This window comes from Diuraphis noxia, unplaced genomic scaffold (assembly GCF_037042655.1).
Source record: "Diuraphis noxia isolate RWA-SAM2 unplaced genomic scaffold, SU_Dnox_SAM2 contig0001, whole genome shotgun sequence".
In the NCBI taxonomy this organism is placed as follows: domain Eukaryota; kingdom Metazoa; phylum Arthropoda; class Insecta; order Hemiptera; family Aphididae; genus Diuraphis; species Diuraphis noxia.
Window position 1 is genome coordinate 76,348,081 of NW_028301711.1, and position 55,347 is coordinate 76,403,427.

The 55,347-nt window shown below is 29.4% G+C and overlaps 9 protein-coding genes and 1 pseudogene across 9 annotated transcripts; 6 read left to right on the forward strand and 4 right to left on the reverse strand.

Annotated features, from left to right (window-relative positions):
• Window positions 1-4,437: 4,437 nt before the first annotated feature.
• LOC149061735 (52 kDa repressor of the inhibitor of the protein kinase-like) lies at window positions 4,438-5,598 on the reverse strand. Its single transcript, XM_089215093.1, has one exon. The coding sequence runs from the start codon at window positions 5,596-5,598 to the stop codon at window positions 4,438-4,440; it is 1,161 nt and encodes a 386-aa protein (XP_089071219.1).
• Window positions 5,599-12,116: 6,518 nt separating this feature from the next.
• On the forward strand, window positions 12,117-15,226 carry LOC149061736 (uncharacterized). Its single transcript, XM_089215095.1, has 10 exons — window positions 12,117-12,412; window positions 13,022-13,083; window positions 13,153-13,356; window positions 13,452-13,492; window positions 13,822-13,930; window positions 14,025-14,095; window positions 14,430-14,447; window positions 14,495-14,761; window positions 14,857-15,019; window positions 15,084-15,226. The coding sequence occupies exons 1-10, from the start codon at window positions 12,117-12,119 to the stop codon at window positions 15,224-15,226; spliced, it is 1,374 nt and encodes a 457-aa protein (XP_089071221.1).
• A 1,694-nt stretch (window positions 15,227-16,920) lies between these two features.
• On the forward strand, window positions 16,921-18,803 carry LOC149061737 (uncharacterized). The gene is given in 8 exon segments (XM_089215096.1): window positions 16,921-16,991; window positions 17,103-17,193; window positions 17,196-17,316; window positions 17,370-17,470; window positions 17,738-17,849; window positions 17,913-18,004; window positions 18,492-18,608; window positions 18,690-18,803. Coding segments are annotated over 8 exon segments (819 nt in total).
• Window positions 18,804-20,636: 1,833 nt separating this feature from the next.
• On the reverse strand, window positions 20,637-23,967 carry LOC107169385 (zinc finger MYM-type protein 1-like). Its single transcript, XM_089215830.1, has 9 exons — window positions 23,791-23,967; window positions 23,461-23,646; window positions 23,044-23,287; window positions 22,775-22,973; window positions 22,347-22,674; window positions 21,929-22,181; window positions 21,589-21,843; window positions 21,108-21,367; window positions 20,637-20,990 (listed from the first exon to the last, which is right to left on the reverse strand). The coding sequence occupies exons 1-9, from the start codon at window positions 23,965-23,967 to the stop codon at window positions 20,637-20,639; spliced, it is 2,256 nt and encodes a 751-aa protein (XP_089071956.1).
• Window positions 23,968-27,592: 3,625 nt separating this feature from the next.
• Window positions 27,593-30,329, forward strand: LOC149061738 (uncharacterized). The gene is made up of 3 exons (XM_089215097.1): window positions 27,593-27,749; window positions 27,826-28,041; window positions 28,537-30,329. Exons 1-3 carry the CDS (start codon window positions 27,593-27,595, stop codon window positions 30,327-30,329), a joined length of 2,166 nt encoding a protein of 721 aa, XP_089071223.1.
• A 68-nt stretch (window positions 30,330-30,397) lies between these two features.
• LOC149061739 (uncharacterized) lies at window positions 30,398-31,552 on the forward strand. Its single transcript, XM_089215098.1, has 4 exons — window positions 30,398-30,791; window positions 30,848-30,958; window positions 31,069-31,328; window positions 31,388-31,552. The coding sequence occupies exons 1-4, from the start codon at window positions 30,398-30,400 to the stop codon at window positions 31,550-31,552; spliced, it is 930 nt and encodes a 309-aa protein (XP_089071224.1).
• Window positions 31,553-31,589: 37 nt separating this feature from the next.
• Window positions 31,590-32,528, forward strand: LOC107171208 (uncharacterized; annotated as a pseudogene).
• Window positions 32,529-38,126: 5,598 nt separating this feature from the next.
• LOC149061740 (uncharacterized) lies at window positions 38,127-39,317 on the forward strand. The gene has a single exon (XM_089215099.1). The coding sequence runs from the start codon at window positions 38,127-38,129 to the stop codon at window positions 39,315-39,317; it is 1,191 nt and encodes a 396-aa protein (XP_089071225.1).
• A 313-nt stretch (window positions 39,318-39,630) lies between these two features.
• Window positions 39,631-40,937, reverse strand: LOC149061741 (uncharacterized). The gene is made up of 4 exons (XM_089215100.1): window positions 40,248-40,937; window positions 40,024-40,161; window positions 39,874-39,963; window positions 39,631-39,753 (listed from the first exon to the last, which is right to left on the reverse strand). The coding sequence occupies exons 1-4, from the start codon at window positions 40,935-40,937 to the stop codon at window positions 39,631-39,633; spliced, it is 1,041 nt and encodes a 346-aa protein (XP_089071226.1).
• A 9,455-nt stretch (window positions 40,938-50,392) lies between these two features.
• Window positions 50,393-53,424, reverse strand: LOC149061742 (uncharacterized). The gene is made up of 3 exons (XM_089215101.1): window positions 53,343-53,424; window positions 51,611-52,162; window positions 50,393-51,467 (listed from the first exon to the last, which is right to left on the reverse strand). The coding sequence occupies exons 1-3, from the start codon at window positions 53,422-53,424 to the stop codon at window positions 50,707-50,709; spliced, it is 1,395 nt and encodes a 464-aa protein (XP_089071227.1). The 3' UTR covers window positions 50,393-50,706.
• Window positions 53,425-55,347: the final 1,923 nt, after the last annotated feature.

The following is a 55,347-nucleotide window of genomic DNA, read 5'->3' on the forward strand; positions in this document are numbered from 1 at the left end:
TAATTATTTTATAAAAATTACAAGCTATGAGTGCCTTGAGTCTATCTGATGTTTTTAAATATGCTCATTGCACTCCCGACACCACAAACTTTGTTGAAGGCGAACAAGTATTGCTTGCCAAACATGTTATTCTATGTGGAAAAATTGAAAAGGTAAAATATTTTGAAGTAAAATATACACAACAATAGGTCAAAATTATAAGACATTTTAAAGTTTCAATGTTTTAGTTAACTACGCTACAAAGCATTTTATTCTGAGTTGTGTTACCAGTTGAAATCCTTAGTTGTTATTTAATTTCTTAAAATTTAAATCACCAGGATGATGATATAATTGCAATTAAGAGTTTAGTAATACAATCTTTACGTATTCGAGACATGCCTCATGAAATAACAGGAGAATTACATTGTGAAAATAATAAGCTTCATATTATACAGTTTGTTTGTACTTGTAAAGCTGGAGCATCTGATAGTTGTAAACATATTGTTGCAGTATTACTACATTTGAATAGGTACCTATACCTACCAAAGTAATTCAAATTACCTATAGTTTTTTTTTTTATTAGACCATAACAAAAATTATAGTATTTATTATATTATTACTTGTTCCTTATTGAATAAAGCTTATTCAATAAACTTATAGACTATAGTTACATACTTACATACCTATATTAAATTGGTAATTTTGTATATTTTGAATATTACATACTTCTATTTGTTTTTAGTTTAACCTAACCCAGTGGCGCAACTAGAAAAAAATTTTGGGGGGGGTTACATTAGTACAATATAATATATATGTTAGCGGCAATGTGTATAATATTGGTATTTTATAAAATGTCTAGGAATTCTATATAACACCAACTACAGCTGGCAATCTATAAAATTGTGTAAATTACCTAAGCATTATATGAAATGCCAAACAATGTATAGGTAATATATTAAATCCATATTATCAGTACCTATTGATATTTGACAATGTACCTTCAACTAATGGCTAATATAAATCCATTAGTAATTTGTAATATCGATAAATTTAATGAAGTAGAATTCCGACTGTCGATAGATAACGCGATAATTTTGTCACCGTAGTCTTATACACTTATACTATTTTCACATTTCAGTCTTAGACAAAATGTCGACGTCGTGCGTGGAGAGTCGAGTGCGCGAAATGAAAGTTCGTTATAACGCCGAGTTATTGAAGCGTCATTGTGACTTGAAAAATAGTGTATTTTTAACCGATGAACAATATTATAAATTAATTAAAGATGTAAATAGTGCTGAATCGAAAACAACAAAAAAAGAGCCACGTGACTATTGGTAACTTAAAAAATATGATGTTTTGGTCGTCAATAATATTAGTAAACTAATTTATCCTGTTAAAAATAATGATAGCAATATTTTATATTATACAAAAGAAAGTGACGTTTTTGATGTGTTACATGATGCTCACCAATCGTTAGGACATGGAGGACGAGACAGAATGTTGTATGAGCTTAATAGTAAGTTTAAAAATATTACGCGCTTCGAAGTAGATCTTTATTTGTCATTATGTGAACTGTGTCAATTAAAACACAAAAAAATTAGAAAAGGATTAGTAGTGAAACCCATTATTTCTAGTGAATTTAATAGCCGCTGTCAAGTTGATTTGATCGATTTTCAATCAAATGCTGATAAACTTTTTAAATTTATAATGGTTTATCAGGACCATTTAACTAAATTTGTCGTCATAAAACCATTAAAGACAAAAACTGCCGAAGAAGTGGCTTATAATTTAATTGATATTTTCACTTTACTTGGAGCACCTTCTATATTACAATCCGACAACGGTCGTGAATTTTCCAATCAAATTGTTTCTAACTTAAAAAAATATTGGCCCAATTTAAAAATCGTTCATGGAAAACCTCGACATTCCCAAAGTCAGGGAAGTGTGGAACGGGCAAACCAAGACATTCAAAATATGTTGATGACATGGATGAGGGACAATAACACTACAAAGTGGAGTGAAGGTCTAAGATTTATTCAACTGATGAAAAATCGTGCTTATCATAAAGGTATAAATAGGTCACCTTACGAAGCACTTTTTGGTTGTAAAATGAAAGTTGGTTTAGATACATCATTTCTACCACCATATATTTTAAAAGATTTAGATGATGAAGAGAGCCTTCTTAAGTTGGTAGATCACAATTCCATTATCCCAACTAATCAAGATGACGAAAATATTATTACCAATGACGAAGATATTATCACTACGATCAACGAAGATATTTGTATAGTTGATAATAATATAAATACGGGAAATTCTATGGACGACGAAAATATTACTACCAATGACGAAGATATTATCACTACGATCAACGAAGATATTTGTACCAGAACTAAAAAAATCGAAAACCAGCGAAAAGAAGCACATTGTAATTTGGAATTACAGGCTATAAAAATGAAAACTAGGTCAAATAAAAAATTCCCTCCGGCACTTGTGGGAAACACAGTAAGAGTACCAATTTCAGATGTTGATCGAGGACGAGGAGAAGCTCATAATATTTTGGCATGTGTTTTGGAAGTTACAGAAGATGGATTTTATCGTTTAGGAAATAAAACAGGTACCTACCTATTGTTTGATTGATAATTTCGTAAATTTTTAATTATTAATTTGTATTTTTTGTATTTGTTTTCATTAGGTGTCCTGAAACAACTTTATGCTAGATCCCAATTTACAGTCTGTCAACAAAATTTTGTTGCTTTAGAGGAAGTAAACCACGAAAAAGAATTGGGTTTACGATCTATTGCAACTCAAGAAGCAACTGGATCTGGACAAGGCTTTATTAAATGTTCATGTTCAACAAGATGTCAAAATAACAGATGTAAGTGTTTAAAAAATAAAATTCATTGCAATTCTAAATGTCACCCTAATTTACAGTGTTGTAATAAATAAAGTGTTTTGTCTTAATGAAGTTTAAAATAAATTTAAAAAAGTATATTGTATTTATTCCTAATAAGTACCTACGTTCTACATATAGATTTTTGTATTTTATAGAGTAATATAATAGTAATAATAATTAATAACTGCATGTTAGTACACTACCCATACAATTTACAAATTATGGTATTCGTTTAGTATGTGACCTACCGATCGAAAATCGAATTTAGTATGTGATCTATCTAGATTACCGGGCTTAGTGTGTGGACCTATACCAAGACGATTATCTATATTATGGGTATGGTCGTATGGACAACCTATATTTGCTTATCTTTATAATTATAATATTATATTATATACTTACTGGTTTTTACCAATAGATATTTTGTAATTCTAACATTATCGACAATATTGTCAGTACGATCAGTACGTGTTCTGTGGTTAATCCGATATCGCATGTTTAAAACTTTAAAACGTTGGCTGTCGAATTGTATACGATTATATTTCCTGAAATTTATTTTTTTGGATTATTTCACTATTTTACAGATTACCAATTTGTTGTTTGTCATTTTATGAAATGCCTAGTTATTATACAAAATATTTAGGAAATGTGTGCAAAAAAAATTTTATTATACACTTTTTTAAAAACCACCAGGTATTATATAAAATTCCTAGGCATTTTATATATTAAATATATTATACACATTGCCGCTAACATATACATAAGATAAAATCCTGTATGGTTAATTATATAATTTATTACATAAATAATGTTAATATATTATTTATAAATCATCATACATAACAAGAAATAAAATAATAAAGTCATAATTATAGAAATAGTCATACTATGAATAAAAAACACTTATAAATTAAGATTGAGTCTCCGTTTTGAAGTTTTAGCCATTTCATCAATAATCATTGATGGATCAACATTAATATCTTGGTGTATATTGAGGACTGCCAATCCATTTAGTCTCATTTGACCAGTAGTGTTTCTGAGATAATTTTTAAGTCGACGCAAGGATGAAAAAGACCTCTCTCCAGTAGCTGTTGTGACTGGCAGTGTAATTAATATTTGTAATAACTTTGAGATTAAAGGAAAAAAATCAGGATTACAATTGAAAAATAGTTCTGTTATTGTTGACGACAAATTTTGCGATTTGAATGCACAACTGTTATACCACAGTTTAAGTTCACCATAACCCATTTCTAAGCTAGTCAAATTGATACTGTCACTTAATATATCATTATAAAAATTGAACAGAATTTTGAAGTCCTCAAATGTTTCTTCAGATATTTGTTTGCTGGTCTTAGGTAATAAGCAGTTGAAACTTTTTAGTTTGGCCCTATGTTCAAGAAATCGTCCGTGTAGTTGTTCAAGAAAATTATCAAGAAATGGGATGAATGTTGAGATTCTATAATATTCTATTGGATTATTATTCATAACATTACTCCTATTTTTTTGTCGACTTGTTGTTCTTGGAACACTAACAGTTATATCAAAACTACTACAGACATCCTCTACTTCTTTAAATATTTAAACTCAGCATTAGCGTTATCACGGATTTGTTTTATAGTTGATTGAGTCATATCAGCAAATTCTAGAGCAGATTCTAAATCTAAGTTTTCAGTTTGAAGAAATTTGCTCAAAGGAGCACTTATTGAAAATACTTTTACTAATATCAATAAGGCTACTTGAAACCTTAATTGATGGATGGAGGAACTAAGTTGGTTAGCTAAAGCAGAAGTCTCATTATCTTTCCAAGTAGATATTTCATTAAGTGCATCCACAACTGCTGGTTGAAGTTCATGAAACACAAGTACAGCGTCATGTCGCTCAACCCACCTTGAAGGGCAAAACTTTTTTAGTTTTTTCAATTTTGATTCATGTAGTTCATTCTGAATTGATATTTTGAGTGCATTTTGTCTTTTAGGATAGCCAAAAAAGTTACATATAGCTTGCATTGTGCCCATACAGTTTCGAATATCAGTTACATTACAACTAAATGAAATAGCCAAGTTTAAACAATGTGCTCCACAGTGGATATATAAAGCCATTGGATATTTATCATTGATATGTTTTTGTGTTCCATTAAATTTCCCGGACATAGCCGCCGCTCCATCGTACCCTTGTCCAATTAAGTAATTCAGTTCGAGTCCCATGATCTCAAGATTTTGAAGTATAGTTTGTGCTAATGCTTTGCCACTTACATCAGTAACTTCCACAAATTGTAAAAAATCTTCTCTAATTTTTTTTTGTTCTAAATTAACATAACGCACACAAATGGTGAGCTGTTCTTTATTGGAGATGTCACTGGTCTCATCGGCCAATACAGAAAACCCTTTGGCTTTGTTTACAGCACATACAAGATTTTGTAAAATAAGATTATTACAAGCAGAAAGTATCTCATTTTGTATTTTCCAGCTCAGATATGTTGCATTTTTTGCGCAAGAAGTTAAATGACTCTTTAAATATTCATCTCCAGCATCTATTCGAAACCGAAGTAACTGTCTAAAATTTCCATCGTTACATTCAGGCTCATTAATATTCTCATTAGCATTTAATAACATTTCACTGTCCCTATGGCCTCTTAAGGCTATACCTTGCCTTCCACAAAATATAACTGTTTTTACTATTGGAATAACCTTTAACCGGTTTGCTTCAATTTCTTTTTTAAGCATAGTGTTAATTTGAATATTTATTGAATCAACATTTTTCGATTTGACTGCCAAAAAATGGTCACAACCCCTTAACCCCCCCCCCCTAGTTGCGCCACTGACCTAACCTATACTAGCCTAATCTATACTAACATAGCCTTGATAATAATATAGATTATTAATTCAATATTCAATAATTCTCACATTTGTAAAAAAAAAAAGAAGATCAATAAATAAAATTTCATTGTTGTTTTATTTAATATGAATATTGAAGAACTACTATAAATGAAATTGAAAGTTTATCTAAAACAGACATTGCACGTGAATGGACTAAACTTAAAGAACCATCTCTTGCCAGTTATAAGCCAATTCCAATACAAGAGTTTTGTTACATATGCTATCTATTAAAAACCCCTTATCGACCATTATGGCGTCAGGATATGACATTTTGTTAATTAAACCACTCTACTCAAATATAGCGTTATCTGAACTCCTGCCACCATATGGTTCACTAACAAAAGATATTAACCCTCCAGGTGTTATACCAATCATAAATTTCAATGTAAATGTAGATTTATAATTACTATACAATCGTATACGACAAGCAAGACATTTTGGAACTTGCACAGAAATCTCTGTACAGTCTAAAACAACTGTTGTATCTAAAAAGTTGTTGAAACACAAAGGCATATTAGCCAATATTTCTTGTTTAGAAGGCCAATAAATTAGAGCTTTGAAAATATGTGCTAACAAAGGAATAGTAGAATTATATAATGCTCTACAAGTTTCTGCTGTTACAGATTTAAAAAGTATGCTTAGAACAATTAATGATAAGTCTTGTTTAAATTTGATAAAAACTAATAAGATTTGTTCTTTTACACTCAAACGATAACATTTAGTATTTGGATAATATTTTATAAACAACTCTACTATTTTATCTAGTATCTCAAAAAAGGGGATTCCAGTCATTGTATTTAACTTTTGAGGTGTGGTCACCAATGAAATAAAAGGAATAAAAATATCTCCAGTTGTGACTTGAACGCCAGCATCAACCATTGGTATTGTCATGGTTAGAACACCACTATCTGAACTGGTATGTCTTGTTTCCTCAGTTTGCATTGTATTATTATCAGTATCTAAATTATCAATGTCCAGCATTTCATTGGACCAATGTTCACATGAATGAGAGATTGTTGAGTCTGTTTTCTGGGTAACCTTTATAAAAAAAAAAAACTAAAAAAAATATTACATCTTACACTGGCGTAGTAGAACTTTAAATTTTAATTTTACATGCTTATGAATAATTGTTTTTAGAGCTTAAATATATTGACTTAAAATCAATGGTGTGTTATTAATAGTTTTATGAAGTGCACAGTTTAATGTAAGTAGTGAAGACCTGCACAAGGGCCCAAAATTAAAATCCTGGCTTCTTTAATAATATCATGTTAAAATTGTATATTACTAACAAATGATAACTAAGGTTTAGGTTTATATTATTGTATTAAAATAATGAAATATAAAGATCAAAAAGAAAATACCATATTTTTTAAATAAATAACTTATTACACAGATAAGTGGGTACCTAAAAACATACAAGCTTCTTATTACTTACTATGTTATCAGATATATTATTACTAGTCAATACCAATGGACGTTCTCTTTTTTTTGGAGATTTTCTTTTTTTGGGGGACTGAAGTTTAATTGATGTTGTTGGTAAATTTTGTGATGGAACTGCTGTTTTCTTTAATGAGGCATTTTTTAATTTATAGTCTGAAATACAGATAAATGTTATAATATGCAGACATTTTATAATTAAAATAGATTTTAATTCTTTTTTACCTGGTAATATGAAATTATCTTTGCTAAAAAGTTTAGAACAGACTTTTAACTGTGTTTTTGCCATATTTGTTGTATCCATTCGCAGTCTCATAACCCAGGCCTTACGTCGATCAATCATTTCTTCGATTCCACTTTTATTTAGCCATTTAACTTTGGATTGATTTTCCTTAGGAAATGTATGAAAACTGACGTTACCTTCGTTTGAATAAAATGTTTTACAACCATACACTGAACAGTAAGTGTTACTCTTTCGTTTAGACATTTTAAAACGACGTAATATAAATAATAACCGATCAAATCATCAACTAATAATAATAATAATACGAGTATATAATAGTATAATAATATAATCCAATGTACAATTTTCCGCTTTTCGATTGCGCACATATATTTTGGCTACCTGTGACAAAAATCCCTATTATCAGAACTCGTTTGCGCACACATTTTCCTTCTCACTTTAACAGGCTTAGGACTGTCCGTTTCAAACTTTTAAACAGGCGTGATTAAAAATGTATGTGTGTGTGTGTGTGTGTATGATGTATGTTATATAAATTGTTATAACATCATTAGTCAATATAAAAATATAAATAAATAATAATAAATAATATAAAATATAAATACAAAAATATACTTTTTTTTTTTTTTCCTGTTTGAACCGACGACGCCGCGGGAACTGCTTTCGCAATACTTCCGCGACGCCGCCATCGTTTATTTGAAAAAACAAATAATTATACATACGTGGGGGTAATCCAAATACAAAAATATACTACAATTAATATGAATAACCCGAGTAGCATTTTCGACATTCAGTGTCGGTTTTTCATTGCCGTTAGTTTTTTACTACTAGTTTTTTACCTACAGGTATAGGTATATTTTATTGTATTATATGTAACCGAAATTGCATGCTGCATCTCTAGACTAAGTTATATAATAGTTAAGGTCGGTGTCATTAATGTTCAAACACTCCGAACAGTGTTAACAATATTTAAAGGTATATATAATATAATATATATATATATATATATACTTACCGAATAAACAATTAAAAGAATATCGTCTGTGGTGTATCAGATAATCGGTATACGGTTCAGAGAAAGTTCTATATCACCGTGTTTGATTAACCATGCATGCACCGAAAGCTAACACCGCGATATAAAACTTCGTGTATTATTGTTATTTATTTATATACCAAATCGTTAATAGTTATTGTTATTAATCATCTATTCTATTTATATTGATAAATTTTACTGATAAAAATATTGTCGCCAAATAATGTCAATTCATTGTTCTTGATTGATCGGTCGTCTCTTGTGGTTAAAAGAATGGCTAACGATTATGGTATACGTACTACTTAATAACTCTAGTCTCTAATTATATTTTACATTCGACTCATTCGACCATCCGACTTCATCCGAGTGATCCGACTATTTCACAACCTCTCAAAGGTCTAAAAACATACGACTTTTTCATTATGTAAGTATATACATATTAATATTCATTATTAGTTTATATAGCCTTATATGCATAACACTCACCCTCTATTTTAATTTTCTTATATTCTATACACAGTAACTATATTATTATGAATATAATATATAGTGACACATAAATTTATATTGAGCTTTCTATTTGTTTCTATTTTACTTAAAATATAACTTTAATTTATTAAAATTACAATTACATTGATATTTAATTTTTATAGTAAACCATATTAAACCACTTAGAAAGATGGCTTATTATACAAGTATTACTAAAGTCTAAAAGTCTGTACTATTATCTATTATTTTGGCTACCTATAGTTTATATTGTGTTGAAAATATTTTAATGTAAAATTAAATTTTTAAATAGGCATAAAGGTATGTAATGTAATATTTTTTATTCAGGTAAACTTTTATGTTTACTTATGTCCAATGATATACATGTATAGGTTACATTGTGCAGTATACATATGACTTAATATTTTCTATGAAAAAAATTATCACATAATGGCTAGGTAATATAAAATATAAGAGTATGGTTGTATGCACACCATACATTATCAGAATTATCTGCATAATCCTCTACCTATTACCTATTATAAGTATTCCTACTTATAACAGTTATAACTCCTAAAAAATAATGCACAGAATAACATTATTGCTACGCCGCGCGCCGTGTGTATCTATAGGCCATGATATAATAATATTATTGTTTTTGATATAATATTTGTTATATTATATATTATAAAATTAAATTAGTATTTTTCTGTAGATTTACATATAGCTTATTTTAGGTACGTTGGTATACTTTTATAATATTATGATTATACAAATACAAAATTGAATATACATATTATATTATACACTATATATAGTAGATTATATGTATAGGTAGTTTAAATTATTATTTATACAGTTCTTTCTCAAGTAACTACTTAGCAAAAGTAAATAATTTAGTAATTTATCATTTAAACAATAATAATTAATAATTAAATTAATTGTTTACATTCATTAAACTATTATACCTACCTATATTGAAAATTGTATTTGTTTAACTATACTATTATATAGTTAGATAGGAATAGTATAATTAAGTATGCAAAAAATATTACTATATTATAGGTATAGAATAAAATAAAGTTGAATTGGTTATAATAAGTGATATGATTATTTTAAATGTTAACTGTTTAATTATAATAGGTAGATCTAGGCAGTAAATTTAACTAATATTGGGGTAATAATAATCTACATAATATTATTAAAATATACAATATATTGGATCTATAGTAAAAATGTATAAAATATATAACTGGTTGATACCTATATATTAAATATATTGAACAGTTGAATTTTTTTTATTGGTACTTACAATATTTCAATATAATTAAGCATAATGTTAACATTATCTATGTTATATTGTTTAGGTGGTCAACTAAAATTTAGTTAATTACATTTAAAGTAGGTATAACTTATTTATGTATAGAAATATAAGTTTTATTATTTTGGTAGAAATTAAAATATTAATAAAAATGCCATTGTTGCCTAATTTCACTAAAACTTATATTTTAACTTGAACATAATCACTGACATGTTATTAATCAATTCTTCAGCATTTATATTAAAGTTGCATAGCTTAAACTCATAGCATCAAATAGGTCAAAAAGTACTCGATAACGTCGCAGAAAACAAGCAGCTCGTTCCATTGCTACATTATTTTCATCAAGCAGTGAAAATGACGAAGAATATTCATTATTGGGTACAAATTCAACAATTCCCCTAGTTACTGAAGAAAGTGTCTCCAAAAATTTAGAAGAAAATGGTAGTAATACATTTGACAGTATCAATTCACATTTTTACTGTGATTCTTCTGATAAATATTTTGTAGTTCTAGTATAACAGAAGATGATATCATACCACTTGAATCAGATGAAGGACTTGATACCATAATTGCAAGATGGGCTATCCATCATGGTATTACTCACTCTGCCTTAGATGATCTGCTATTAAGTTTATCTAAATATTCTCCATTCAAAAATTTACCAAAGGACTCAAGAACTTTATTAAAAACCCCAACCACAACCTTAATAAAACATATCAAGGGTGGTATTTATTACCACTTTGGTATTCAACAAGAAATTGAACACATGATTGAACTTAATTATAATCTGCCTTGTATATTAGAACTGACAGTTGGAATAGATGGTCTACCTATTTCTAAAAATCCACCAAGTCAACTGTGGCTAATACTTGGATGTTTTTCAAATTTAGAATTAAACAAATTTAAAGTTTTTATAATTGGCACTTATTATGGTAAACCTAAACCTGAAGATTCCAATGAGTTTTTGCAAGATTTTGTGAATGAGTTGAATAGTCTTATAAATATTGGTGTTTCTTTTAATAATACCAACTTCAAAGTAATATTAAAGGCTTTGATATGTGATACTCCGGCAAAATCATATATTTTGAGTGTAAAAGGGCATACTGGCAAAAAATCTTGTGTAAGATGTATTTTTTCAGGTGAATATGAAAATAACAGAGTATTTTTTCCACGCTTAAATTTGCCTCTAAGAACTCATGATGATTTTATTGCTCACTCTGATGCTGAATTTCATTCTGGTCATACTATATTAGTAAATATACCCAAGTTTGATCTAGTAAATGATATACCGTTCGACTATATGCATTGTGTGTATATTTGGGTCATGAAAAAATTATTAGTTTTTTGGAATGGTGGAATTAAACGGCACAACTTGACTCTTCCTCACACTTGATTTCATTATTGGATGATAAATTTAATGATTTAGGTCATTATGTACCAGAAGAGTTTCAAAGAGTACCGAATGTCAATAGTCGAAAACATCCTTTTCGAGATGCCAGCCGATGGAAAGCGACAGAGTTGCGTCAACTCCTCTTGTATACTGGTATGGTTGTTCTACATGGAATTGTTAACAAGGAAGTATATGATCACTTTATGCAGTTGTGTGTTGTTATACGAATCCTATCAACTAGTGACATTTCAGAGGAATATATTGACTATGCAAAATCTTTAATACATAGTTTTGTTTCATTGTTTGCTCATATTTATGGGAGGTCTTATATGTCACACAATGTGCATATTATTTCACATTTAGCAGATGATGTTAAGAAGTTTACGCCACTTGATAACTTTTCAGCTTTCCCATTTGAAAGCTATATGCAACCATTAAAAGAAAAATCAAGAGTGGTATGAAACCGTTGCAACAATTAGTACGTCGCTATGCTGAAGAGAAGAAAATATGTCAATTAAATAAAAATGAAAATAAAGTTTGTCTTGGACCTGTAAAAATGCAGCATAAACAAAATAATCGACCAATGACTCAAGATGTATGTGGACCTCAATTTACAGGATGGAAGACAGAAAAATTTGTAATAAAATTAAATAAGGCAAATAATTGTGTGAAAATGAAAAGTGGTGATTTAGTACTAATAGACAATATTGCAACTTCGCAATTAGATCAAAGCATATTGATAATTGGACGAAAGTTTGAGAAAGTTGTAGAATATTTTAATGTACCCTGTTCTTCAGAATTATTGAATATACATTTAGTTTCGCAACTTAGTTATCTTCAGTCATGGAAATTAACTAACATTACATTAGAGAAAAAATGATGCGTTTCCCTGTGCTAGATGATGAAACGAGATCTGTCATTATGCCTTTAATACATTTACAATAGTGTATTAATTTAGTTTTTTTTTTTTTTTGTATATGTAACATAATATAATAGTCATCTAAAATAGTAATAATTATTAAAAATTTTAATTAAATATAATTTATTATTACAATGTAAATAATATTTGATTTCTAATCAGCAAAAATAAATAATCTAGTACAAATATGGTAGATAATTATATAATGAATTATGAATGTATATAGTTTCTAAAGATGAATTTGATTTTTTTTTTTATGATTGATTGTAATATTTATATTTAAGGCCATGGTATGTTGTTATTTTCAACTCTACTAATGAGGTTCAACATGTGCCAGAAACTTGGATTAAAAAGAAAAATATGTGCTGGTTTCCATATTGTCAAACAGATAAAAAAAATATATTTTTTACTGCATCACAAATAGAAAGTATGATTAACTAAAGTATAATACCTAACGAGGAGGATGGTACAAACTATGCAGTATCAATTGTAGCAGGGCCTTTTAGTAAATATATTATTATGAATAAAACAAGTATATGTTTGATTATGATTTGTCTTCTTGATGTTTAATTAGAAAAGGCATTACAATCAAAAGTGGTGTCTAAGGCTTGGTCTGAAAGAGAATCATCTGATGAAAATGACAACGTTAAGAGTTATTTATCTCCGAAGTATCCATCGCCTAAAAAAAGAAGAATGATGCCAAAATGTGCATGTGTGATAGAGAAAGAGTTTAGTCCTAGTCTCCCTAAACCATCAACAACTCTGATCAATTCAATTAGTAATTTATTACTTATTTCTATTTGTTTTCAATATAATATTTTTTTAAATTTTATATTAATGAATGTATTAATAATTGTTTACATGTACCTATAGCAAGTAGTAAAAATGAAGAGACAAAAATATATTATACAAAAGCTGATGACATATTATGTAAGTTTATAAATTAATTTTAAGAACTATATATGTTGTAACTAAACAAAGTAGTTATATAATATTATATAGATATTTTATAATGTGTTAATGATGATGAAATTACAAATTATTTATCATTATGGTATATATGTTATTAAAGTACCAGATTCAGATGATGGTTCCAATACAGGAGAACTTGAACACTATTAAAATTATAAAGAGGATGAAATAAAGGGTATATTTATGTCACTAATGCATTTTTTTATTTTATCTTAATTTCAAAAAAAATCATTGGTATAATTTATTCATTTTTAATATAGAAAGTTCTAAGAGTGAAAGTATTCCTTCTACTTCTGAAATAAAGGATACTCATGATGATGGAAAATACATGCAAGAAACTTTTTTAGACACATCTAAAGAATGTCCTCATAAAACTAAAGGTATATTTATACTTAGCTAAATACTTAATTATTATATTTTAACTGGTATTATAAATGTATAGATATTTAAAAGCTGTTATATTTGTTTATTCAGTTTCTGATTCAAATGTTAATGTTCTTAATCTTGATACTTCAATAACAAACAATATTTGTGACAATGTTGTGGTAAATTAAGGTAAGATACATATCACTGATTTATTCTTTATTTTTAACTATTGCTATTTTTTTTTTTTACTTCCTAGTACTATAAAAACACCCAATAACAATCAATTACATACTATTCAAGATATTGATCGACTAACTACTTTCATTAGTGATGCAAGTAATGAAGATTTTTTGACTGGCCATAATTCTCTTACAAATAATATTGATAACTGTTCCAATGCTGATATTTTGAATAGTTCCAAAATTCAGGATTCAAAAGGTACCTACCTAGATATTTAAAATTATTATTTAATCTTTAATCAGTCAATAATAATTAATTCATTTTTTTTTTTAGAAAGCTGCTGTTGTCAAAGTATTGCTGATTTATAGGCATTGATTAATCAAAAAAATGAATCACAGAAGTCCATTCAACAGCAAATGATGATACAGCTTTCAATGTTGAATAAATCAAATAGTCAATTATGTAAGTCCATTGAAAACTTAGACTACAAGGTGCAAGTAATAATGAAAGCCGACTCTAGAGTTAGAGCTTTGGCAATGCCAATTCATAAGTTGCCATTAGCATTTATAAATATTATTCCTGTGCAAAATAATGATGAATTAGAAATTGTTGAAAAATATCTATCTGAACCGAATGAAGATAACATAGATTATAAAGAGGAGTTGGTAAATTTATATTTTATTTTTTCAGAAACATAATTTGTTTAAAATTGTATAAATTGTATATATAAAAATGTATTTAATAAAATGAAACATTTCAGAAATCTTTTCTTTTTGTGAAAATTGGTTGCAACTCATCATTCAGTGAGTCAATAAGAGAGGCTATAAATTCCTGTTTCAATTATGAACTTTTAAGTGAATTTAGTTATAAAGCTAAAACTAAAAGGAAATTCACAGATCTAAAGCTTTTTGAAGTAATTTATGGTAAGTTAAAACATAAAATATATGACAGATAATATTTTAATAGTTAAATAAATTATTGTTACAGAAACATTATCTGGATTTAGAAAAACTCCTGTTGATGAACAAAAATTTCACAACGTAACTGACAATTACTTGAGACATGCTCCAAAAAAAAAACTGCTAAACAAACAAGTTCAAATATATAGCTTTAAGTATTATAATGTGTAATAGTAACACAGTAACCATGTATAATAATAGTTTGTATGTATACAATTACATTTTTACTAAAAATAAAAAAAAAATTACTGTTTAAAAGTCTTTAATATAATAAACATACATTAAATTCTTCCTAATATTCAAATTTTAAAAATTTAAACTATATATTTATAATATGCATGACTACGTGAAGAAAAAATGTATTTCGGTAAAAAATGTATGATTATTAACTTTAATGATAATAACCGAAATTAAAGAATTGCGGGGAGTGAGCGGTTGAAGACCTGTTCAATATTGGGTGTATGGACGGTTATAAAACAATAATTTTCAGTGCATACACTGTTATCACTGAAGAATATTCAGTTTGTGCACGGTGTTATACAACGGTAATAACACGGTACGTTACATATACTAGGCACAGTGTGTTAACTGTAACTAGTACGCCAAGTGCACGGTGTAACCCATATAAATAATCGGTATTCATTTTGACCAAAAACACAGTGCACTGAACCGAAATACCACTGTACATTGCACCATCGTTTACATTATATTAACACATTGAGTGCACCAAGATTGCTACTCGGGAAGTATCGTCGTAATTATTATTATTTCAAATTAAATTTGTATGATGGAATTTATTTCCAATATTTTTGATATAAGTTAAGCGGTTGATAGTTTTATTTTTATATTTATTCCACATATCTTGTAAGTATTCTTCTTTATGTACAGTTTCCTTTTTTTTAATATTCATTACATTGTTTTTTATTGAGTTAATTTTTAAATCTGTTTCACTTTGAATTTGCATGAGTAGTATATCTATGACTTGATGTATGTGTGGATGTGGTGTATAAAATTGGCTATTATAATGTTTATGGAAACTTTCTGCGTTATTCGTCGTTAAACGTGTTGCGCAAACGAGTGATCTATTTTCAGGTAAACGACTGATTTCGTCGTGCGCAAGCGAGTCGTCGATTTTCAGGTAAAAAATTTTGAATATGCGCAAACGAATTGCAGCGCTTCATTACTAATCATCAATCCCAATGAAAATTATAATAGCAGTTAACCTGTAATTTTCTCAATCGATTGATACCCTTTTCTAACGATTTGGTCCTTTCATAAAGAATACCAAAATTTTAACACATATTAAACGGAAATGTTTAGGTTTCTGTTAATATAGGTACACGGTCATGTCGTAAAGCTTTTCTTTTACTTAGCTCGCAACATTATCGTGTCGCTAAATTTCTATAACAAAAATCTATAAACATACTGGAAAAAGTAATTTTAACGTTTACCGAATTTAGTGAGAGTAATCCGTTTGTGACTTATTAATGCTTAAATATTCGTTCAATTTACTGCTACTGGGCAATTTTACAAACCCAACAGTAAAAACCAGAAGTTAAAACGAAATTTTATCTCAATCTAACAATACCCCGTAGAGTAATATAGAGATGGCGTTTTGTATATCGACAGTAGAATCAAATTGAAACCATCGAGGAGGCAGTTTACAATATTCTTATCTTGTAGATCGCGCTGCAAACATTTCAATATTTATAAAATAATCATTTATCATAGAAAATTTTTAACCTATTATATTTCTATATTATATATAGACAATATAGACTAGGTATGGTAATTATTAATTCTAACTTTTTCGTTTCTTTGTTTTTCGATTTTTAATTTATTCATATTGTATTATCTTCAGCAAAATGCTTAGTTGTTTTGTTTGTGGCAGAACGAGGAATAAAAATTCATCAATTGAAGATATTACTTTTCATAAGTGAGTATAAACTTATTGTATACCTAATATTTGTTGTATTTGATATTATGGTCATAAGGTCATAACTAATAATATTAATTATTAATATAACAACACTTATTTAATTTATATGTTTCCTGTTAATGAAAAAATTAGAGACAAATGGAAGAATTTTGTTTTGGAAAATAAATTAAGTATACAAAGTACAAATAAATATTCTGTTAATAAATTAATAAATTTTGTTCAAAACATTTTCTTCAGACTTGTTTTGTGATGCGAAATAATAAAAGATTCTTAGTTAAAAATGCAGTACCATCAAAAATAATTTTAAGGGTCAAAAGTGTAAGCAAGTCATTTTAATTTATTCATAATTTTAATAATATGATTATTTTAGGCTAGAAAATGTGTATTCCGAAGAAGTCAAACTACTAAATCAGCCAATTGTGTGTTCTGATAATGAACCAAAAAGTAGTTTTAAAGTAACACAAACCCTGATCAAGGTACACTATTTTATGTTATTCTAAAAAATTAGATACCTATATATTATTATATAGTTAGATTATTTTGTATAAGTTATTTGATTATTAAATAAAATATACTTATATCCGTTAGTTATTGTTGTAGCAGTTAGGTAACTATTCTTGATAAATAAATCAAAATAAACCCAAAAGGTTGAAATTAATATTTATTTTATTTGTTATTAGTACATAGTTGATTAAATTTAAATACATTTTAACATTCTTGTTTAAGCCACAATATTTTATTAGGTACCTGATTATGTTATTTGTAATGGAGAATCAGTATCAGATTTCAACAAATCTACCTTCTTAAATACAAACACCTCTGTTAGTGCCAAGGAACATGAAGATCAAGTAGTTGGCTTTACACTTTAATTAGCATTGTTTAATAATAATATACATTTAATTTATAGATTCCTGTTAGGTACTGTTAATGTAAGTGAAATATCTCCTTTAACCTCTAAACATTCAAGTTATTTGAATACCACTAAAGACGTGTCTGTTACTCAAAGGTGGGCAAGTTAATGAAAATAATTAACTCAAGTTAAGTTAAGTTAAGAGGACACAAGATCGATAAGTTAAAAGTTAAGTTAACAAATTATAAATTTAACTCGATAAGTTAAAAGTTAATATAGGAAAAAAAATTAACTTAACTCAGTTTAAAAAAGTTAATCAATTTTTTTTAAATTATTAAGTAAATCACATAAAGAGGGAATGTGTCTTTGTAGTTTCTAATTTATATATTATAAATCAATTTGATTTAACTTTTATCATAATGTACACTGTATACCCTTTTACTTTTTTTTTATTTATTAAATTAAACTATTTTTAACTAGTTTAACTTATTAACTTATTTTTTTAAAATCAACTGAGAAAAGCTAAGTTATTTCAACTGTAAATTAAACTAGTTAAGTTCATAAGTTAATTAGAAAACAAAGTAACTATTTAAGTTTAAAAGTTTAAAAAAATTGACTTTTTAACTTAAGTTTAACTTTTTAACTAGTTAAAACCCACCTTTGCTGTTACTATTAATGTTGATGATATTAATGAATGTGGAGTGATGCCATTAACACCTGAGAATGCAAATTCCTTAAATATATCTGAACATGCGAAAAATCATGCACTTTACCGGTATTTGTTGTTGTCCATCTTTATTATCTATTTTAATTTGTTTATAATATTATGATCTTATGTGTTTTAGAAAAATTTAATTTCATCATTTGTGGCTGCTTCTGAGATTGATTCTGGCGATACTCCCAGACGACTATTTTTAAAACGTGGTGTTCATCAGTTATCAAATGAAGTAAAACTGTAGAACAAAAAATTTAAGTTACTCCAACAAACAGCAAGACGTCAGAGTAAGAAAATTGCTTACTTGAAGTCTATAATTCATAATCTTCAGAAGAAAAATCTAATCAATGATAAAACCACGAACACATTATTGGATTCTTTTGGTAAGCATAGTGATTTGATTACCAATTGGGCAAAAAAAAAATGTTGGGAAACCACTTTCTAGAAAATATAGTCCTGCTTTACGCCAATTTGCTTTATCCCTTCATTTTTTTTCTGCCAAGGCTTAGGTTTATGTAAGAAAAGAATTTAACACTATACTTCCACATCCTCGCACTCTATCAAAATGGTATTCTCACATGAACGCTGAGCCTGGCTTTACGCATGAAGCTTTCAAAACTCTATCGCTTAAAGTAAAACACTCAGCTTGTCCTGTTTATTGCAGTCTTATGGTTGATGAAATGGCTATTCGTCAACATTTGGAGTACGATGGCAATAAATATTATGAGCAAGTTAATCTTGGTAATGGTATGAATGATGACTGCTTAGACATAGCAAAATAGTGTTTTGTCTTTATGGTTGTAGCAGTTAACGAAGATTGGAAGATTCCTATAGGCTATTTTTTAACCTCAAGTTTAAATAGTTCACAAAAATGTGAACTATTAAAACCTGCATTGAGTTTGTTGAAAGAAACTGGTATTAATATAATAAGTTTAATTTTTGATGGTTGCTCATCTAATATAACAATGGCCAAACTGTTAGGTTGCAATTTCAATATTAGCACATTAAATACAAAATTTGATGCACAATCTACTAACAATAGTAATACTGAAGTAGCTGTATTTTTTGATCCAGCGCATATGATTAAATTCGTAAGAAATGCTTTTGGCGAAAAAAAAATTGTATGGATGGGGATGACCAAATAATTGATTTTAGTTTTATACAAAAGTTATGTGTTCTTCAGGAAACAGAAGGAGCCCATTTGTCCAACAAGTTGAGAAAACAACATATTCATTATCATAAGCAAAAAATGAAAGTTAAGCTGGCTACACAGTTAATCAGTCAGTCAGTGGCTGATGCTCTTAAATTCTTAAAAAATAACTTGTGTCTTCCCGATTTTTTGCAAGCTGGTTCAACTATTAAGTTCATTGAAATGTTCAATGCTGGGTTTGATATCCTGAACTCTAGATCAGCAAATTGTATTGGGAAAAAAAAGCTATGTGCGAAGAAAACTATAAAGAAATATTAGAGTTTGCAAATGCTATAACAAAATTATTCAATGTTTGAAAGTCAAAGAAAACAATAATTTTATACCTGTATTGGAGTCAAATCGAAAAACTGGTTTCATTGGATTTATTATGTGTTTCAATTCTTTATTAAACTTGTACTCTAGTTTAATAGCAACAAAAATGCTGAATCATATTAAATTTACAAGATTAGTCAAGACCATTTAGAATTATTTTTTGGTAATGTCATATCACTTGGTGGATTCAATAATAATCCAACGGCTCGTCAATTTCAATCTGCATATAAGAAACTTGTGATAAGAATTAACAATATTCCAAGTTTTAATTCTGGCAATTGTATGCCATTAGAACCATAGGCGCAACTAGACCTGCAATTTAAGGGGTGCTAAAATTTAGTATACCTTGGTAACCCGTGGGGGGCTTCCCCCACCAACACACAACTTCAAAGCTATTAACAACATGCTTTTATAACTCAACTTCATATTTATATTAATTTATATGATAACACATTTGATATTTTGATAATGATGAATATTAAGGAACAATCACTAAAAACATTATAATTAATAATTAATTACAATAACTAATAACAACTATTTAGATAACATCTATTATTTTAAAACAATTTTCCTGGTTTTTGTGTTATATCTATCTAACACTGTTTCCGTTTGTATTTTATTTGATAAATCCTTCTCAATATTTAAAATTGACAAGTCACTAAAGCGCTGCTGCAACATACTTGTTCTTAGCCAATTTTTGATACGTCTCATACTAGAAAAACTACGTTCACAAGTTGCAGAACTTATTGGGATTGTAATTGCAATTTGAAGTAGCTTATACAAGTTAGGAAAAGCTTCTTTATTTATTTTTCCTTTAATGTCATCAAAATTGAAATCTGGTGGCAAACAGTTTTTGAAAACCATCATTTCAGCTTTTAATAAATCGATTGAAACTTTTGTCACATTCTGAAATTGAATAGTAAAAATAATAAAAATATTAAAGTTATAGTAACTTAAACTACACTACTGAAAAAAAAATTGAATTCAATATTGAAATTGTATTTAATATTATATCAATTTTACTTTATAGTTATTTATGAACTCTAAGCTTCCTTCATAGTTCATATTCATAAAATTATCAACGGAGCAAGCCATAGATAAACTTTCTTCAGAGAACCTATATTTTAAATTAACGATTATAGAATCAATTATTGGATAGTATAAATTTTGTCTCCAATAGTCTTCAACAGATTGTGTAATATTTGGTTCATTTTCTTCTCCAGTTGTTAATTGTAAGTAAAAATTGTTCAAAGATTTCGGTTGAGTTCTTATCCGTTTTCTTCCTAATCATTAAATACATTTTTTATTAGTAACTTAAAATTAAATTACTGTTATATGTATTTAAATTTTGATTTTTGTGAACATGAATTTTGTTTTGATGGTATTGTTAATTAATAATTATTACATATGAATGTCTAAGAAATGTATTTCACACATAAAGTTAAAACTTATTTAAGAAAAACCTTTAGATTTTACAAAGGTTTACAGTTAATCTAATATTTACCTTTGTGTGGTACTTCAAGGGTTATATCATTCTCTTCAGCTAAAGATGTAATTTTTTGCCAAAATGTAGAAAATTCAATGTCAGAACGTAATTTTTCAATACTTTGTATACTTCCATTGATAATGCTTTTTGCTTTTCCTAAAGTGGCATTTTTAGATTGTAATGTGACACTTATTATATTAATGATACCAAGAATGTCTTTCAATAGAGTAACTCCAATAAAAAAAGCACAGTTTTTTATTTGACCGAGAATACCTAAAATTATAATTAAGAAAAAAATTCAACAATTAAAAATAATGTATCAAATTATAATTACATTAAATAATTTTTTTTCAATTACCGATAGCTTCAATAGCATCTTTGTCCACTTGTGCTTCAACTTCATTCTTTAAAAATTCTAATATTGATGAGTAATTTTTTATCATCGATTCGCAATTTTTATAGCGACATACCCATCTTGTATCGCATATCCTGAGAACATTTCCTTTTTTTAAACCTAGTTTAGATTGAACTTCAATGAGTTTAGCATTGTTGGATGGTCGAGAGAAATGAACATAAACCATTTCTAAAGTATTAAAAATACTTCGAGCTCTCTATAAATGTTAATACAGATTATATAATTATATGATAAAAATTTTATTATTTTACTACAGGTATAGCCGTATAGGCATTCTGTTAAAAATACTTCAATGAATTATTGTTTGATTATTATTTTATTATTATTATTATTATTTTTATTATCTTAAACTAATTAATACCTTTATTCCTTTACACATATCCACAACAATCAAATTTAATCTGTGTGCCATACAGTGTGTGTATATGGCACATGGAAATTGTTGTTTAATTTTTGACTGGACACCTCCAAGGTGTCCAGCCATTACGCTGGCACCATCATAAGACTGAGCAACAATATTTAATGTATTGATATTAATACTTAAATTTTGAAAACAATTAAAAACAGCAGAAATTATATGGTTGGCAGTTTGTCCATTAGAAACATCTATGAATTGCAAAAATCTTTCACGTGCCTCAAGACCAACAGCATACCGTACACATACAGATAACTGTTCTTCTTTATGGGACCTGTGGACAAATATATATTTACATTTAAAAAATATTAATTTGATCAAAATATAGGTATATATGACTATTATAAATATTACAATGGTGAAATATATTGTACCTGGCTTCATCAACCATAAGTGCAAAATTCCCAGAAACAACAATTTCCTCAACAATAATTTCTTTAATTAGGTCAGCACTTATTTTAATAATTTCGTCCTGCACTTTCCAACTGGTATGGTTAATTTTATTCTCATATACATTTTTCAAATCTGGCATGAACTTTGAAAATACCATATGGCACATTTCCTTATAATTACCTAAAATTATATTTATATTATTACAAGAAAATATTAATTTTATTAATAAATAATAATATTATAAATGTACCTTGATTTAAAGAATCTAAATTTTCATTATGTCCTCTAAATGCTATGCCTTGCTTAGCAAGGTATAACACAACATCAATTAAACTAGACATGTATTTGCGATTAATTTCAACTTGTTTTTTATGGAAGCTAGATAGTTGTGTCACAACAGATCCTGTCTTTAAACTACTTTTATATGCACACATTTTTGATAAATTAGTCAAATGAGTACTGGTAGAAGAATGTTTTTTTGATTTTACAAGAAACTGAAAAAAATGTGGTCGATTATATTAATCATGATACAAATTTAGTATTCAATACTAACGTCTAACACACTAAGTTATTCTAGCGAAGTTTAAGTTTTTGAATAATTTTTATTTTTTAATTATTTTATTTGTAAAAATACATATACTATTACACTTCAAAATAAACTACTTACCTTTTGCCAATTATTGAACCCAGATTTAATCCATATATTTTCACCTGAATTTTCTGAACCGAAAGTTCGGCAAACAAAGCAGAATGCAGCGTTACGCTGAACACTGTATTCTAGCCAATCACATTCATTGTACCATTGGCTTCGAAACGATCTTTGTTGTGTTCCAAATTTAATTTTTTTATATTCCTAATTAATAAATAATAATAAAATTAATCAGAAAAATATTAAACACCTTATTATAGTTTTATTATTATTATTTTATTTTATTTGTTTAAAAAAACTCATAAAACGAATTATTAAGTTTTTATATGTAAACAGAATAAATCTTACTGTAAGTATATGACGACATGGGCCGGAATCTTTATTTCCCAAATCAAGAGTTGTATCACTTGTATGAGTAGTACTATTAGTAGAAATGTCAACCATGCCAGGATCGTCAATATCAGCTTCAATTTCGTTTTCCTCATTATTATCTTTAGGTTTCCGTTTTTTAAAAATACTAAACATTTTAAATACCTATCAATTCAGATTTACGGAGACGGAATACTGTTACCTGTTGGCAGTTCAAGTTTTGGGTACTGTATGTCTGTATAACGTGTGTCGTCGTCTCGTCGACTGTTGTGTAATGTTATAAGTTATATTTATAATTTATAACGATAACGCATATAATGGAAAACATACGGGTAGCGGATTACGTAGATATAACAGTTTAAAAATAACTATTAACACAACCAAATTCCCAATGCAATATACCTTACCTATCGGCTATCATGATATTATATTGTAGACCTCATGACAAACTATGTTGTCATCTAATATAACTATCTTCGAAACATTAAATATAAATAAATTATTCTAAAATAAAAATTTAAACAGAATAGGTAGGTACAATAATGAAATACCTACAGCTTACAAATCAAGGATTTGACTTTGAATTTTTGGGGGTGCTAATTTTTAGTCTGGGGGTGCTAAAGTCCCCCTAGCACCCCCCTAGTTGCGCCTATGATTAGAACATATAAATAGATGTTTTACATTACTCAAGTACAGATCCGGTAAAGGTTATAAATAATACATGTTCTCTAATTGATACTGATTTAATTGGAGAAACTTCTGATAAAGGGACATATTTTATTAATGACCATGATTATATAATAATGCAAGATACTTATACCTTCAGTAATTTTGCTCAATAAATAGTAGTTTACATAACTGGATTTGTTGTCTATAAATTGATGTCAATTCTTAAATGTGAAACATGTATTGAGTCTTTGATTGCTACGGATAAGCAACAATTTTTAAATTCATTTATCAATCTTAAAAACCAAGGTGGTAATAAAGGTGGACTGATATATCCCAGTGATGATGTCTTTACTATATGTTTTCTTACAGAAAAAATTCTTCGGAATTTTGATTATAAAAATAAAGCCGTTAATACCTTATTATTAGTTCAGTCTAAAGTTCTAAATAATTTTTTACATAATACACATATATTTACTTCTTTAAATATTCATAGAACAGAATCCTTAAGTCCATTATCAGATCATGCCATCCTTCTTATAAAATAAATTTCATCCACAAACACAAAATTAAAAATTAACCATAGAGTCAAAAACCTAAATGTAAAACCGTCACTCCGCATGTGGTACAATAAACTAACTCTATTCCAAGGTAAATCATTTATTTACATTTTTATACAAGGTGTCCCACTGAGATCTGACAAATGAGATAACTTTTGTTCTAATTAATATTTTAAAAAAATGTCTTTTAAATATAATTCATTGGAAATTGTGCCACATTTGTAGTATACATTTTTTATTTTTAATACTGAAAATAAAAAACTACAAAATTGATAAAAAAATTCCAAAATATCCAAAATAGCCAATTTGTAAATATTTTTCAGAAAAATTTATACGGTAAAAACATTTATTTAAGTCAAGTGGCTGATTTTTACAATTTTTTTAAATATCAATATTATCGTTAAGTAACTTACGATCTAGTTTATGTTAGAAACATTATTATTTCAAAAAATATAAATCGTTTTTGAATTATTTTATGTGAACATTTTGAAATAGGTGCATGTTATAATCTAACTATTTTTTTTTTATTGTATTTATTATAATAATAAGTTGTGTACTAGTGTATAAACTATATTAATACACATATATCTGGGCGCCCAATTCAGTAATACAAGAATTGAACTAATTCAATAAATTTACATGAGACCTTGATGGCCTTAACCAAATAATACAATATTTAATATAATTAACGATGCAAAGAGTACATACATACGATCTGGCACAATGAATGAAGTCTTCGTATAAGAGTGTATAAAAGATCCATAAACGCCGCACAAATAACGGAAGGAAGATGGATCAAATCCAACGTTGTCGGAACGCCACAACAAACAACGCGTCAATATAAATTGATACGCGGTTGAAATATTACACGTTGCAAATAATAATAATGAAAGGCCTTTCGATGTGCATTTATTAGCACCTTCACATCGGCGACCACTGTCCGACTACGAATGTCGGGCGACAACTATCCGACTACGAATGTCGGGCGAGTGGGGAGTCTAGAAGGTTCTAGAACGATCTCGACTATCTTAATGACCGGTGATCGATCGATAAAGGCGATATCCGACACCCTGATTTATTGATATAGATAACAACAATAAATTTATAATGTTAATAAATAATTATTAAAAAGTTAAATAATAAACGACTTTATTGTAATAATAAGGAACACGTTTTTAATATCTAATAATTAAGAGAACATTATAATAATAATAAAAATAAAACAAAAACGCGGACGACGTCGCGAGAACAAAACTGAAAAATATTATATCAATTAACAGTGTTGCCAAAATACATTGTCCCTACAGTACTCCCCGTCCAGAGACGGAGTCGTAGGATAACATGGTTGATAATAATTTGATAAATAATAATAAGAAAAAATATATATACATACAAATGATACAATATTACAATATTTTGATTATAAGTTATAAAACAACAAGAAAATTATTAATTTTATTATATTTGAAATGACACAGTAAGCTTACTCTTCTTGTTCTGATTAACTACTTCAGTAGTATAAAAATGAGAGTTCAGACCCTGGCTCGCTGGCCCTACTAGCCTCTGCTGGCCCTGCTGGCCCTACTAGCCTTTGCTGGCCCTCCTCGTCACACACGTATGCGACGTTACCCCACCCCACATCCCACACCCCGCATCCCATCACCGCCGCCGCCACCTGACGTATATTTACCCCTCCCTCAACCCGTATCACATGACTGATACATATTTTGTATATTTACCCCTCCACCTGAACCCATCTACTCATCACGTGACCGATACATATTTTATATATTATCCTCCACCTTCCCACTACCTTACGATCCGTTATGTGAGCTATATATATTTTATCAGTTATCAATTACAGACTCTTGTATCTTAGATATACTAAACGCGACAACAACAATTTTTAAAAACATATATTTGGGAATAACATATTAATAAATGATATACATAACAAAATCTGTAACTTCCCACAAAATTTTATCATACTTAAAAAAACAACCGTCTAATAAACAATCTAAAAAAAATACCTATTAGTGAAAATGTATAAGTCGCGAGTAAACTCTCGTCCTTTAGATACTATACTTAACAACAACAACAAATTAATATATATTAGTGAATAACATAATAATTACCAATCTGTTTATAACATTATATATATTATTATTATAAGCAAATGTCTTTAGTACTAAAAAATATCTTAATCGCTTATACGTTGGTCTCTTAGATATACTTAACAACAACAACAACAAATTAAAATATCTATTAATGAATAACACAATAATAACTGATATACATAATGATATTTGTACCTTCCCATGAAATGCTATCATACCTTTAAAAAATCTCAAGACACTGTATCGGACAATGATATAGAATTAGTCTGTTCTAGACACCTACATCTTTACGTTTACTTTAGCTTTGCTCTCTCCGTGTTTTCACAGTCTTCATAATTCGTTCATCAGTTTTTTAAAATTGTCTAAGTGTTTAATTTATACAAGTGTTTTAAACACTATATTATTTTTCATCCCGTTTATACCTTAAACATTTTAAACATGTTTAAATGTGAACAGTGTCCGTCGGTTTTCTCTGCAAAACGTAATTTGGTAGCACACCAAAAAAAACATACGGGTGTATGTTTTCCATGCACCGCTTGCCTATCAACATTCAACGATAAGTCGCATCTGAATAGGCATATGAAAAATGTTCATGGTTTGTATTACAAATATAAAGTTTAAATTGTGTCTTATTTAATCGATATTAATTTGTAACTATTATTTTTCCCAAGGTATCGTCAACATCCCGGCTCACCTCAGACCATTACCTGCTGCTCCGATCACCGCTCAACCAGCACGACCAAGCGTGATCCAGTTTGTCCCTCGTGTAGCTCCACAGGTTCAAATCGCGCCTCAAATTTTTGTACCAGATGTCCCGGCCGGTGGTTCAGGCATGTTAACTGAAGACGAAATATGTATGGAGGTCATGGATGAATTTGAGGATACAGGTTAGTTTTTATTTATAAGAATTAGATTTTTAAAAGAGACTCGCTGATTTTATCCGTTATGAATTATTTAAACGAATACGTTACATTTTTTTTTTTTTTTACTTGGTTTTTATTATATGAGTAAATATATAAATTTCATTTTAAACGTATCAAATAGTCTGTGTAACGATCAATGGTATAACAGTTAGAGTATTCCGGCATTGTATCGATCATTTCACTTATCGCATCCTATGGGGTAATAGTTGAAGTATTCTGGCAATGCACCAGTTGTCAGATCGTTTGATAGGTTTAATTTTTTCAACGCGTGATTTTATTATAAACATTCTTTAATTTTTTCAACGCGATTTTTATTATATGTCAACATTTTTATAACTTTGTAGTTATATCAGTAGATTTTTTTTCTATTTTTTAAGATTCGTGAGGTTAATTAGATTTCTAATAGATACGGTATTAATTTTATTAGATATTAATATTAGGTTTTTTTTATTTTTAAAGATTCTTACACCGTTATCGTCAACGGTAAACGCGTTTCTACGGCCAATACCGCCTCGGCTGCTAACGCTAAAAGGATTAGGTTAAATCTCGTTAAGGCTCCCGGGTTCATAGAAATTTTGTCGTCCGCAAATAGAAAAATAGTTTGGTACTATGCCAAAAATATCGCCAATACAACAATGTATTCAGATTTTCTCCGTCCACTTATGCCTGAGCTAGTAAATTTGCTGAAAACATACATACAGAAACATGCAATTAAATTCAATTTGAAACTGGAGACAACATACAACCGACCCAACGTCCCCAATTCGTCAGAGAACAGGGCGTTTAAAACAGTGGCGGTAGAAATTTTCCCGGACAGTGACATCAAAACGATTATAGAGAGAGCGTATATCAAGTTAATGAAGGAGAAGGACGAATATATGGGAAGAGGAAGTGGATTTACATTAGAGTCGATAGACGGGTTATTAGTTGCTGTATATAAATATACACCAATGAGTGGATCGTCGTACATACAATTACCTGAATATATAGATAGAAAACGGGGGACCATCAACCCACAGAATACGGATCAGGAATGCTTCAAGTGGGCGATTTTAGCGAGGCTTGTGGTCGAAAATTTATCTGATAGAAATAAATATTGTGTTGGAGAAAATTATAAAAAGCATGAGAAAAATTATAATTTTAATGGTATATCGTTCCCGACACCACTATCAGACATAACCAAATTTGAAAAAAATAATAATAACGTCTCCATAAATGTATACGGCCTCGACAAAAAATTCCAGGCACCCCGTAAGTACCCAACGTACGAAGTGTATCCGTTACGTGTGGTCGACGAAGAAAAAAAGGATCATTTCGATCTGTTGTTGCTAACGGACGGCGACAACTCGCACTATGTTTACATTTCGAATTTTTCACGGCTCATACGTGCGCAGAAAACGAGACACAATGGCAGTGTCATTTTTTGTAAAAGGTGCTTCACCAGCTTTTACAACCAAAATTTAAAATTCAAGTTGAGTGGACAGGAGGCCCTGGACCAACATAAATTGATTTGTGGGGCGCACAAGCCTATATTGCCTGTTATGCCGAAGGAGGGTGATTGTGTTGAGTTCAGGGCGTGGAAAAACACGGTTAGACACCCGTTTGTCATTTATGCGGATTTTGAATTATTGCTGGTGAAGACGGAGGAAAAGAGGGGTGAGAGTACTACAATTATACAGAGACACGAGGCGATGAGTTATACATTTTTTGTGAAGGCGAGCGATAACGTACCGGCAGCACTTTTGGAAGAGTACGAGATACCGACGGGGCCGGTAAAACATAGAGGGGGCCAAAACAGGACGGACGTGGCGAGGCATTTTGTAGAGTCAATAGTTGAGGTGGCCCGGAAAATCGAAGGTCTGATGAAGACGAATACACCTATAACCATGACCGAGGGTGAAGAAAAAACACACCAAGAGTGTAATGCGTGTAACTTATGCAAATGCATATTAGCCGGGGGCGGTAAGGTTAGGGATCATGATCATTTAACGGGGAAATTTAGGCAGACCTTGTGCTCTAGGTGTAACTTAGAGTTACAACAGCCTAAATTTGTCCCCGTTATGTTCCACAACCTATCCAACTACGACTCGCACTTCATAATCACTGAACTTGGGTATGATACACAGGCGATCAACGTTATACCGAACAGTGAGGAGAAATATATATCTTTCTCGAAATATATAAGTATAGTACCTTCACTGTTCGGTTTATCGATACGTTCAGGTTTATGGCGTCGAGTCTATCGTCCCTAGCCGAAAATTTAGTTACACCCGAACATGAGAACTTCCGTGAGACAGCCAAACATTTTGTCGCCGGAGATATGCCGCTCGTGACTCGTAAGGGGGTGTACCCGTATGAGTACACGGATAGTTGGGAGCGGTTGGAGGAGACGAGATTACCGAGGAAGAGAGATTTTTATAGTACGTTGACGGAGGCCGGGATTAAGGAGAAGGAGTTTGAGCACGCGAAGGAGGTCTGGGACCACTTCGGTTGTACGACGTTGGGTGAGTACAGCGACCTGTATCTGAAAATCGACGTGTTGCTGCTGGCGGACGTTTTCGAAAACTTCCGTGACGTGTGCATGAGGACGTATAACCTGGACGCCGCCCATTATTTCACCGCCCCAGGCTTAAGTTTTGACGCGATGCTAAAGTTTACAAAGAAAAAGTTGGAGTTGTTGTCAGAGTACGACATGTTATTAATGTTTGAGAATGGTTAGTATATTATTTTTAATTTTTAAAATGTGTATATATCTTATATATTTCTATAGGTATTCGTGGTGGATTGGTACAGGCAAGCATGAGGCATGCGAAGGTTAATAACATAAAGACTCCAGACTATGACGAGACTAAGGACAAATCGTGGATAATATATCAGGACTGTAAGTATATATATTTTTTATTTTTTTCAAACTTAAAGTTTAAACTTTTTAAACTTAAAGGTAACAACTTGTATGGGTGGGCGATGTCGGAGTACATGCCTTACGGTGACTTAAATGGGTTGAATCCAACTTAAACGGACTGAGTGACATGTCACCAACGTCAGATAAATGGCGAGTATACGAAGTCGATGTCTCATACCCGCAACATTTACACGATCAACATAATGACTTACCTTTTCTGCCACAAAACAGTATACCACAAGGCTCGAAGGTAAAAAAATTAATGGCAACTTTTGAGCAGAAGAAGAATTATATTGTTCACTATAGAAATCTACAGCAGGCGATAGAGAACGGTTTAATAGTTGAAAAAGTAAATATTTTTATTTTATAAGATTTAAATCAGATTTTTTCATTTTTCTTATTTTATAGGTCCATAGAGTTTTAGAGTTCAGTCAGTCTGCATGGTTGGCAGATTATATTAGCTTAAACACTGAGATGAGGAAGAAGGCTAAGAATACGTTTGAAAAAGATTTTTTTAAATTAATGAATAACGCTGTATTTGGTATGACACTTTATATTATTTATTCTATTTAAACATTTTTACTAACAATTTGTTTTTTTAGGTAAAACAATGCAGTCAAAACGGAAAGAAATGAAAATGGAATTGGTGTCAAACGAACAGAGGCTGCAGAAATTAATCAACAAGACTACATTCAAGCACTGCACTAGATATAATGAAAATCTCAATGCTGTAGCGCTTGAGAGCCAGATCATTACTTTCGACAAACCTATCTATATTGGTAAATATACTTTTTTTAATTTTATATTATACAATTATATCATCCATTTATTAACACGTGTATTATCTGTAGGATTTGCAGTGCTTGATATTAGTAAAACTTTAATGTACGATTATCATTATAATGTCATGCAGAGGCATTATGGGGATAGGATTAAACTTTTGTATACCGACACAGGTAAATATAATAAAACTTACTTATCTCTTGTATATAATATATTAATTTGTTATCAATATTACAGATTCATTGATATACCGTATTAACACCGATGACTTTTATAATGACTTACTTAACAACTCTAGCATGTTAAATAGAGTGGACACGTCTGACTTGCCTTCTAGTCATCTGTGCTATACCTCAGCGAGGAAGAAGGTTCCTGGGTTCTTCTCCGATGAAGTTAATGGAAATATAATTACAGAGTTCTGTGGGCTGAGAGCTAAATCGTATGCTTTTAACATTTATGTCGGAGAAGAGGATGAGAAGAAAGATAAAGAGGACAGAGTAGGAGGGGAAAAAATTAAGGCGAAAGGGATACGGTCTCATGTAGTTAAAAACCACATGACTCTTGAAGACCATAGAAAGTGTTTGTTTAATGAAACTGGAGTGGAATTATACAAGGAGAATTTATCGATACGATCATTCATCCATCAGAATATCAGATAGTAACGATCAAGACAAAAAAATTAACTTACAATAGCTATGATGATAAGAGGGTGGTGCTAGAGGATAAAATACATACATTAGCACATGGCCATTATAGTATAGAGTGAGTTAATACATTTGTACAACAGAATGTACACTGTTTTGGATTAAATTCCATATGAAAAATACAACAAGGTAAAGTTTCTTCATTACATATTTGATCTAAACGTGGACATCCGAGATCTTCGATGTTGATGAGTGTGACATGAGGTATAAATTCTGTGAGCAGTTGTTTTTTCTGTTCACCTTTGACGTAAATGCAGGTGAATTTTAATGAGTTTAATATTCTACTTAGTTCTTCATATTCGATATCACCATATTCTATAGATAGGTTATGATAGTTGCGTTCCAACCACTTATTAGTTTTACGACTCTTGTTGTCCTGTATTGATTTCGAATTTTTAAAAATCCAATGTTGAGTTGCCCATGTTTCTGTGTCAACTATAGACATTTCTTTAATAAAATATTTATTGTTTGCTCCAAGTATGCATTGCATGTCTATGATAGCTATTGCCATAATTATAGATATATATATAAATGACTTGTAGTATTTATAACAAGGTCTGTGGACTACTAAACACGTTGATGTATACAGCACGACTGACATTATATTTCATTATCTCATATATTTAAAACCAACTAATTGTATATTATAATTGTATTATATATTGTATATTATTAAGTTTTATTAATATTTTTTCTTTCGATGATCTCCAAACGTGAATTTAAATCTGTAATATATGCCCCATGATTCGGTAGTGAATTTTCATCAAATATCCCAGTTATTCGATTTATTTCAGATTTTAATTGACTCAAGTCTCCTCCGAAGATACCTATCGCTGTGCTGGTAGCAGCATAGTTATTAAATAGCTCTGACATACGATTTTCGCAATTTAATAAAGACTTATTACTTGTTTGTATATTATTTTCCAACGAATGTATTTTTAAATTTAGATCAACAATATTACTTTTCAAAGTATCAATTTCTTTCTGATGAAGTTTCACATCATTTAGGATTGTTTTGTTATTTGATTGAATATCGGAAATAATTTTCTTAGTATCGCTAGCCTGAGAACTACCAAACACGTTCATAGTTATAAAACGACTGACACTATTTTTTAACATCAAATGTACTTATCCAGCTATTATGTGTATTATCGAATCCTAACCATTTTACAAACATTTTATCGCCCTTCTTACGAATCATTTTTTCGATTAAATATTCGTTTGGAAAATTGGTCTTGCATATTTCTTCAGAGTAAAAACAACCTGATATGGGTTTACCCATATAATCTTGTAATTGATAAGTAACGGGTAATGTTTTATTTATTTTTGTAATCTCAAATATTTCCGTGGACCAGTTTGGTAAATAACCTTTTGTAAACACGCCTTTTTGTGTACTGATACGAACGTTATCACCGACTTTGAATTTAATTTTTTCATTATTAATTTTACATTGTTTTATTACCACTGAGGCGGGGTCGAAATCTGCTTGTATTGGCGTCATTCCTATAGTTCTATGTCGTGAATTATTGTATTCGTTAAGCAGCAACGGTAAAATTGAAATCCATTCGTGTGAGCCACGCGCCGTAAACTCTCTAAACATTTTTTCTTTTAATGTACGATTAAATCGTTCTACAATACATGCTTTCATAACGCTGAATGTAGAATATTTGTGTATGTTATACTTAGTCATCAATGCGTTGAAAGTGGTGTTATAAAATTCTTTTCCATTATCGAGTTGTAAAAGTTTTGGTGAACGATCAAGTAATATTTTTGACATCGCACTAGTGACTTCTCTACCAGTTTTTGATTTCAGAGGTAGAGCCCACGCAAATTTTGTAAAACAGTCAATAACTGTTAGAATGTATTTGTAACTTTTATTTTTCTTTGAATATGGAATCATTTCAACCAAGTCAGCTTGCCATAAATCATTTTTTCCATAAACGTTAACTCTTAAAATTTTTCCTTGCTGGCTTGTGAAGTTCGATAGCGATTTCCCGTTTAGACATTTGGTATTCGTTTTATAAAACCGACTTCACGTAATTCATCGAAAATCGATATTATTTCGTTTGAAACACCTGTATTACCAGCTGCTTTGGACGCGAGAAGTAGACGTAATCGATCGACTAACTCATTTGGATTATCCCAATACACTAAGTTATTTTTTTGTAATTTCATTGATAATCCACCACCAGACGAGGTAAATAATTTATTAATAACCGATGAATATTTAGAGCCAGTCTTTTTTATTTTTTTACCATTTGATGATAAATGTGCCGATGTTTGAATTAATATAGATTTATATACCTCTAAATCGTTATCAGTATAAATTAATGGATTTTTCAAAAATAATAACTGAATAAGTCCCGAGGTTGATGGGTAAACAACACCATCAATAAGTATAGTGTTTTCAAGGAATTTTACTTCTTTTCCACCCAAAATAATATTACCGCTTGGAAGTTTTTTTGGACCGTAGGTTTTATCCAAGTCTGTAGACTGAAACCAATTTTCAATTTCTTGCTGATAGTCAATTGAGTTTTTCGAATTAATATTTTCTCTATTCGGTATGAGTTGAGGCTTATTTGATATTTTACTTAAAGGTTCAATAATAGGTTTTAACGTCTCAGACATTAATTGCTGAACATTATATGAACCGGTTTTTAATGCTATATATTTACGTTTTATACTTTCCTTAGCTTTAACGACTTCATCTAATACAGTAGTTGCTTCCGTCATGATTAAGTTTTAAATGATAATATTTATTATTGTATACCGTCTTATATAACCACATATGTATCAAATCCAAATCTATAACGTCCGTTATCACGTTCGCTATCTTTACAAACAACAATAAATGCAAACCTGTCACGGTTCCAGCACGTCACACAAAAATGTTTAAATTGTATATATGTCATATCGCCTGAACAGTGTTCGTTGTAAATATGTTTTAAATTGGTTTCATCTTGTTTGAATAATACTAATAAATTAGCATTATCACGTATCAACTGTTTAGGCACTTTTGAATAACTCTGAGCCAGATAAAATATATCTATTTTATTGTGACGACCTCGACAAAAATATTCTCTTATGACGTTTTGTTGTTCGCCTATAACATCGTCCAAGATAAAAATAGAATTTGGTAAGACTTTCTCGGGTGGAATCACTTTATCATTCTCAAAAAATGTGTACACGTTAATACCATCAATACTGTCAATTATACGTTTTAGTAATTTATATTTTGGTTGTTCCAGCGTTTTAGAGTATATATAAACATTCTCAAAACGTAACCCGTTTTCGTCAACGAGTAAAAAATATATCAAATTTGTTTTTCCACATCCCGAGCTCCCAAGCACTAACGATCTAATTGTATTTGGAAAAAGCACACCATGTCTAAGCTGAATTGTATCAGGGGTATCAATGTTATAAATTCGAATTTTTTTCTCTTGTTCGATAAATCGCATTTTTAAACTTTTAGCTATAAATACAGATGTATTGTCAGTGAAAACGTCACACGATGTCTCACGTTCGTAAGCGGAACAACAATAAGGGCTCTGGTCTTATTAACTCTGTTATTAATCATTTACCCGTGGAATTACATTTACCTGGTTATAGGTAAGTCATTATGATATATTATTATTATTATTATTATTAAAATCCGATCTAAATCAAATATATATACATATATATTTGTTATAGATTTGCTGGCCCTGGAACCAAATTAAAAGAAAGATTAGCACGTGGAGAACGTGGAATAAACAGTCTTGACGAGTTGGCCAGAGCTCACGATATCGCATACGAAGAAAGTAATTCTCTCACCTATAGACATAGAGCGGACGAAATATTGGAAAATCAGGCGTGGGAGGTGTTTAAATCTAAAAACACAGGTATTAAGGAAAAAGCGGCGTCTTGGCTGGTTACTACAGCCATGAAAGTCAAACGTAAGATGGGTGCTGGTTGTGGATTTAAACAAATTGTTTCGGCTGCTAAAAATTCGATCAAGAATAAAATGAATGAAAATAATATAACTAAATTAGTAAGAACATGTCTGTCATCTGCGAAAAAATCTAAAAAATCTATAAATAAGAAGACTAAAACTCCAAGAATTATACCAATACCAAAAAAGGGTGGTGTTTTACCTTTAATACCTATTTTTGCTGGTTTATCAGCATTAGGCGCGCTTACCGGAGGTGTCGGCAATATAGTAAAACTAGTGAACGAATTAAATTCTGGTAAAAGCACTCCTATTCATTTAGGTAAAGGTTTATATCTAACACCTCACAAGGGCGGTTCTTATAAAATCGTAAAAGGAAAAGGTTTATACCTAGCACCATACAAGGGCGGATCAGTTAAGAAATCTAGATCAAAAAACTAATTTCCACGTTACCCGATAGAGCGTTGTACGATTATGAGATTATAAAATATGTCGACATGTTGAAAATTCCTCATTTCATTGGAGTATTTTCTAGAGACAGGTTGCCTTTACGACCAAAATATAAAGAGTCGGCTATAGTTAATTTAGACATCGACAAAGGTACAGGTACTCATTGGGTAGCGTATAAGAAAATCGGAAATCAAGTTAAATATTTTGATAGCTACGGAAACTTAACCCCTCTGCTAGAATTACTGAAATATTTCAACGGTTGTAGTATCGAATATAATTACGAGAAACAACAGAAATATAATACAACAAACTGTGGACACTAATTGTGTTTAAAATTTTTATCATGTACACTATAACTTTAACGGGGAACTCAAGCGAATTATCATGCGACTTTTTCCCACCTATAGAATTTAGTAAAAATGCAAAAATCGGACTGTTGGGTTTTCAAACGAATAATTCTATTCCTAATGTAAACGAAAAGTGTAATAAAATTGGTTTCATATATAATAATAATAATAATAATAATAATAATAATAATAATAGCGATAGCTATACAATACCTACTGGCTCTTATGAATTGATGGAAATTGAGACGGCTATAAAACGTGTATTACATAACACTGATACTTTATTCGAGTTGAGAGCAGATAATAATACATTAAAATGTACAATGTTTTATAGCGAAACTATCGATTTTTCCATGGCAAATAGTATAGGGCAGTTGTTAGGGTTTAAAAATCGTAAATATGCTGCTAATGTCAATCACGAATCAGATTCGATAGTCAATATTACCACAACAAACTGTATATATATCGATTCAAACCTAGTTATGGGTTCATTTGTCAACGGTAAACAGTGTCATACAATACATGAGTTTTATCCAAATGTACCTCCAGGCTATAAAATAATAGAGGTACCATCACATTTGGTATTTTACCCTCTTAATTCTACATCTATAACGCACGCAAGTATAATTTTAAAAAATCAGAACAACGAGTTGATCGATCTGCGAGGCGAGCCAGTATCAATACGGTTATTAATTCAAGACTCATGATAATATTATGGGGCTGCAATTTCATAATATAAATACGTATGCAAATATAAAACATGTTAGTCGTGTTAATAACACTAACAAGGTAACATCTCTAAAGAAAAAAAAATATTCTAAACGTAAATTGTATGTCAAACATAGTTTAACTGCTGATAATTTGACTTTTCTACGTTCGCTAAACGCAATTTAATATGGATGATATGTATTTAAATGTCACGGCTGGATACACCGATGATTGTAAGATATCATTCTTTTTTACCTTATTCGACGTCCGCTCTTTCTAATAATGATGAGGTCCGTATTGCTTTACATAACACAGAGTCTTATACTTTACCATGTGAGAGTTATATTTACATTGAGGGAACAATAAATAAACCTACAGATATAACTGACGAAATTCGATTTATAAACAATGGACTGGCATTTCTTTTCTCTGAAATGAAATATGAAATAAATGGTACTCAAATTCAAAAACTTGTTAACCCAGGTATTTCGACTACATTAAAAGGATATTGCTCGTATAATAAAACAAATATTATATCGCATCATAATGCTGTCTGGGATAGTGAAATTAAAAATGGTAATAAAGACTTTATCGATAACGGAAATTTTAATGGATGTATTAATCTTAAAGATTTGTTTGGTTTTTGCGAAGATTATAAACGTATTTTAATAAATTGTAACCAACAACTTATCTTAAATAGAGCTTCGATCGATATTAATGCTGTTAAACAGTTTAAAAATAATGAGATAGTAGACACTCCTAAACTAAAAGACGTTAAAATAAACATAACAAAAATATTGTGGAGAATGCCTATAGTGAAAGTGAGTGATAAAGAAAAAATTCGACTGTTGAAAGTAATCAACAATCAGAAACCTCTAACATGTACGTTTAGATCGTGGGAACTGTGTGAATATCCATTTTTACCTCAAAACACTTCGCATTCGTGGAAAGTAAAGACATCCAACAAATTAGAAAAGCCTCGATATGTTATAATCGGATTTCAAACCGACAGGAAAATTAGTTCGAATAAAGCAATGTCATTTTTCGACCATTGTAAAATTAAAAACGTAAAGGTCTATTTAAACTCAGAAGTATTTCCCTATGAAGATTTTCAATGCGACTTCACCAAGAATAAGATGGCTACATTATATCGCGCATATGCCGAGTTCCAGAAATCTTACTATGGTTATAACGAAGTAACACCTCTATTGAACCGTTCAGATTTCAAAAATCTGTGTCCAATTATTGTTGTTGACATGAGCCGCCAGAACGACAACGTGAAAATGTCAACCGTAGACCTTAGGATTGAACTAGAAGCAGACGAAGCGTTCCCAGCTTCAACTTCTGCATATTGCTTAATATTACACGATCAAATTATAACTTATAATCCATTTAATGGAGAAGTAAGAACCTTGTAAATATTTATTGTAGATCTTAATATTAATAATTATAACTTATAATCCATTTAATGGTGAAGTAAGAACCTTGTAAATATTTATTGTAAATCTTAATTATAATAAATAAAAATACTTTTTTATATATCATGTTTATTTTTATTCTACATATCTAAATTATTTAATTTTATTATAATAATCTACGCTTTACGTTACGGGATGGTGTTGGGTGTTGAGCGCTCCGTTTTTTTGCCGACTTGTTAAAGAATGATGGTGAGGGTGGAGGTGATTGTACGAAAACAGTTGGACCATCGTTCTCGTCAACTGCATCACTCGTTTACGAAGGTTGTATATATCTAGGTGTAATAAACCACGGAGGGTACTGCGCAAAATTATCCGAATCGTACCCATCGAATGTTGGTGGCGGTAGACTGATAGATCCATTGTTCTCATCGATAGGCTAAACAAAATAATAATTTATATAAATATAATATATTATATGAGATGAAGGCGGCGTATTATATCATTGTTAATAGAAACAATATTATTTTTATATGAAGACAAATATTTTATAAATTACCTTAGCTAGAGTAGATATATCATAATTTTTCTGTATACTTGATATTTCTTTGTCTGGATAATAATTTGGCGATATCGGTGAATACCCGCACTGAAAAAAGTTTGTGTTTAAATATATATGATTGTATATAATATAACATTTATGTATTACCTTAACTAAATTATTGTCATTCTCCAACGGATTGATTTCATCCTCTGCATTCATTTCTTCTTCCAATCTATCCATTCCTTTCATTACTACTGAATAGCTAGGTGATAGAGATGACAGTCCATGGAAATCCTTATACAACTAAAATAAAAATAAATGTTATTTAATATTTATTATATATACGAAATAATTATATAATTCAATTATTACTATAGGATTTAGTGTGCTCCGGTTTCCATGCAAAGTTTGGCTAAATGAGCAGTCGCAAACATTTTAATTTGGCTGAGGTGAGGTGCAGTCATATTCTGTCTGACTTCAACGTTCCGAATGAAAATTTCCATTTCCCTCAAATTGTTGGGCGGTGAATCCGATTGCAAGCATTTTTCCATCAAATACTCGCAATAATCACTAATTTGCTTAATAATTTCGGGTTTTATTTTTTCTTCTTTTTCTTTAATACTAGCAGTAATACACCATTCTAATTCCTGGAGTTTTATTAAATCTGAACGACTTAATAAAACTCTACACCCGTCTTCAGTCTTGGATTCAATTACCAGAAAGTTTGAACCGTTATACACCATACTCGATATTTTATAAGCATCGGTTTCGAGAAATGTGGTTCGCTTATAGTTTTGTGGAGTGTCTAATATAAAAGATAGTACGTTACCCATAAGCGAGAATATCCGTCTTAGAAAATCTATACTAATTTTCACATAACGTGACGATGTTAATAAAATAACAACTGTTTGAAGTTGATCTGTTGGATCGATACCGGCAATTATAAATTTTCTAGCTGTAAAGTCTATCGTGTAGGATGTAGACTCGATGAGTTCAGCCGGAGGTGATGGTGGTACATAAGTGAAAGCCTTCTTCTTCTCATTGTATAAGGTAGCGTTGTCAGCGATTGAACTAGCCATGTTTTTAAAAATAATAAACACGAAAATTTATAGACTTAGAAAAATTTAGAACACTTTAAATTTACAAAGACTTAGAACACTTTAAATTTACAAAGACTTAGAAAAATAATAAACACAGTAGAATAATATATTATGACTTGAAAAATTATAAGCTCAGAACGAATTATGAAGACTGTGAAAAAACGGAGAGGAGAATTACAATTGTGTACGACTGAGAAGAGACTGAATGAATGGCGGCTCTTGTAGAGCTAAGACGGGTGTGGATGAGTCCATTAATTGGTAGGAGATATAATATTAAGCTATCTAAGAGTCTAACGTGTAAGTGATTAAGGTATTTTTTAGTATATATTGGTTATTAATGTGATATTCACTAATATATATTAATTTGTTGTTGTTGTTAAGTATATCTATGAGTCCAACGTATAAGCGATTAAGATATTTTTTAGTACTAATGACATTTGCTTATAATAATAATATATATAATGTTATAAACAGATTGGTAATTATTATGTTATTCACTAATATATATTAATTTGTTGTTGTTGTTAAGTATAGTATCTAAAGGACGAGAGTTTACTCGCGACTTATACATTTTCATTAATATGTATTTTTTAGATTGTTTATTAGACGGTTGTTTTTTTAAGTATGATACAATTTCGTGGGAAGGTTCAGATTTTGTTATGTATATCATTTATTAATATGTTATTCCCAAATATATGTTTTTAAAAATTGTTGTTGTCGCGTTTAGTATCTAAGGGACAAGAGTTCACTCGCGACTTATACATTTTCACTAATAGGTATTTTTTTTAGATTGTTTATTAAACGGTAATGTTTTTGAAGTATGATACAATTTCGTGGGAAGGTACAAATATCATTATGTATATCAGTTATTATTGTGTTATTCATTAATAGATATTTTAATTTGTTGTTGTTGTTGTTAAGTATATCTAAGAGACAAGAGTCTGTAATTGATAACTGATAAAATATATATAGCTCACATAACGGATCGTAAGGTAGTGGGAAGGTGGAGGATAATATATAAAATATGTATCGGTCACGTGATGAGTAGATGGGTTCAGGTGGAGGGGTAAATATACAAAATATGTATCAGTCATGTGATACGGGTTGAGGGAGGGGTAAATATACGTCAGGTGGCGGTGGCGGTGATGGGATGCGTGGTGTGGGATGTGGGGTGGGGTAACGTCGCGTACGTGTGTGACGAGGAGGGCCAGCAAAGGCTAGTAGGGCCAGCAGGGCCAGCAAGGCCAGCAGAGGCTAGTAGGGCCAGCGGGCCAGGGTCTGAACTCTCATTTTTATACTACTTACTTCCATAGCATAGGAATGATCGTGCTGGGTCTTCATACGCCATGAATGCAGGTTTCAAACGATCAATGGATATGACTGTCGGTTTACCTTTAATATCCACTTTGTAATATTTGTCCATCCGTTCTAATACCATAAATGGACCGTCATATGGCATCTGGAGGGGTTTCTTCACTGCATCAAATCGGACAAAGACATGAGATGTTTTCTGAAGTTCTGTTGATACAAATGTGCTCCTTGTAGATTTGTGTGAAACTTGTACAGGTTTGATTTTCTCAAATTTTTGTTTTAAATGTGACACAAACGTATCTTCATCAGGTGTATCGATGTTACTTGTGAAAAATTCACCTGGAATCCGTAGTGATGTACCATATACTAAGTATGCGACTGACACGTTAGTATCTTTTATCGCACACCGTAATCCTAATAGTACTGGTGTAAGTACTGCTACCCAATCAGATTTTGCATGTGCCTTTATTGATTGTTTGAGAGTTCTATGGAATCGTTCGATTTTTCCATTTGATTGAGGGTGGTAAGGCGTTGTCCTGATTCTATGAATTCCCAAAAGATTTGTCATGTGCCCACATCCACTTGGGTATCCTCGTCAATTCCCATCCAACATTTGGGCGAAGATAAGTCTCTTGAACAGTTGGAGGAACAGGACTTGAGGGTGGAGACGATAAGTCAATGATTTCAGTAGCCGGAGCAATAACAATGGGCCCAACATTTCTCAAAGCGTTGCGCTGTTGAGTGTTGGTTAAACGACCATGAACTGATTGCCCACTATATGACTGCTGAGTTTGAGGAGTAGTAATTTGTTGATGCTGTTGTATCTGTTGTTGCTGCAACTGTGGTTGTTGAACTTGATTATTGTTAATAGCACGCTGAGTGTAGAGTTGTCGCATATGACTAGAATGTGACATTAATTGCTATTGGTCATTGGATTGTACATAGTTGTCATACATTGGCCAATTACTGGTGCCTTGTTGCCAGCACGGACCAAAGGTGGAGGTGGTACAACATGACCCGCACCGTTTATCAAACTATTGGCTTGAGACATTGTTGAACCCTTGTATGCAGCATTATTTGATTTGTCATGTGCCCACATCCGCTTGGGTATCCTCGTCAATTCCCATCCAACATTTTCCATATCTTGTGCGTGAAACTGAACGTGATCGAGATGTTTTACTTGTGCTTGATGAACGGGATCGGTTGTCGTTTCGGTTGGCGGGGATTTTTAATTCGTTAACTTCTTTTACCAATGTTTTTAATATCTCTGTTGTTGATTCAGAAACTGTAAAAAGGAAACTGTAACATAATACACTATATTTAAATAATAATAATAATAAAAAGTATATTTACGAAAAACGATTCTGATCGGAGATGATTTGCCAGCCTAGGATATTATTATATTTTCCACTGGGTTTTGTAAAAGGTTTATGTTTTATTTGTTTTAATGACCTGAATACCCCTAAATTAAATCGTAGGTATAGAAAATGGCAATTTAAACAACTGATGTATATTTCAAGTTTCTACGGGTTATAATTTTTAACTATAACAACTATACAAAATTATTTGATGGTAAATCACTATTTTACACTTGAATTTTGGATTTTGTAAAAATTTAAACTTATAAAACAATTATTTTAAATGACCAACGCTCAACTTCTTTTATAACTATTGTAAGCCAAACTTATGGAAAATCTTGTTTTAAATTGTCAACATTAACATATTAAACAAAACATTTTAAATTTAAAACTAATTTGCCTTACTAAACATTACCTTACACATTACCTACTGGTAATGTGTATAAGTTATATTATATAGTAGTTTCTATATAATGTCACTTGACATTAATTATATAATATATTATTTATATTATTTATTTTTATTAATTTATTATTTATAGTATTATACAAATATTCATTAAAAATGTTTAATTGTGATTTTTGCTCACCAGTGCCGTATCTAGGCATTGGCAAGATGGGCGGTGGCCAAGAGCGCAGTTTAAAATGATCGCACTAGGGGCACAATTTGTATATAATTTAAATACTAAAAATGCATTATAAATTTATAACATTGGTTGCCAAGGGCGCACATAAGCTAGTTACGGCACTGTTGCTCACTCCAATATAAAAAAGATGTTCGTTGCTTCGGCATCAAAAATCCAAACACAATTTTTTTTTATATAACTGCAACTATTGTGGGTATGGTTGCAATAAATAAGTATGTTTTTATAATTATTAGTTAATTTAATATTTTTTTAATTTAGAATTTAGATTAGAGAAACTTTTTTCCACTACCTAGTTATTATGTGGTATTTCAGTTTAATTTTTCTAAATTAAATATTTTATAATAACTAATTAGATACAGTTAGTGATCCAATGATCATGTAGCAATGACTTTATAAAAAATACCTAATAACACAAAATTAAAAAATATATTTTTAGTGAATTAATTACATTAACATAATAATTAATAATGAAATATCATATATTTCTTATATTATGTAATAATATTTAATAAATATGGTCAAAATCTACATGCACATTTTGTACTAATAAATCTCCTTTCAAGTTCTTAATCAGTTGTTTAAATTGCCATTTTCTATACCTACGATTTAATTTAGGGGTATTCAGGTCATTAAAACAAATAAAACATAAACCTTTTACAACACCCAGTGGAAAATATTATATTATCCTAGGCTGACAAATCATCTCCGATCAGAATCGTTTTTCGTAAATATACTTTTTATTATTATTATTATTTAAATATAGTGTTACAGTTTCCTTTTTACACTTCTTTACACATTAAATCAGAAATGACGTAATAGCTAAAAGTATTTAGTATAAACTCAAAACTATAATAACATACTTATTTTGAAATTTGAAAAAGAGTGTTGTTCTTGAAAGTGTTGAATTAGAACCGTTTTCATATTGCAACCATACCCACAATAGTTGCAGTTATATAAAAAAAATTGTGTTTGGATTTTTGATGCCGAAGCAACGAACATCTTTTTTTATATTGGAGTGAGCAAAAATCACAATTAAACATTTTTAATGAATATTTGTATAATACTATAATTGCACCGAGTGCCTACATTTAGACTACCATTAGTACCATTATATTTACTATTTAGACATTAGACTTTAAAGTACCATATATCTGACTCGGGCGTCTATATTTTACTCTATTTTTAGACATGATAATATTTTTTATATATTTCAAAAGATCAAAAGTGATGAGAATAGCGATAAGCAATAATAGTGATCAGCATGCGATTCCTGAAAAAAAAATCCAAGTCCCCCACGCATGCGCTTTGAGTTTTGGTATCGGAAATTATCTTGTCGCGAGATGCCTGTACTTAATACTTCTTATTAGTTAATATCACGGACTATGATTAATTAATTAATCATAGTCCGTGGTTAATATATAATATAATATAATCAGTAATCGTTGACATGCGGGAACTGGTTATATAATAATAACTTTAAATAATATCGTTTTCATATTGACTATATTATCATATGTTATTTTCATCGTCGGTATTTATAAACAGTCTGAGCCACGATAAGAAAACCGGGTTTACCATACTTCGATTTTCGGCTGCATCCGAGTTCCGTCCCAATTACAAAAATTGAATTTTTAGATATACTAGTTCCGTCCAGGGTTTTTTTGACGGATATACCAATTCCGTCCCGTGTCAAATCGAATTTAACAATATCACATCCATAGGCGTAGCGTGATGATTTTTTTTGGGGGGGCTATAGCCTTTTTTTTTTGTGGTATCAACGACGCTGCCGCAACTGCATGCGAATTACTTTGTATAAGGGCTATAATGATTCAGGTACAGAACATATATTATATTCTACAAATATAACTATAGAAAAATATAAAGGAACAAAATATAAAAAGGACTAAAGAAGCACATTATTAAGTAAAATATAAATAAATAATATACCATACATCATATTATTATCAAATACATATCTTGTATTTGAATTAAATATTTAAAAAAAAAAACATTTTAAATAGGAAATTATTACTAATTACTATATTATAAGGTTTAAACGTCTGCTTTTTTGCGCAAATATATTAAGAACCTCCTCAGATGTGATATTATTAGCTAAGTCCCTTTCAATATGAAGTAACGATAGATTTGAAAATCTATCGTTAGACATTGAATTTCGTAGCCATGTTTTAATTCGCCGCATTACCGAAAACGATCTTTCGCAAGAAGCAGAACTTACTGGAATTGTAAGTGCTACTTGCAAAAGCTTATACAAATTTGGAAAAATTTTTTTGTTGATTTCTGATACAATAGCATCTATGTCAAAATCATCTTTATTAATACAATTCTTCATAATTAGCATTTCAGCTTTAAGTTGGTCTTTATCAATACATAAAGCATTCTAAAAACAAAAACCTTATATTAACATTAATATAATAATATATTTTCATGTATTTGTGATATGATATTGTAATGTATAAATAAATGAATAATTTAAAATTTGAATTATTATATTAAATATTCTTCGGATATCAAAATAAATAATAGAAAATGTTTTAAGTTCCCACGTATAAGACGGTAAACTATTACACAAAAATTTCTGGGGGGCTTAGTAGAATTCTGGGGGGGGGCTATAGCCCCCTTAGCCCCCACCATTCTACGCCTATGATCACATCATTTAGATATAAAGATAATATGATATCAGTTATCGCACAAAATAACCGAATTTAATAATATCATATTATTAAATTATTTATTATTAAATTATTATTATATTATTTAATTTATTAGAAATAAAGATAATACGATTTCAGTTATTGAACCAAATAAACTTTTCAGTCGTTATTTGTGCGTGTTCGTGCTTCGTTAATATATATTAAAAATGGATAGTCTACAATATATGTACAATGAAAAAGGTAAAATATTAATTATTAAAAATGAATTTAAATTTTGTTTTCATAAAGAGTTGAATAACGATATTGAACATTGGAAGTGCATTCGAAAACAATGCAAAGCATATTATATAAAAATTGGTAAGATTACTAAATTTATAATATATAAAGAGCGTTTATTTAAGTTCTTTAATGCTTAAAATATAATGCTAATATGTTCTTAAAAACGCTAAAATATATATATACGACTAAATTATGAAAATTATTAAGGACGGAATTAGTATATACCTTTTTTTAACTGGGACGGAATTGGTATATACCTTTTTTTAACAGGGACGGAATTGGTATAAAAAAAGGTTCTCGGGACGGAACTCGGATGCAGCCCGATTTTCGGCTACGAGCGACGTTAGTCCTAGATTCTAGAACACTAGTAAGTAGTAACTAGTACATACAGTCTGTCATGGTTAGGCTTTGCCGCTTTGGTTACGCAGTGTAAGTGAATTTTCAATCGCCATCCATCGTTATCGGGTATTCAGACAATTCAGTGTTTTAATTTTGTGTTCAAGATTTAAGTATTACGAACATAAATCACACTGCACACATCAAGCTACAATTTCAAAAAAGCATACTTGGTAAGTAAAAAGTATTATAAATATTTCGAGTATTATATTTTATTGGCGCCCGATCCCAGCTACTTATGTCTTATAGGGAGGTATGTATTTTACAGCAAATACAAGAATTTTTATACATGTAACATGTCTATACAGTTAATATGATTATATACATTTGTATGGGCAATACTATTTTTTTATAACAATATAATTTGTGTAAAATATTGATCCGAATTAGGTACTTAATAGGTATTTAGTACCTACCTATTGCAATTTGTGAATCCGAATTAAATCAAATAAAATAATATATAAAAGTATAATATGACGTTACACAATTCTGCAAAATGTATTAAAAACAACGTGGATGAACTTTAATAATGTTTAATCTGCCACCTGAAATTTAAAATTAAATTTGTTTCAATTCGTTTTTTTTCATCGGTAGTACAAAATATGATTCTGTTACCTATAACATGTGTTAACCTATATAAACATTCCATATGTTTGTAATTATAATATAATTTTGGAACCTACTAATAATATTCTTTTTTATGATTTTATTAGATATTTGTCTGCTAATCAAATATTAACTATACTGAATAGGAGATTTATTCTACATCTGTTGCTTATAATGTAAATATACAATAATATCTATTTTGTTATAATTAATTAGATAACCTAAATAAGGTATAAACTTAAATATTAGTTAGTATTTTAATTATTTATTAATTAAGGTAGGTAATAGGTATATTATTTTTGATAATAATGTACATATAAATATATAATATTATAGGTATAGAACAAAAACCCTAATGATAATAATTTTTACAGAAAATATTACATATTTTGGATAAAAAAAAATTAATTTAATTTAAAAGGAATCCATTTATTTTCATAAGTACCTATAATGTTTAATCATATTTTTTTATAAAACTAACAAGTATACCTATAGTATACAAGTTACCTATAGGCGTATCATCAGATTCAATTGTCAGTGAACTGTTTGTTTTCGTGTTCTGGCCACCGTGGAACAGACAAAACACATTTATATAGAATCATTTTTTTTGTTTTAAGTAATCAAAGAGTAAAATCAGTTAAAAATGATGGGCAATAATGTTTTTGAGGTTATGACTTTTAGATTTGTCTAAATATTTTCTCAAAACAATTCAAACATCAATTACATTTACAATTTTTATTTTTTATTTTTAAAGTCAAATAATAATAAAAACATAAAATCGATAAGTACCTATATAGGTAATACCCTTAAAAATATTATCCTCTATAATTTTTTTAATAGACAATTTTACTCTTAAGATTACTCAAAAACAAAAAGAAATGATTCTTTGTAAATGGATTTTTTCTAAAACTGCAAGTGGGCCAGGGTGAGAAAACAAACAGCGCGCTGACATCATCTTAAAATAAAAATTTATATTTGATTACTTATACAACACATTCGATTCTTTCATGTTTCATAGTAAAAATTAAAAATATTTACTCCACGTGACAATACATAATTGATATTGTGATTAATATTTTAGTTATCAATATTTATATAATGATAAAAGTCAACGCACTAAAAGACGAAAAATTAGGAATGATCTTGTAACATTCAACATTTCTGAAATTAATCTTCGTATAGAGTTGATTACCACTGATGATGATTTGATAACCAAAGAACCATTACCATGTCACTCTTTTCAAAATAATGATGAATTAGTTTTAAGAACAAAAGTAGAGCCAGTTGTATCAAATTATTTGTCTTCACCAATATTTGCACATCCTACCTTGACTAAAAACGTTGATCAATCTGAATCAGAAAAAATTAAAGACTTTATTGCTTCTTGGGCTATTCAATATAAAGTAGTTTCTCATAATGCACTCAGTGGACTTCTATCTGGATTAAAAAAACATGAATGTTTTCAAAGCCTTCCGCTTGTTGCAAGAACTGTTTTATGTACCCCAAGTCAAATCTTAAAACCTATTAAAATTCTGAAACCCGGTATTTATCACCATTTTGCTTTGGCCTTTGGTATAAAAAAAAATTCTCTACAAAATTCAACATAGCTGAAAATAGCGGTTGGAATTGATGGTTTACCATTAAGTAAAAGCAGTGGAAATCAATTTTGGCCAATATTGGCATATGTTATTTCAGAATTTTCAACCAAAAAAGTATTTCCAATAGGGATTTATTATGGCCAAAGTAAACCAGAAGACACCAATGAATTTCTTTCGGAATTTGTTACAGAAGCTGATGATCTAATAAAAAATGGAATTAGCATAAACAGGGGCGCCGAAATATAAAAATATATGTAGGGCAAATCATAATTGACAACCCACCCACCCACCCACCATACCTAAATACCTATTTAAGTTAATTATCTTAATTTCATTCAATAAGGCAGTTATAATATAGATATATTCTCAATAAGTTCATAAAACTGTGTTGAGAATATAACAAGCAAAAATCCATAACTGTGGTACCCACTTAAAAATCATACAAATAAATTATTACTAATAAGAAATATATAGTACTTACATGAAATCTACAGAGGTAAAAGGGTATTTATAAAAAATTCATGTATTTTTATGTTTCTCTATTTACAGTTTTGATTAGTACTATTTTAGAAAAATATACATATTATGTTTAATTTCAATATAAAATATGAATATAATTATAGATCATTAGTAATAATGATAATTAAATAAAAATATATAAACTCTAACTCATTGCTTACATTTTTAAAATTTATTACTTTAAATAATAACATATTGTCATAACAGATCAATTCTTAATTTTTAATTATATAAATTCATATTAATTGAATAGAAATAAAAAATGTTATGAAAAGAAATAACAAATTATTATGATCAATGGTGTAATGTATTTACAATAAGAAAAATTGAACATTTGTTCATAAAAACATTAACAAAGTACATTAATACACTAATGCTTTACATAAGCGGGAACTTTTTCCAGCTAGCGATAAAATTATATTGTCTACTACTGGATCTAAGTCTTTTTCACAACTGATTTTCATCAAGTTTTCTAACCTATTCTGTAGCATGGAAGTTCGAAGTTTAGTTTTAATCAGTTTTAACTTTGAGAATGAACGCTCTACACTACAACTAGAAATTGGAAGAGTGACTGATAATTTTAATGCTACATACAAATTTGGAAAACAACTGGTTAAATTAGCTGTACAAAACATTTGAAAAATTTTTTTAGTACTTCCAATGTTTTTAATTGCTCTTTGATTATTCCAAGTTTCATTTAAATCATCATATGTATTTAGTTCAAGCATTGAAATGTTGTCATCATTATTATCATCTTCATCTTCATCATCACTTGAATTATTATTACTAACATCATGCAAAAACTTTGGTAAATTTAAGTTATTCTCAAATTCATTGAAATTTTTACAAAACTGCATATATTCAGAAATCAAACAATCTCTATTAATTATTGAATAGACCTCACATAACTCTATAAATGAATCTTTTGGTAGCATTGTTGGATCATTGTGTACTTCTTGTATTCTACGATATGAGAGCAATGCAATGTCTTTTAATGGTCCAATATTTGTGGTTTCAAACCGGTCACTCAATTCATTTAGAGTCATATCTATTACAACATTGTAAGTTTCAACCTCAAACTTTTTAGTTGGACAAACAATAGGAACATCTTGCATTAGTTCACCTAAATAATTAATAAAATACAATTAGTTGTTTTATTCACTAAAAATAACTTTTTAACTAATAAATTTAACCTTGAAAATATTTTTATATTTATTTTTTAGTTAATTACATAGCATTGTAAAATTTAAATAAATAATATCATACCTGCTTTAATTGGAACACGTCTAGGTCTAATATTTTTTAATGGTGTAAAATCTGTGTCACTCTCATTGATAAAATTATCTGTTAATTTTATAATTTCCTCAAATGAATTATTTGCTCTCAATTTTCTAATCGCATTAATGGTTTTAGTTACGATACTTGTTGCCAATAAAATATCCATATCATGGGTTTGAAATTGTCTAGTAACTACTTCTAATATGTCGAATAGTTTTTTGAATGTGAAAGCAGTTAATAAAAATCTCCGTGATGTAAAATAATCTATAAGACCACTACAATTGGCACCAACAGTTGCATCAGTAACTCCTTCAAGATTTTTTACTTCTTCCAATGTTTGTAGAACTGCATAATGGAACTTGATAACTACATTCAAAGCGGCTGAATGGGAATTCCAACGTGTTGTACAGACTCGTTTAACAGCATGCTGTTGGGTGTATTTTAAATCTAAGTGTTTTTTTTGAGCTTCTCTAAATGTTGCTGCTCTTTTTTTTGAACACCATAACAAGACATATAGACTTTCCAAGTTTCCAAACAAGTCTCTTGAATTTTCGTTTTACGTTGCCTACAATTGTCCAGGTGTCTTCTCCAATTTGTATTATTCATGTTTTCTCGTTTTTTACCGCATACACACATCAATTTTTCAGATTCCGACATAATAAATTTTTAATTAATAACGCGTAATAATTATAAAACTAAATAATTACGAATAATGTATTAATGTAGAATCAACACTATAATAATTAAATGATGCACAGTTTACACAAGAGTTAAATAAATAAATGGTAACACAGCACACGACTGACGGACTGAATGAAGAATTATGTGAAAATTAATGATGTTTTCATCGTATTAAGATAAAATAATAATTAATATTATATATAATAATATATTATACTTTTATTCTTTTATAATAAAACCATAAAATCTAAAAATATTTTGATATTATACTGGCCATCTGGCATACTACCACTTTACGGGTATTCCATGTGATTACGATAATCCGCAATAATTTTAGATTTTTGTTACAATTTTATTATTGTACCAACCATCATTACATGTGTTGACGTATTTCCTATTGCAAATTATTGGATATTTTATGAAAAATACCCAGTATTCACTAACTACAATCTGTATAATATGACGTTCAACAGTTTACGCAGTACAAAATAATAATTCAATTCAACGGCCCAATGCTAGGTATACAAGTTACGAATTTTGTACATCATTACATATAAGCTGTTAAAATAGCTATACTATCGTTATACCTGTAATATTCCAAACTATTCTTATACTATTGTATTAGTTACCCAACTATTATAGGTATTATATTATAGTGTATTACGTATAATAATTTTAAATCTTTCTTACAGTTAACATCTATCAGGCATCAGCTACTGCCCACTCGGCACCCACCCATTTCAATATGTAGGGCAGTCGCCCTACATCAATATAGGTCTCGGCGCCCCTGAGCATAAATAATATTACTATAAAGATATCTATAAGTTTCATTTGTTGTGATTCGCCTGCAAGAGCATTTGTTTTACGTGTTAAAACCCATTCAGGATTTCATTCATGTACCCGTTGCTTTATTGACGGCGATTATCAAAAAAATAGAGTTTGTTTTCCATACTCTAACAAAACATATACATTAAGAGATAACTATTTCCTTACACCTATAAAGTATGATATTATTTTTAATTAACTTTATTTGTATTACCTATAGCAACATTAGCTGAAGCCCAAGCCAAACTACCTAGGGCAGCTTTTAACTCTGATTTATCTACAGAACATGAAGTCATAATAAAAAATAAAAAATTAAGCTCTGATGAATTAAAAACACTAAAAACAATGCCCCTCCTCTGTTCAAAGATGTCTGTTCTAGAAGTTAGTTTTTAAAATACTTACCGATTTTTTTTATTGAATTTTGATTTGAATACAATCTATTTTAATATTCTACATCTATTATAATGCTAAAAAACTAAAAGGTTATTTATATATTACTGATTTATCTTCAACTTTATTGTTGTGTTAAATTAAATATTTGTTAGCAATTGTTAATTCAGATTCTACACTGATACAATCAAATAGTAGTGCAATATTTTCAAGCAAAAATGGTGATAGACTCTTAGAAGTAGACAAAGAAAATACTCTTCTTGAATCATTGGCTGTTAACGATCATGATGGGTCAATAAGTGATGACCAGGATGGTTCAGATAATGACCCAAACTGGGAAATTAAATGCTTAAACTATAAAGGTATAAGTAATTAACAGTACTTGAAATAATTATAACTAATATTATAAAAAACTAAAATATATGTTTTCATGATAAAATTAAATTTTAAATAAATGCATTGAGTTTTAGTTTATGTTTGAAATTTTAATAATTTGTTATGTACAAAGTAAGCGATGATGATTCATCTTCAGAAAGAAGTATTATTCAACCAGAAATAAGTGTTGTATCATTCTCACCTAACACACAGATCTGGAAATTCAATTATGTTGATTGTAAAAAACATCAGTCTTGGATCAAGGCATCAAGCATTCAAGCTCATATATAATTATTATTGATGAGAATAAGTTTGGTCTTATTTATAGGAATTAGTGGAAGAATACTAAAACACAAAATTAAAAAAGGTGAAACAATTTTATATTTAACATTGATTTATGCAAAATATATATACTTATTTTATCAATATATTTAGTAATCATATAGCTACAAGTTAAATTGTAGCCACTCAAAACAAAAATGAATAATATATAATAAAAAATAAATAAAAATCATAAAAAATACCAAATAAGAAAACATCCAACATATTATTCAGCTGATTTTAAAATAATATTTTTATAATGATATTCCTTATAAATGACACATAAAATAAATAACGAAATACAATTCTGTTTAAAAGTACATTAAAATCATTTAAAATATTAATAATAGTATAACATATTACATAATAACATATTTAAACATTCTGTAATATAGATAACTTATCTTTATTTTTTTTTGTTTTCATATTTTTGGACATAATATTAAAATCTCTTAACAAACGACAATGCATTAAATGAACGGTGATGTATGATAAATGACTTTGGCAACTATTTTCAATATTTAAAAAAGGATATAAATTTATTTCAATATCTTTTAAAATAGTTAAACACAATTTTTTTTTTTTGAGGATTTTTTTCTATTTTTTTTTTATAAATTTGTTGTTATGATTTAACAAAGTTAACAAATTCTTCTGTTGGTAACATTAATTTTGTTGGAAGAGAATCCTTATTTCCATATGATTTAAATTGAATCAAGAGCTCACTATTGTTTTCAAAATATTGATCTTTCTTAAGAAATATATATTTACATAAGCCACAGTTAATTTTGTTAATAAATTTGAACCCTAAATAACCTGCAAAATATGTGTTAGAGCAATCTTCTAAAGTAACATTTTTAAAATTATTTGTTGTAGAATCTATTTTTGAAGTTGGATAAGAAGAATTTAATGATAATAAGGAAGACGTACTATGATCAGAATCAGAATCTAAATTATTTGTAGTATCTAAAATGGAAGTTGTAAAATCAGTTAGTATATTTTTATCATCGTCTGCTTCGCAATTATTTGAATTGGAAGGTTTTATTAAATTTATTTTTGAATTTATTCGGAATGTTGTTCTAAATGTTCTAGATGTAGGGTTTCGGTTATACCCACCCCTTTGTCTGTACACTGAA

Bases quoted from the DNA above. Each gene is read 5' to 3' on its own strand.
- LOC149061740 (XM_089215099.1), top strand. From the start codon at position 38,127: ATGATTGTAAGATATCATTCTTTTTTACCTTATTCGACGTCCGCTCTT.
- LOC149061742 (XM_089215101.1), bottom strand. From the start codon at position 53,424: ATGACTTCATGTTCTGTAGATAAATCAGAGTTAAAAGCTGCCCTAGGT. The intron at 52,163-53,342 runs GTAATACAAATA...AAAATTCAAGAG, and splicing joins TTCAGCTAATGTTGCTATAG to ACTTGTTTGGAAACTTGGAA. The intron at 51,468-51,610 runs GTATGATATTAT...TTAATTATTTAG, and splicing joins ACGTGTTCCAATTAAAGCAG to GTGAACTAATGCAAGATGTT.
- LOC149061741 (XM_089215100.1), bottom strand. From the start codon at position 40,937: ATGGCTAGTTCAATCGCTGACAACGCTACCTTATACAATGAGAAGAAG. The intron at 39,964-40,023 runs GTAATACATAAA...AACTTTTTTCAG, and splicing joins ATGACAATAATTTAGTTAAG to TGCGGGTATTCACCGATATC. The intron at 39,754-39,873 runs GTAATTTATAAA...TATTTTGTTTAG, and splicing joins ATATATCTACTCTAGCTAAG to CCTATCGATGAGAACAATGG.
- LOC107169385 (XM_089215830.1), bottom strand. From the start codon at position 23,967: ATGTTTAGTATTTTTAAAAAACGGAAACCTAAAGATAATAATGAGGAA. The intron at 22,182-22,346 runs GTATTAATTAGT...TAACATTTATAG, and splicing joins ATATGTGTAAAGGAATAAAG to AGAGCTCGAAGTATTTTTAA. The intron at 21,844-21,928 runs GTAATTGAAAAA...TTATAATTTTAG, and splicing joins AGATGCTATTGAAGCTATCG to GTATTCTCGGTCAAATAAAA.
- LOC149061739 (XM_089215098.1), top strand. From the start codon at position 30,398: ATGCCGCTCGTGACTCGTAAGGGGGTGTACCCGTATGAGTACACGGAT. The intron at 30,792-30,847 runs GTTAGTATATTA...ATATTTCTATAG, and splicing joins GTTATTAATGTTTGAGAATG to GTATTCGTGGTGGATTGGTA. The intron at 31,329-31,387 runs GTAAATATTTTT...CTTATTTTATAG, and splicing joins ACGGTTTAATAGTTGAAAAA to GTCCATAGAGTTTTAGAGTT.
- LOC149061738 (XM_089215097.1), top strand. From the start codon at position 27,593: ATGTTTAAATGTGAACAGTGTCCGTCGGTTTTCTCTGCAAAACGTAAT. The intron at 27,750-27,825 runs GTTTGTATTACA...ATTTTTCCCAAG, and splicing joins GCATATGAAAAATGTTCATG to GTATCGTCAACATCCCGGCT. The intron at 28,042-28,536 runs GTTAGTTTTTAT...TTATTTTTAAAG, and splicing joins GGATGAATTTGAGGATACAG to ATTCTTACACCGTTATCGTC.
- LOC149061735 (XM_089215093.1), bottom strand. From the start codon at position 5,598: ATGCTTAAAAAAGAAATTGAAGCAAACCGGTTAAAGGTTATTCCAATA.
- LOC149061736 (XM_089215095.1), top strand. From the start codon at position 12,117: ATGAAACCGTTGCAACAATTAGTACGTCGCTATGCTGAAGAGAAGAAA. The intron at 13,493-13,821 runs GCTGATGACATA...GAAAGTTCTAAG, and splicing joins CAAAAATATATTATACAAAA to AGTGAAAGTATTCCTTCTAC. The intron at 13,931-14,024 runs GTATATTTATAC...TTGTTTATTCAG, and splicing joins ATGTCCTCATAAAACTAAAG to TTTCTGATTCAAATGTTAAT.